Source organism: Hordeum vulgare, chromosome 4H, assembly GCF_904849725.1.
Source record: "Hordeum vulgare subsp. vulgare chromosome 4H, MorexV3_pseudomolecules_assembly, whole genome shotgun sequence".
NCBI classification, from domain to species: domain Eukaryota; kingdom Viridiplantae; phylum Streptophyta; class Magnoliopsida; order Poales; family Poaceae; genus Hordeum; species Hordeum vulgare.
In genome coordinates, this window is record NC_058521.1 from 265,848,437 (window position 1) to 265,920,525 (window position 72,089).

Consider the following 72,089-nt stretch of genomic DNA (forward strand, 5'->3'; position numbering starts at 1 on the left):
TAAGGTTCTCCTTTTAACAAAGAACCGGACCAACGCATTAGCACTTGGTGAACACATGAACTCCTCAAACTATGGTCATCACCGGGAGTGGTTCCGGTTATTGTCACTCCAACACATAGTAGGTAACTACAACTTGCAAGATCGGATCTAAAACACACATATATTGGTGACAACATAATAATTTCAAATCTGAAGTCATGGAACTCGGGCCCTAGTGACAAGCATTAAGCATGGCAAAGTAGTAGCAACATCAATCTCAGAACATACTGGATACTAGGGATCAATCCCCATCAAAACTAACTCGATTACATGATAGATCTCATCCTACTCATCACCGCCCAGCGAGCCTATGAATAGATTACTCAAGAACAACGAAGAGCTTCATGGAATTGGAGAGGGAAGAAGGTTGATGATGACGATGGCGATGATTTCCCCTCTCCGGAGCCCAAGACGGACTCCAGATCTGCCCTCCAGATGAACAACAGGTGGTGGCGTTGCCTCCGTATCGCAAACGCGACGAAAACTTCTCTCTTTATTTTTTCTGGGACGAAAGTGAACTTATATAGCTGGAATTGGGGGCGGCAGAGCCGTGTGAGCCCCACAAGCCTGCCCACCGCCACTAGGGGGGTGGCGGAGCCAGGTCTTGTGGCCCACTGGCCCACCCCCACAGGTGGAACTTGGTGCAAATATTTTTCATATTTTCCAAAAATGCTGCCAGTAAATTTTTAGGACGTTTGAAGAACTTTGATTTCTGCACAAAAATAACACCAAGGCAATTCTGCTAAAAATAGCTTCAGTCCAGGTTAGTTCCATTCAAATCATGCAAATTAGAGTCCAAAACAAGGGCAAAAGAATTTGGAAAAATAGATACGATGGAGACGTATCAGTGATCAGGATCATTCATTTGATCATCAGTAGTTCTCGTCCGTTATGCGCAGATCATCCCCTCTCATTTCTTGTGCTCGCAGGTTTAGCCACCAAATATATGCCTAGCCGCTGCTGCAACCTTACCACTTTACCATGTCTCACCCATTAAGCTTTGCTAGTCTTGATACCTTTGGAAATGAGATTGATGAGTCCCGTGTGGCTCACAGATTACTACAACACCAGTTGCAGGTACAGGTAAAGGTTACTTGACGCGGGCGCGTTGATTGATCATTTGTAGTTGCTTCTTCTTCTTCTTCATCGATCTAGGATGGGTTCCAGGCCGGCAGCCTGGGATAGCAAGGATGGACGTAGTTCTTATTTTCTAGTTTGTTTTCGTCTGTAGTCGGACCCTGCTCTTATTCATGATGTTGATGTATTGTACTGTTGTGACTCTGATGTAGCTTGTGGCTAGTGTAAGCCAATTCTATCATGTGTCTCTTCTTTTCAGTACATGTACTTGTAACGATATCCATTCTTGCGACACGACGAGATGCGCTTCTATCCTTGACGAGGCCCTCGTGCCAAATTGAGGATAGGGTCGCATCATGGGCGTGACACGAAGGGTGCTTGCGGGAGCTGGCATATGGAAAATAGACAAACCATGGGTTCACTGAACCTGTTTCATTGAATCTTGACTCATGCCTGATCAGCCGGTCTAAACAACTAAGGTTGTTGCAAAAGCCTCTCTTGGGTAGCACTAGAGCCTTGCAAGCTCGTCCTACCGTGTCGCGACTCCTTGAGCCGGCACACTTTATGACTACAAGGCATCTTTGTGGTATAGTTAAGAGTTTTCGAGACTCATGACTACTCGTCGCGTCTCATTGAGCCGGCTTAATATTCTTCTATGATAACATGAAGCATAATTACTTAGATGAAGACACAGCAAAACGTCTAGTAAGGCGGCTTATATTCTAAAAAGAGTGAAACATCATAGTCAACAAAGGTACGATGCAAGACAATACAGTTTTCATCTCTAACCTATTACATGGCTCAGAAGGCCACAAAATTCTACATGACCCGGAATTGGATCTTCTGGGTCGATCTCCATGGGCGGTCTTCAAGTAACACCTTGTTTAAGCTGCCTTTGGGTTAGCCTGCGTCGAGCTTTCGTCGTCTTGGATCTCTAAGCCCCCCATTGTCCAATTGCAATTGGCTAAGGCGTGGAACTCAGCCTCGTCGGTCAAGATGGTGGACGGGTCAGCATCAAAGTCAATAAGATGCTTACCGCACTGCGGAGTCAGAACTATGATTTCATAAGAGGGAGCAGTGACACGTTTGTAGTTCTCATCATATGTTGCCTGATACTTGGTTAAGTCGAGGATGGCTGCCAGTTGAGTCGCCGCTAGGCGAGATTCCTTCACACAACGATTATAATCCTCTTCAATAAATTCTGACCTGTCGTCTTTATATTTTGGAAACCCCCAGTTATCTCCGCTGGCTTAAGCTATGGAGCATAAGCCAAGCACTGGCTCAGGGTGGTCAGTACTCCTTTCCGGGCGGGTGATCTTCTTCAATTCTTCAATTTGTGGTGGCAATGTGGACAAGCACCCACGCATATGCTTGATTGTCTTCATGGGCTCCTTATCTCCCATAACGGCCTTAATAGCCATCACCCCGCCAGTGTAAAGTTGCTCTGTTAAGATATATATTGCCTTCAGCTTCAATACACAATCATCAAGGAGATTGGAGGATCGAGGATGTGCAGCAAGGATGCACAATCATAAGTCGCCGATGAGTTTTACAACATGATTTTACAAATAAAGATAGTGTTGGATACTTACCAAAAACGGCATTAGCCATTTTGGAGATGTGAAGTTCCAGCCCGGCCAGTTCCTGCACGGCGACCTTCATTCGCTCCTCGGCTTGTTCTGCCCTTTTCAGCAAGGTAGCTCGCTCAGCTTCGGCCTTTTCTTCAAACTCCTTGTCACCTGCCTTCATTTTCTCAATATCAACCAATGCAAGGCGGAGCTTTTCTTCAAACTTAGCTCGGGCATCTTGTTTCTCCGCTAAGTTTTGCTTCAACCCGGACACGGTTGAGTCGGCCTGGATCAGCGATTCCTGCAAACACCAGACGGTTATGACAAGTTTCATGCATATTGCGAGCAATATCCCTGACACTTGGGGGCTCATGTATAATTCAATTTTTCCATGGTAATAACTTAAAGCAAGACCCGGCTCATCTCCAAAAAGATGACTCGGCCCTTGGGGGCTACAGGTTGAAGCTTTCTTCCAATTTAAACTAAATCCCCGGCTCATCTTCAAGAAGATGATCCGACCCTTGGGAGCTACAGGCTGAAATTTTGTTTCAATGTAAACTCAAAGCGCCAGCTCGTCTTCAGGAAGATTACCCGGCCCATGGGGGCTACAAGTTGAAGTTTTCTTCCAAACTAAACTGAAGACCCGACTCATCTTCAAAAAGATGACCTGGCACTTGGGGCCTACAGGTTAAAGTGCTCTTGCAGTTTACACTCACGGCCCGGCTCATCTCCAAGAAGATGACCCGAACCTTGGGGGCTACAGATTGAAGATCTCTACAAAGTTCGTCACAAAACTCTGACTCATCAAAGATGACTCGCCTTTTGGAGGGCTAATTGGAGTACATATGAAGGAAGATAACATGTACCATACCTCATGTTTTCTCTTCATCATATTAACCAGGATTTTTTCCATTTCGTGACTCGTCTCCAGGCGACTCAAATAGCCAGAATGTAATTCATCGAACTCTAGCTTCTCAATATTGGGAAGCTTCAATTTGGTCATGCCCTTATCTATAAGGATTGGGGCATCCTTGGGCGCATGCTTGGTCAACACTACAGATGCAGATTCAGAATAGCATGTTCCGATAATGAAGACTGGATCTGGATCAGGTGTCATGTCTTCGACCGCCTTCTTTGGGCTTGGCGGATTGAGATTCTCAGCTGTTACCGTCGTTATCTCATCTTGAGTATCAGGGAAATCCTCAGGAGCTTCGCACGTGAGTCTCAGTCGGCTCATCTTGAGCTTCTGGGATGGAAGTGCTTATTCCCATTGTCTCAGCCGCCTCAAGAATGGATGATGACTCGTGGGTTCTTCTCTTTCTGGCTTGAGCCCTAACAAAGGGTGGTAATTATGTTAATATGGAAAGACTCACGTCCAAAGAACATGTTGGCAAGTGGACTTACCCCTGGAGGTAGATTAAAGGGGGAAGAGACGAAGCAGCTGAGTCGCGAGATGAAGGAGGTGAAACCGGTTGGACATAACATTCAAAAGATTGTGTAAGTCATGAGAATCGGCCGGACAGGAAATACGGACATTTAGTATAACACATACATCGCTCTGTCGCTTGCGATCGGCCATTTTCTCGGGCAACCCAGAAAAGAGAACACCAGAATAGCTTCGAGTGTGACGTTCTAGTGAGAGACTCGCCTTCTTCAAAAGGAAATTGGGATCCATATGAGCATATGGGTGAGACAGGGGAACTTTTCTACAGACTCGCCTTGTCGGCCTGGGAGGAGAAGAATTTGAGTCGGAAGAAATGGAAATTACCTCGATGTCTTCATCTTGGCTCTCCATGTCATCATCCTATAAATGGAAACGACAACGCTTGAGTACGGGCTGTGTTAGAATAAGAAGGACAAAAAGAATTTACCTCTAAGTGCTTCTCTGCGGTCCGAGACTTGCCCACAATAGATGACTCTATTGTGGCGGCTTTGCCCTTGGTTTTCTTATTTGGGGCAACTTTCGTCGTCGTCTTCTTGACGGCGGTTTTCGATCTTTGCTTCCAGAAAGGCGAGTTCTTCTGATTAACATAATTGGAACCTGGGTCATAAACAAGCTCAAAGTTATAAAAAACAAGATAGGCGAGTTAAGTTATTTCACCTGTGGAGCCGGGTTGGAGAGGCAGAACGGTTTTAAACCAATCTTGGAGCAATTCTCAAGTGGTTCGCCACACAGTTTCTTCACAATATTGACAATATCTTCCTCGTCAAGCCTCACGTGGTAGAAGCATTGTGGATGGTTTAATTCACCATTGTATTCGCACATTAAGCCGCCCCAGCGGCTCATAGGCATTATCCGCCATTCCACCCAGCAGCGGATCAAATCGACTCTAGTAAGGCCGTTGGCGGTCAAGGCCCTGAGCTTTGGGAAGACATGGGCGCGTGAAGCTTCTTCCTCATCAGTAAGCTTCTCGGGTTGCTTAAACTCCATAGGCAGAAATTCCTGCCTAAAACCTGGTAGAGGGTTCTGAGTGGTTGGAGCAGTGTAGCAGCAATAAAACCAAGTCTTCCCCCAACCTTTGGGGTGACTAGGTAGAGCAGCATCCGGGAATCCGCATTCTCGTCGTCTCTGAATGTTGACCCCACCAAGTTCTAGGCAGTGGCCGTCGGCAAATTCAGTTTGGCGGTTCAAGTAGAACAATTTCCTGAATAGGAGGACGGTAGGCTCTCTCTGCAAGTAAGCTTCACAGAATACTTGGAATTGATAGAGGTTGGTGATCGAGTTTGGGCCTAAGTCTTGTGGATGGGGGTTAAAAAAGTGTAGTGCGTCTCTGAAGAATTTTGAGTCAGTCGGTGTGAAGCCCCGCTCAATATGATCAGTAAAGACCACCACATCCCCATCGGCGGGTTGTGGACATCGTTCTCCTAAGGCGGCTCGCCAACCGATTGTTTCGTACGGAGCTAGAGTTCCCACTTTTACAAAAATTTCAACGACGGTGTCGCCGACCTCTGATGGCAACCAATTACTCTTGGAGATGGTACCCATGGCCGCAAAAATCAAGGGACATGGACATAGATCTGCATACAGGCGATTGGCGGTCGTAAGGATCTATAGAAGTATTAACTCACCAACAAGTGGTTGGGGAGACATCTAGATAGAAATTGTGACTCGCCGCAACCTAAGGGCGGGTTGCATTCTAATTTTCCCTTAGGGAGTTTCTTGGGCTGGAGATAAACATATTTCTGATATGGTACAAGAAATTACAGATCTACGGGTGGCTCTAAAGCGAGGAATAATTCGCAATTTCGAGAACACTGAACATATCAGAATACAGTAAAATATATAAGGTGATATTATGAAGGAAACAAGATGAGCAACAGATCTGCTATGTATTATTCATAAATCTACCATGCCCTTTACTAAAAGACAGGGATTCAAGCAGCACCAGTGAGATTAATTGCGTGGCGGACGAGCGCTTAATGAACTCCGACGTCGTCCTAAGAACGAGGGAATTTGCGAGCCAAATCTAGGAGAATTTGCCTAAGAGGTGCAGACGGCGGCGGAGGTAGCCCGCGGAAGATCTGCGCTGAGTATCACGCCCGACCGATCCGAGAAGCAACTGATCCGAAGTGGGAGCTTTGTAATGGCGGAGCGTTCGTAGCACGAGCTCGAGGAAAAAGAAGAAGTGGAGCAATAGTGTAGATGAAAGAAAGAGGTCCCCCCTACGGCTATTTAAAGACCCAGGTCGGAACTGAAACGGAAAGCGAGGGAATCAAGGAGACACATTAAAAATTGGAAATGATGGTGCCATGATTTTCGGGGTGATAGGATAAAGTCACAAAGATCCCTTGAGATGATGTCACTACAATCCGTAAAATGATGGGGGAAATGATGTCATCAATAAGTAATCTGGTGATTTGGGCGGAGCATGGAGATTGGCGGCTTGTCACTTTTTAAGCAAAAGGGCCAAGTCAGAAATTCCATGTGAGTTGCCATGGTCAGGAGTAAATGTTTATTGGCATGAATAAATTCAAGTAAATATGGGCATAATGTTGGGGATATTACCAGCTGTATGACCCGCCCTATTGGGTCGGGTCAGGTTCATGGCGACTCAACGCTCATAATTCAAGACCGGCTTAGGCCCGGGACATAGAAGGCGTGAGGTGATCTCGATCAGAGAGTCGTCCCAGCCCAAGAGCCCAGATGGCGACTCATGGTCCAAGAAGAGGAAGACTCGCCAGGTAATTTCCTTGCTTGGGAGACACAACGGTTTAGGGATATGTCATGTCACGGTTTATGACATGACGTGGACTCTTGTAAACCTAGGGCCTCGACCTGTATATAAAGGCGAGTCTCTAAGGTAGAAGGATTAAGTTATAATCCATCGAGAGCTAGGTCAGGCGAGTTACGCACCCTTGTAATCGTTTACACCATCAATACACACAAAGCAGGACGTAGGCTTTTAACTCCATCGGAGGGGCCGAACATGGGTAAACCCGGGTCTCGCCTCCGCTTAACCCCTTTAAGTCGCCACCAAGGTGCGATGGCTCCATCTCTAAGTCCTTTCAAGAGCACATCTGCCGTGAAAAAACCACGACAGAAACAACAAGGGTCATTAATATGTGCACTATTCCTCAAATATTATCTTCATAAGTCCTTGAAGAATTTCTCTGCATATGCATTCGCGTACACTAACCCCCCCCCCCCCTCATCTGAAACAAAGTGCATCAGCTTCAATGCCAAAATTCTCATACGGTGCTCGCAGATTGATGAACTCGTTGCCACCCCTTCAGATGTGGGTGGCGAAGAAATTGATCAAACCTCTTATGCAGGTATGGTCACTAGATGAACTTGCTCTTCTTCAAGAATTTTGTGGAGACATGAGAAAATGCTTGAAAGGATGCAAGCTAATCATGATTAAATTATTATCATTTCACACGTCCTCATAATATTTTAGCTCTACTCGATGTGTTGAAATTCAAGTCTGATGAATTTGAATCATATTCTTCAATCTAAAGCATATGAGATGCTAAGCAGTACTAATTCATCTACGGGATGACAACCCCAAAACCACAAAGTGGGTTCTTGACAATGAATGTCAAAATCACATGACCGGTGACAAGATTCTATTGATGAACATTCATTAACTCCATCACCACTGAAGCATATCACCTACATAGACAAAGGGAAAAAAGCAAGGTATTGGGTCTTGGTAAGGTGCCTATATCCAAGGACCGACATATGGAGTCATGCTTGTAGAATCCGTTGGGTTTAACCTCATGTCAGTCTCCATGCTTTGTGATCTTGATATGATTGTCATCTTTGGAAAATTTTGTTGCGTAGTCATCATGGAATCTGACAAATCCAAAGTCTTCGAAGGCTTTAGGAGAGGAGACTTGTACATTGTTTATTTATCTATAGGTCCACATCCGACCACTGATATGTCTCCAACGTATCTATAATTTATGAATTATTCATGACATTTTTACAATAATTTTATATGATTTTGGTATGATTTTATTAGAACTAACCTAGACTAACGTTGTTTTCAGCACAGCTACCGTGGTGTTGTTTTTGTGCAGAAATAAAACTTCTCGGAATGGGCTAAAAATTTACGGAGAATATTTTTGGAAAATATGAAAAATAATGGAGCAAAAAGATACTGGAGAGGAGACCCGAGGGAGCTACAAGCCACCAGTGCCACAAAAAACCAATCGGGAGCCTGTTCCGGCACCCTACAGGAGGGGGAAACCATCACCGAAGGCCATCTTCATTATCCCGATGGTCTCCATGACGAGGAGGGAGTAGTTCATCATCGGGGCTGAGGGTATGTACCGGTAGCTATGTGTTTGATCTCTCTCTCTCTCTCGTGTTCTTGAGATGGCACGATCTAGATGTATCGCAAGCTTTATTAAAATAGATGAATCACATGGAGTCCCCCCCCCTCTATCTTCTTATGATCAATTGAGTTTTCAATTTGAAGTTTTCTTATCGAATTGAGTCCTTAAGGATTTGAGAACACTTGATGTATGTCTTGTGATGGAATATCCGTCGTGACAATGGGGTGTTCTATTGATCCACTTGATGTATGTTTTGGTGGACAACTTGCGGGTTCTGTGACCTTGATAATCTATGCGTTGGGGTTGGGACATGTTGTTGTCTTGACTCCCCGGTAGAAACTTTGGGGCACTCTTTGAAGTTCTTTGTGTTGGATTGAACATGATGAATCTGAACTTGTGTGATGCATATGTATAATCAAGTCCATGGGTACTTGTGGTGACATTGGAGTATCTAGGTGACATTAAGGTTTTGGTTGATGTGTATCTTAAGGTGTTATGTTAGTACGAACTCTAGGACTGTTCGTAACACTTATAGGGATAGCTCATAAGACTAATCAGAAAAGAGAACTTTGAAGTTGTTTCGTACCCTACAATAATTTCTTCGTTTGTTCTCCCCTATTTGTGACTTTGGAGTGAACTCTTTGTCGCACGTGAGGGATTTATATACAATTCAACTATGTTAGTATTGTTGGGAGAACTTGCACTAGTAAAAGTAGGACCCTAGGCCTTCTTTTCAAGCATTTGTACAACGTTTTGCTCGCTGTTTAGTATTTGTTACCTTGCTGTTTTTATATTTTGAGATAACAAAAACCTATATCTACCATCCATATTACACTTGTATCACCATCTGTTCACCGAACTAGTGCACCTATACAATTTACTATTGTACTGGGTGTGTTGGGGATACAAGAGACTATTTGTTATTTGATTGCAGGGTTGCTTGAGAGAGACCATGTTTGTCCTACGCCTCCCACGGATTGGTAAACCTTAGGTCATCCATTTGAGGGAAACTTGTTATTGTCCTTCAAAACTCTGCGCTTGGAGGCCCAACATGAGTCTACAATAAGAAGGTTATGTAGTAGATATCAAGCTCTTTTTTGGTGCCGTTGCCAGGAGGCTAGGTAAGCGACACTCACATCCCGTCAACGAAGCTCTTTTCTGGCGCCGTTGCCGGGGAGGTGAGTGCTTGAAGGTATATCTTTAGATATTGCAATCATATCTTTTACTTTCTTATTTTCACTAGTTTGGCTTTGTAATATAAAATTACAAAAAAATGGAATTGAGGTTGCCTCATATGCTTGATCTTTTTAATATCTCTCATGAAAATGATGGAAAGGAAAATTGTGCTCAAGTGTTAGAAAAAGAAGTTATTAAAATGGTTGGCACTAAATCTTTGAGTGATGAGCATGATAGCAATATTGTTAGTATGAATTACCTGAATATTCATGATGCTAATGATATTCAAAGCCACAAGCTTGGGGATTCTATGCTTGATGAATATGATATTTTTAGTCCCCCAAGTTTTGATGAGGAAAACTATTATGATGATTTCATGCCTCCTACTTATGATGAGTATTGTGATGATACTTATGCACTGAAAAAGAGTGATGATTACTATTATGATACTTTTCATAATTATTAATATCCTTTTACTGAATATTACTCTTTTAATGTGGAACCAATTCGTAGTATGCAATTCTTTTATGATACTCCCACTATTAGCCATGAGAAGAAATTTTCTTGTGTGGAGACTAGTAAAATTGTATGCTTGTAGATCATGAAAAGAATGCTTTATGTGTTGGTTATATTGTGAAATTCATTCATGATGCTGTTGAAAATTATTATGAGGGAGGAACATATGCTTGTATGAATTGCAATAATATCAAGTTTCTTCTCTATGTGTTCAAAGTTTTGAAGTTATGCTTGTTTTGCCTTCCTATGCTAGTTGATTCTTGCTCCCATAAATTGTTTGTTCACAAAATCCCTATGCAAAGGAAGTGGGTTAGACTTAAATGTGCTTGTCATGAGATTCATGATGCTCTTTTGCATGTTATAATTATTCCTATGTGAGCATCATTGAAATCATCATGCCTAGCTAAAAGGCTTTAAAGAAAAGTGCTTGTTGGGAGACAACCCAACACTTTTACTTTCTGTTTTTTGGTGTTCACGTGATTAAGCTACTATAGTAATCATGTTTTATGCCTTTTATTTCAATAAAGTGCCAAGTAAAGCCTTTGGGATAGTGTGGATGATAGTTGACTAGATTCTGTGCAAAAACAGAAACATTTGCTCTCAGACCAGGAATTTTGTAACTTCACTAGAACGTTCTTTTGATCTGAAACTTTTACACATGATTGATATACAAATTTCCTCGATTTTCCTAATTTTTCAGAATTGTTAGAGACAGGAAAGTATGGTTACACTACACATCTTCACGGATTGTTCTGTTATTGACGGATTCTGTTTTGCATGCATAGTTTGCTTGTTTTAGTGTTCCCATAGCTTATATTCAATAATATAAATTATGGGAATTGTAGAATAAAGTAGGTATAATGTGGGAACAATTATAAATCTCGTCTTGAGAGCACCTAAGTGAATGATCATTATTTATTATACTAACCCATCTCACGAAGTTCCGTTAAGTTTTGTTTGATTGAAGTTTTCAAGTTTTTGGTGAGATACCGATATGAGGAGAATAAGGAGTGACAATAACCTAAGTTTGGGGATGCCCAAGGTATCCTCAAAGTAATATCCAAGGAAGACTCAGGTGCCTAAGCTTGGGGATGCCCCGGAAGGCATCCCCTCTTTCGTCTTCAACATTATCGGTATATCTTATTTGGAGCTACATTTTTATACGTTACGTAATATGAGTTTTGCAAGGAGTGTCATTTTATTTTGTTTTTATCTATTAGGTGTTATTTATAATCTTTTTATTCAATAAAAAATTCCAAGCATTGCATTAGGATGCTTGCATTGCATACTTTGATTGGTGTTGCGTAAAAACAGAAACTGGTGTTGTAGTGTTTGAATATTCATATTTTACTGGAATGTGAAAAGTTTCTGAAATGTTTACATAGTGTTTTCATATAAAGTTTATAGCATGTACTAAATTTTCATATTTTTTTGAGTTACACAAGTACACTGTTTTCATAAATTTCTATAGGCTGTTCTGTTTGGACAGATTGCTGTCATAGTTTTGTTATCTACTTATCCTATAGTTTCCATAGCCTATATTGATAGATATAAATTGTGGGAACGATAGTAAACAGTAGATGATGTTTGCAATTATTATGCAACTTGTCTTGGCAGTACATGAAGAGTTGATTTATTATGATGTGCACTAACCTATCTCACGAGTTCTTTTCAAGTTTTTTGTGTGGATGGAGTTTTTGAGACTAGGTGAAACCGGGATACGAGAGGATCGGACAATATGCAAAAGATCAAGCTTGGGGATGCCCAAGGCACAAAAAGTAATTATTTCAAGAACTCTCAAGCATCTAAGCTTGGGGATGCTACGCATCCCACCTCTCTTCCTCAACTACCGGTTAGCCTATGTTGACCCTAAATTTTTATTCGTTCGCATGATGCGTCCTATTCTTGGAGTGCTATTTTTATTTTGCTTGTTGTTTAAATAAAATACTCAGATCTGAAAACCTTTATCAATATAGAGAGAGAAAGTCATCACATAGCTACTTGATTGTTTGACGACTCATTCATCTTCACTTATATGTTTTGGAGTAGTTTTGTCATTTACTCTTGTGCTTCACTTATATCCTATGTGTAAATAGTTGAATGAATTGAATATCATAAATCTGAAATTATATATTTTTGAAATGCTTATCCCATGGGGAGGAATTACTTCACATATAAGAAGTATATGTGCTAAAATTTATTGAAAGTTAGCAAGCACCGCATTGGTCACTTGAACAATTCATGAAAGCATATTGAAGGAAGAGAGGTTACACATATAAATATACTATCTTGGACATCTTCTATGATTGTGAGCCCCATTAATTATTTTCAAACTTGATAAAATTAGTTGAAGTTGGATAAGGAAGACAACTTAATGAGTTATGTTTGGGTAAATTTGTATAGAAGTTATGTTGTTATGGATCCTCCAACATGTGGTGCTTCTTTAGAACCTTTTGCTAGCCAACACTTCGTACTAAGTAGAGATACTACTTGTGCATCCGAATACCCTTAAACCCAGTTTCTTGCCATGAGAGTCCACTATATCTACCTATATGCAGTATTTAACTGGCGTTCCAAGTAAATTTGCATGTGCCAAACTCTAAACCTTCAAATAATATTCTATTTTGTATGACCGAATCGCTCATGTAGTGACTAGGGGTTGTCAGTGTCGGGACCCCGATCCTAAGCCATAGGACTCTAGCCTGTAACACATCGCATCCCTTTGAGGTCTCACGCACGGTTATCCCCATGGCTGCAGCCTTACCTTAGCCGGGACCATTTGCGCCTTTTGACTCACGTATGCAATTGTGTCGCTAGAAATCCAATGTCAAAGAACCCGGATCAACATGTTTAGTCATAAACTCAAGCGGCAGTTCCGTACAGGGACAGGCATACATGACCCAGCAAAGCAGGTGTCGATCATCAGCGAATGTAGACAAGTAGTAGCAAGCTACAAGGACTCCATTACATACGCGTGACATTTCCCAAAGGGACAGACACAGCAGCTAAGAAGGACACATGCTGGTCAACCAATGTGCCCGGAGCAGTAGCGAACTACCATGGCTCGATGGAATCACAAAGGGGCATTTCCCCGTAAGGAGTGCTACTAAGGCATACGACTAGGTATTCGAACCCCATACATATCAAGTACAAAACACGTACACATGGCATACCGATATGTATAGATACATCGATGGCATCACAACATAACCATAAACATACAAACTTTATTTAGCAGGCTCGGAAGAGCCTCACACATAATATTACACAGATAGGAGTCTCACGACCCATCATCACAAGTCATACACAAAAGTCCTACAAGTCAGCTGAAGATTAAAATTGTCTGAGTACAGACAGATGGAAAGATAAAGGCACATGGCCTGACTATCTACAGACCCAACCTAGGGCCAGATCGTAGCTGGGACACCAGCTACTCGTCATCGTCAATGTCTAGGTAGAACCATGCATTAGGGTCATTAACAACCTCTGCAACAATTTATTAAGCAAACGTGAGTACAAAAGTACTCAGCAAGACTTTAGAATAATCTATCTACTCATGCAATGTATCAACAAGGAGTTGTGGGGTTTCATGCAGAAAGCCAGCATTTGACTCTTGGCTAGACAACATGCATTTTTAAATAGTTTTGACAACTATGTTTCTCGCACACGAGTCCACTAACACCACAACAATACTCGATCGTGGAATCATTCCATCTCCCTACGGAAATGTCACGACACTCACACTTATCTTGACAATTTTATGAGTAGCCATTATAGTTATCTATGAACAACATATGTTTCCAAGTAGTCCATATCCGCGGACGCGGTTATTCGAATAGATCATAACCCTGCAGGGGTGTACTTCTTCACACACGCTCTCGCCACTTATCGCCATGTGCACGTCATGCACCTCGGAACCCTTCAAGCGGAAGCCCAGCGAGGGAGTCAGCCACGACCGTTAACCACGCTAATACTTAGTCCAGGTCTATCGCCTATCTGAGGGTAACCCACACGAAAGTTCGGCCGAGGTTTCCGCCACGTCTCCAAACGATGTGTGCAGGGTTCCCAAGCCCACCATCCGGGTGCCACTTGGTACACCGTGCCACTGCCTACCGCATCATAGCCCAGCTCTAACGTCAGCACCATGCATGGCCTCCAGCATGACTATAAACACCAGAAACTACTTGCAACTCCTGGAACGAGTACTAAGCGGTTAATAAGTCGAGCAGGGTCATATTTCAGGGCTCAGCATGTGGTAGTATCTTGTCTTGGATTACATACACGCAACTCAGTTCCTAAGGACGGTTCCAATGAAACAACCCGCCATGTACTCCTACGTAGCCTTTCACCGGTACCTTTACCAAATCAGGTTCAACACACAACCTTTACTAACTGAACACATTCTCACGATCCTGTTCATCACCCAGATGACAGACCATACACAACTCTAAGCATAGCATGCATAGCAGGATAAGGCACATCATGGCTCAATCATCTACCAGGTATGCTAGGTTGCAAAGTTCAGTTCTTTACTATGACAAGGACAGGTCATGCAAAGGAAGTGGGTTCAACTAACGTGGTAAAAGCATTGAAAGCATTTTGACCTAATGCAATAAATAAGAGCAGGAACGAGAACGTAGGTTTTATCGAGATGATCAAAAAGGTTGCTTGCCTTTTTGCTCAGCAGAGGGGTGATATCCGTCAGTCGGATAATCACTCGTATCCGGAGGGGCGGAGCCTACCGGAATATCAACAGTCAATCAATATCTAACATATGCAACAAAATGATGCATGAAATGCAATGTAGCATGGTTTGAGATGACTAACAGAACCTTTTGGGTGATCTTGATTTGAAATCATAATTCAAATATCATTTGAATTATAATTTAGCAAATTCTTTTAATTGATTTGACCTGATGCTGTTTCATAACTTTGTTTTTCATGCATAAAAATAGCACCATTAGATTCCTTGAATTTTTCTGATCATTTTACATATATTATTTGTCAAATTTGGAGTTATATTCAATTTTCTATGAATTTCCAAAGTTTTGGACTTATTCTGGAATTGTTTTTAAACACAAAAGGTTTTATTGCATCAGCAGGTCAATCTGGCCATTGAAAGTCAAACCTGACCAGTGGGACCCACTGGTCAGTGACTCTGGCCAGTTTTTAGTTTAGATTTAACTTAATTAACTAATTATCAGGGTTGGACCCACATGTGAGTGTCTGAATAGGTTTTAAAATAATCTTTCTTTTTCTTTTGCTAATCCTAATTAGCCTGGGCGGCTGGCCCCACTTGCCAGTGACTCACGGGAGTCAGATCCACCGGCGGCGAGGTGGATCTCACGGGCGATGAGCCTCCGGTGAGCACACAGACGGCGGAGGGGCTCGGGATTTTCATTTCGGCGACCAAACTTCATGCGGAGGGCACCAGACGAACGACACTTCACCGCGGTTCCATTTTTGCACGCGACAGGGGGTGAAATGGTCGGAGATGACGCTGGAGACGAGCTCGGCGGCGGCCGAAGCTCGGGCATCATCGGGGGCACTGCTACGGGGCTCAACACGCGCGGGGCTAGGCTCCTACAGCACCTACGCAATGCACTAAAGCCATTGGTGGCCTCAGAATGACCAGCCGATCACCGGAGGGCTACCGGCGACGAGGTCCCGCGGTGGATCTCGTCGGGCTCCTGTGGAATCGAGGCCTAGATCTCGGAATCGAAGGGGGGAATGAGGGGAAAAGAACCCTGAGCTCACGGGGAGTGCAGAGGCGACGAGAGAAGGTTCAGGGAAGGTCTGAGGAGGAAGAACGACGGCGGCGAACGTCAGCGATCCGAGGAATAAGACGATGGCGTCACGGTGTCTCAAGCGTTCTTGGCGGCACGCGACTAGCTGGAGAGCTTCAGAGGAGCAAGGCGAAGCTAACACGCAGATCAGGAGAGAGGAAGAGAGGCTGGAGCGACTGCTAGCTCGAGCTCGAGCTCGCGGTCATAGCGGCCGAGAGGGGGAGAGAGCTGGGGGCGAATGGAGAGGGGGAGAGCTCGGGGAGGTCTTCGGGAAGCTTATCCCCTTCGCGCCAGCGTGATGCGGTGGCCAGGCAGGCACGCAGGTGCGTGGCCGCGCCGGAGGTTTGGAAGTCGTCGGGAATAGCGCGGGATACGCAAGTCGGAGACGATCCTCTCTTTCCCATGTTGCTTATTTTTCAGAATGATTTGACCATTGAACTTTAAGAAACTTGAGGTTTCGACGTCGAGTGGTACACTCAGCTTGACATGAATACGCACAGGGTATTCTCGGTATGAAAGGTTATCTTAGAGATCAAGCGTTTCGTGGTCCACTTCACGGATAGGATCCAAAAAGCAATGCCTGAGTTGCGAGACGTGGAATACATCATGAACCTTGGAAAGATGCGGAGGAAGTTCCAATTGGTAGGCAACTTCTCCTCGTTTGTCAAGAATGCGAAAATGACCGATATAACGAGGAGCCAACTTGCCCTTGATACCGAAACGATGGGTTCCCTTCAAAGGTGTAACTCCAAGGTAAGCCTTCTCATCAACTTCAAAGGTCACAGCCTTATGATGACGATCATATTGGCTTTTTTGACGAGACTGGGCTGTTTTCAACTTTTCATGAATAATGCGAACTTGCTCTTCTGCATCCTGGATCATATCCGGACCAAAGAGTTGCCTCTCTCCGGTTTCTGACCAATTAAGAGGTGCTCGACATCTTCGTCCATAGAGAACTTCAAAAGGAGCTTTGCCTAAGCTTGATTGATAACTATTGTTATAGGCAAATTCGGCGAATGGAAGGCACTTCTCCCAATTCATACCGAATGATATAACACAAGCTCGGAGCATATCTTCTAGAATTTGATTCACCCTTTCTACTTGACCACTTGATTGAGGATGGAAAGCAGTGATAAAAGATAAGTGAGTCCCCATGGCATTCTAAAAACTCTCCCAGAAGCGAGAAGTAAAGATACTTCCATGGTCTGAGTTAATCTCCATAGGAACACCATGAAGAGACACAATTCGAGAGATATATAACTCTGCTAGCTGGCTAGCTGTTATGCTCTCACGAACTAGAAGAAAATGAGCTACTTTGGAAAGACAGTCAATAACCACAAAGATAGCATTATTTCCTTTCTTGGTCTTGGGAAATCCGGTGATGAAATCCATATTGACTTTATCCCATTTCCATTCAGGAATAGCTAAAGGTTGAACGGTGCCAGCAGGCCTTTGATGTTCTGCCTTAACTCGACCACAAACGTCACAGTTAGCAACGAACTCAGCAATTTCTATCTTCATCCTAGTCCACCAAAACCTCTGGCATAGGTCCTGATACATCTTAGTACTACCAGGATGAATGGTGAGAGGAGAATCATGAGCCTCCTTAAGGATTAACTGCCTTAGATGTGGATTCTTAGGAACCACTAGACGATTCTGGAAGAACACAACATCTTGATCATTCATGGAGAATTCTGTAGCATTTCCGCTAATACTATTCCCCTTGATCCGTGATATACCCTTATCACACTTCTGGCCAACAATGATTTGATCCTTAAGAGTAGGCTTCGCCACCAGGTTAGAAAGGAATCCTTGAGGAACAATGTGAAGATTTAACTTCTGGAATTCCTCACAGAGATGTGGTTGACCTCGTTGTAGCATCAGGTTGTTACAATAAGACTTACGACTTAGTGCATCAGCGATAACATTGGCCTTCCCCGGGGTGTAAGTTATCCCTAAGTCGTAATTCGTGATCAACTCAACCCACCGTCTTTGCCTGAGATTCAAATCCGGCTGGGTGAAGATATATTTCAGACTTTGGTGATCAATGAATATTTCGCAATGATTACCAAGAAGGTAATGTCGCCAGGTTTTAAGTGCATGGACTACTACTGCAAGCTCAAGATCATGTGTGGGATAATTATCCTCATGTGGACGCAACTGTCGAGATGCGTATGCAATCACATGACGATCCTGCATGAGAATGCAACCTAATCCTTGTCGCGAGGCGTCGCAGTAGATAACAAAGTCCTTAGAGAAATCTGGTGGTAGCAACATAGGTGCGGATGTCAGGTGTCTTTTCAGTTCCTGAAAACTATGCTCACACTGTGGTGTCCACTCGAACTTTTTATCTTTCTTGAGGAGTTTAGTTAGAGGGTTTGCAACCTTGGAGAAATCCTCGACAAAGCGGCGACAATAGCTCGCTAGACCAAGAAAACTCCTAACTTGCTTAACGGATTCAGGTTGATTCCAATAAAGGACAGCTTGAACTCTCTCGGGATTGATAGCAATACCCTTACGAGAGATTACGTGACCTAGATAGGTCACTTCTGGTAACCAGAATTCACATTTTCAGAACTTGGCATACGGGCTGTACTCTCGAAGTTTCATCGATACCAGCCTTAGATGCTCGGCATGTTCTTGTTCGTTCTTCAAGTAGATGAGAATATTATCAAGGTATACTACGACGAATTTATCCAAATACTCCATGAAGATTGAATTCATCAAGCGAGAGAAGGTGGTTGGGGCATTGGTTAAACCAAAGGACATGACTGTGTACTCGTATTGGCCATAACGAGTGACAAAAGCCGTTTTTGGGATGTACCCGTTCTTGATCTTGATTTGATGGTAACCCAACCTCAAATCCATTTTGGAGAAGATTGAGGATCCAGTGAGCTGATCATACAGGTCGTTGATCCTGGGGAGCTGATACTTGTTCTTTATGGTGACCAGATTAACTGGTCAATAATCTACAACCATCCGATCCATTCCGTCTTTCTTCTTGACAAAGAGGACGGGACAAGCCCAAGGAGAAGAGCTAGGACGAATGAAACCTTTATTCAAGGCCTCATCTAATTGCTTCTTAAGTTCGGCTAGCTCCAGGGATGCCATCTTATAAGGTCTTCTGGCTATTGGGACAGTTCCCGGAACAAGGTCTATCACAAACTCTACATCCGTATCAGGTGGAATTCCTGGCAGTTCTTCTGGGAAAACATCTGGAAAGTCATGGACTACCGGAATGTCTTCAAGTTCCGGGAGAGGGTTGACATTAAGGGAATAGAGTTGGCATTTGGCAACTCGAGTAGAGACATTGACTATCTCACCCGAGGGATGGGTAAGCTGAACATTTCTAGAATGAGTATCAATCTTGGCATAATGAGCTGACATCCAGTCCATACCCAAGATGATATTGATATCCGAAGATTTCAGGGCTATCAAAGGTGCTAAAAAAACTAGCATGTCTACTAGAATTTCATTGTCATAGGTTATCCTGGAGGTTTGCCACTTACTACCACGGGTTTGGACAACCAATGGGATTGGCATATCACAGAAGACATGTTATGCAACTGTTGTAACTTTCTGAAATGAAGGAATGAGATGACCCAGTGTCAAAGAGAACATACGCTCGGAGATGATTGACAAGGAGCGTACCCAAAATGACGTCGGAATCCTCTGCAGCTTCTTCTGCTGAAACATAGTTCACACGGCCACGTGCAAGAGTTGGCTTCACATAGTAAGCTTTGCCCGACTTGCCTTGCCCAACGGACTTTCCAGGTTGCTTTGCACCCATATTCTGAGGACACTCTCAGGAATAGTGCCCTGGTTCTCCACACTTGTAACAGATCACCTGATTGGCACGTGGTGCAACATTGCTAGCTGGACCACCATAGGTTTTTGCTGGAGGGTTGGTCTGATTCGCCTGAGACGCCACATAAGATGGCCTCGGAGTATATCTCGACGGCAGACAACTATTTGGAACCCACGGCCTGCGTTTTGGGAACACTGAACCAGATGACGAGCCAGAGTCATGGGAGTGCTTCTTTGTGGCTTCATAGTCGGTATGACCAGTCTCGGCACTGATCGCCTTGTTGACAAGAGCTTGAAAGCTGGTACACTCATGGAGGCGCAAATCATGACGAAGTTCAGGGCTCAGACCCTTGCGGAATCTTTCTTGCTTCTTGGCGTCAGTTGACACCTCTTAAGTTGCATAGTGGGAGAGGTTACCGAACTCGCGACTATAGGCATCCACGGTCAATTTTCCATGGGTCAATGCGTAGAACTCCTCTCTCTTTCTGTCCATCAAACCCTCTGGAATATGGTGCAGACGGAAGGCTGCACTAAAGTCTGCCCATCTGGCTACTGGTCCGGCAGGACTCATAGCTTCAAAATTCCCCCACCACAGATTGGCGGGTCCTTCCAGAAAGTACGCCGCAAAGGTCACCTTGTCGGCCTCAGAAACATTTGCAGAGCGAATCTTGCGTGATATACTGCAGAACCAATCATCATCGTCGAGGGGGTCGACGGAGTGATGGAACTTCTGAGGATTCAGCTTCACAAAGTCATTGAGGGACACTTCATCATTCCTCGGCTGAAGAGCCGTATTTTGCTTAATACGCTCTAGCAGACGGTTGGTCTCCCTTTTGTTTCTTTCTGCCTCAAGCATAACTTCGGCCACAGAGGGCGGGTGAGGCAGTTCGTCCTGCGATGCCTAACTACCCTCTCCCTGCTCATGAGCAGGAGCACGGTTCAACTTGGTGAACACCATCTTGACAAACAAACTCACAACTTAGACCAATATCAACATCGATTCTAACTATGGATTAAAAATGCACTGAACACATGGAATGCGGAAATGAACATCCGAACAACATGGTAACAAGCAACTGCTATATATACACCATGGTTCATACACACCATTACATAGTTCAATACAACCTTAACCGAAGAGCAAACTACTGAAAAGATGACACAACTCATCAGAGGCTTTCCAAGCTTCCTATACATTATTTATCTATGCCTCCGGAATTCATCTCTCGACATAAGCATACTCCACAAGACACACAGGACTATGGAAGTATAACTACTACCATACTATCCTTCCACTCACGGGTTCAGGCATCCGCATAGAACATCTCATAAAGGTTGCCTCCATGGCCTGGGAGCTCAACCTGTGGATCAGGAAATACTCGAGCCTGAGACCCCCGGGAACCATAAGGGCACGGGTGTGGCCTTGGTCCCATGACTGGTGGTAGTAGAGGTCCCCGAAGAGGGGTGAATCCTCCTTTAGCAGGCTAGTCAACATGAGCCGGAAGATGGGTCCTAACAGGGTTCAACATTTCCATATCTCCATACCCTGTCTGGACTACAGGTGCCAGTTGCGTCAAAGCCGTCCATAGATGGGCACGTGTAGCATAGAGCTCCATACGAAGGGCACGAGCATTCCTATCTCTATTCTCTAGCATCTCAGCAGTGGACTGCAGCAGCGAATCCTCCATAGAGGAATCAAAGTAGACCCCACTGAGGTATCCTTCATCTCTTGGCTGAGAGGCAGGAAGATAGCAGAACTCTGAATTCTGCAGCAGTGCATGTCTGGCCCTCGTGATGGTCAGCATTCAATAGGCAGCATCTTGTACTGTCATGTCAATAGTGACCCCCAATCCATAAGACCAATGGATCGACTCCTCGGCTCGAGGGTAATCTGGAAATACCCTAACACTGCACGGAAACTGACTTTGATTGAAATCCCGGTACTGCTCCTCCACTCTGTACTCTGGGTACTAGCGGTAACAGGCTATTGACATCATCCTGACTAGCATGGCCGTATGACCTGGCACATCAATGCACCTAGTCAGACGGACCACCTGACGAGAAGGACGTCCAGGCATCTAAAAATAGAGAGTAATGCAAAAGCATTAGAGATCTCAAGACAAAATTTGGGCAGCATAATGGCTGTAAATGCTCAAAAACAATTTTGAGAGATCCCACAAAGATAGGATAGCATAACCACTCAACTATCAAGTTCAATTCCATGGTCATCAAAACTTACTTTCTTTTCCTTGAAATAAGAGAAACTCAGAGTAACTCTTGACTCATTGTCCTATAATCTACCGGTCAACAACACACGATCCTGAGAGAAAGATAAGTAACCTAATTCTTAATCCCCATAGAAAAGACGAGGATGACCAGAATAGAATAATTTAAGAAGAGAAGCAAGAATCTTACGTTCCCTGCCACAAACAATTCCTTGATGTATAACTAAAGCAATTCTAGACTCAACTTCGACCAGTTTGGCTTAGTAATCCTACAGTCAGTCAGGCTCTGATACCAACGTTGTCGGGACCCCGATCCTAAGCCATAGGAATCCAGCCTGTAACACATCGCATCTCTTTGCGGTCTCACGCACGGTTATCCCCACGGCTACAGCCTTACCTTAGCCCGGGACCGTTTGCGCCTCTTGACTCGCGTATGCAATTGTGTCGCTAGCAATCCAATGTCAAAGAACCCGGATCAACATGTCTACTCATAAACTCAAGCGGCAGTTCCGTACAGGGACATGCATACATGACCCAGCAAAGCAGGTGTCTGTCATTAGGGAACGTAGACGAGTTGTAGCAAGCTACAAGGACTCCATTACATACACGTGACATTTCCCAAAGGGACAGACACGACAGCTAAGAAGGACACATGTCGGTCAACCAATGTGTCCAGAGCAGTAGCGAACTACCATGGCTCGATGGAATCACAAAGGGGCATTTCCCCGTAAGGAGTGCTACTAAGGCATACGACTAGGTATTCGAACCCCATACGTATCAAGTACAACACACGTACGCATGGCATACCGATATGTATAGATACATCGATGGCATCACAACATAACCATAAACATACAAACTTTATTTAGCAGGCTCGCATGAGCCTCACACATAATATTACACAGATAGGGGTCTCACGACCCATCATCACAAGTCATACACACAAGTCTAACAAGCCAGTGGAAGATTAAAACTGTTTGAGTACACACAGATGGAAAGATAAAGGCCCATGGCCTGACTATCTACAGACCCAACCTAGGGCCAGATTGTAGCTGGGACACCAGCTACTCGTTGTCGTCAACGTCTAGGTAGAACCCTCCATTAGGGTCATTAACAACCTCTGCAACAATTTATTAAGCAAACGTGAGTACAAAAGTACTCAGCATGACTTTAGGATAATCTATCTACTCATGCAATGTGGGGTTTGATGCAGAAAGGCAACATTTGACTCTTGTCTAGACAACTTGCATTTTTAAATAGTTTTGACAACTATGTTTCTCGCACACGAGTCCACTAACACCACAACAATAATCGATCGTGGAATCATTCCGTCTCCCTACAGAAATGCCATCCACGACACTCACACTTATCTTGACAATTTTATGAGTAGCCATTATAGTTATCTATGAACAACATATGTTTCCAAGTAGTCCATATCCGCGGAGGCGGCTATTCGAATAGATCATAACCCTGCAGGGGTGTACTTCTTCACACACGCTCTCGCCACTTATCGCCATGTGCACGTCATGCACCTCGGCAACGTTCAGGCAGAAGTCGAGCGAGGGAGTCGGCCATGACCATTAACCACGCTAATACTTAGTCCACGTCTTTCGCCTATCTGAGGGTAACCCGCACGGAAGTCCGGCCGAGGTTTCCGCCACGGCCCCAAACGATGTGCGCAGGGTTCCCAAGCCCACCATCCGGGTGCCACTTGGTACACCGTGCCACTGCTTACCACATCATAGCCAACCTCTAACATCAGCACCATGCACGGCCCCCAGCATGACTATAAACACCAGAAACTACTTGCAACTCCTGGACCGAGTACTAAGCAGTTAATAAGTCGAGTGGGGTCATATTTAAGGGCCCAGCATGTGGTAGTATCTTGTGTTGGATTACATACACGGAACTCAATTCCTAAGGACAGTTCCAATGAAACAACCCGCTATGTACTCCTACATAGCCTTTTACCGGTACCTTTACCAAATCAAGTTCAACACACAACCTTTACTAACTGAACACATTCTCACGATCATGTTCATCACCCAGATGACAGACCATACACAACTCTAAGCATAGCATGCATAGCAGGATAAGGCACATCATGGCTCAATCATCTACCAGGTATGCTAGGCTGCAAGGTTTAGCTATTTACTGTGACAAGGACAGGTCATGCAAAGGAAGTGGGTTCAACTAACGTGGTAAAAGCATTGAAAGCATTTTGACCTAATGTAATAAATAAGAGCAGGAGCGAGAACATGGGTTTTATCAATATGATCAAAAAGGTTGCTTACATTGTTGCTCAGCAGAGGGGTGATATCCGTCAGCCGGATAATCAGTCGTATCCGGAGGGGCGGAGCCTACCGGAATATCAACAATCAATCAATATCTAACATATGCAACAAAATGATGCATGAAATGCAATGTAGCATGGTTTGAGATGACTAACGGAACCTTTTGGGTGATCTTGATTTGAAATCATAATTCAAATATCATTGAATTATAATTTAGCAAATTCTTTTAATTGATTTGACCTGATGCTGTTTCGTAACTTGTTTTTCATGCATGAAAATAGCACTATTGGATTCCTTGATTTTTTTGATCATTTTACATATATTATTTGTCAAATTTGGAGTTACATTCAATTTTCTATGAATTTCCAAAGTTTTGGACTTATTCTGGAATTGTTTTTAAACAGAAAAGGTTTTATTGCATCAGCATGAAATCAGCAGGTCAATCTGGCCGTTGAAAGTCAAACCTGACCAGTGGGACCCACTGGTCAGTGACTCTGGCCAGTTTTTAGTTTAAATTTAACTTAATTAACTAATTATCAGGGTTGGACCCACATGTCAGTGTCTGATTAGGTTTTAAAATAGTCTTTCTTTTTATTTTGCTAATCCTAATTAGCCTCGGGGCTGGCCCCACTTGCTAGTGACTCAGGGGAGTCAGATTCACCGGCGGCGAGGTGGATCTCACCGGCGATGAGCCTCCGGCGACCACAGAGACAGCGGAGGGGCTCGGGATTTTCATTCCGGCGACAAACTTCACGCGGAGGGAACCAGACGAACGACACTTCAGCCGCGGTTCCATTTTCGCACGCGACACGGGGTGAAATGGTCGGAGATAGCGCCGGCGACGAGCTCGGCGGTGGCCGAAGCTCGGGCATCATCGGGGGCACTGCTACGGGGCTCAACACGCGAGGGGCTAGGCTCCTACACCACCTGCGCAACACACTAAAGCCATTGGTGGACTTAGAATGACCAGCCGATCACCGGAGGGCTACCGGCGACGAGGTCCTGCTGCGGATCTCGTCGGGCTCCTGTGGAATCGGGGCGTAGAGCTTGAAATCGAAGGGGGAAATGAGGGGGAAGAACCCTGAGCTCACGGGGAGTGCAGAAGCGACGAGAGCAGGTTCGGGGATGGTCTGAGGAGGAAGAACGATGACGGCGAACGTCGGCGATCCGAGGAAGAAGACGATGGTGTCACGGCGTCTCAGGGGTTCTTGGCATCGCGCGACTGGCTGGAGAGCTTCAGGGGACCAAGGCGAAGCTAACGCGCAGATCAGGAGAGAGGAAGAGAGGCTGGAGCGACTACTAGCTCGAGCTCGAGCTCGTGGTCATGGCAGCCAAGAGGGGGAGATAGCAGGGGGCGAATGGAGAGCGGGAGAGCTCGGGGAGGTCTTCGGGGAGCTTATCCCCTTCGCTCCAGCGCGATGCGGTGTCCAGGCAGGCACGCAGGTGCGTGGCCGCGCCGGAGGGAGGGCGGCCACCTCCTGGTGCCGACTAGCACAAGGAAGACGACATGCGCTGTGGTGGGCTGGGCCTCAGGTGAGCGACAGGTAAGGTTTTCCTTATTTCTTTTATTTTCTATTTCTGTTTTATTCTTACTGACTTTGTTTTGTTTTAGTTTTGGCTCCAAACTATTCCTAAAATAGTTTGAATGATACTCGAGTGTTAGATGGAATATTTCCAACCACATATAAAGTTTTCAACATTTTTGGAAACTGTGAAATATTTGAAATCAAATATTTAATTGATTTCAGTAGCTTTTAACTTAAATTTAAAATGCCAAAAGTATTTTGAAAATATGTTTCACCTATGATATCTTGTTTGCAACATTTATCTAAAATATTGAACTTTTATGAAGGCCATTTAGGATTCATTGATTTGGCACTACTTTGGTTTTCTTTTGAATATAGAGTTTGTTGAGGTTTTGCTTTGATTTCATTTCCTTCCTTGAGTGCAATTCAAATTCGTAAAATGCAATGGAATAAAACATGAGCTCAAACTTGCTAAACCTTAATGGGGATCAGGGATGTGATAGCCAGTATCTTCCATGCTAGGTGGGTTATTCTCATGATATGTGTTGATTCACTACCATTCACGAGAAAGTGGCTTGTATTCGGGATGCCCAGTTCCATGCTCAAAAATCAAATCAAAATTTAATGAAACAAAACTCCCCCAAGATTGTTGTTTGTATGGACGGTGCCCGTGGATTCGACTCGCCATGGAGTATGATTGCTTGGTGGAGGGGGAGTAAAAACTTTACCATTCTCTTTGCGAACCGCCTATAATGTATCTAGCATGGAATATTCCGAGATCTCTTGCTAGTTATGTTGAAAATGAAAGCATACTACTCAAAATTATTAGTCATCTCCGTTTTAAAAGCTCAAGCTCTGGCACATATGCAAATCACTGCTTCCCTCTGCGAAGGGCCAATCTATTTACTTTCATGTTATTTACTATTCTTGTTGAGTTAACTTCTTGTTCAAACCTCAAAGTATTAGTTGGCAAGCATCATGTGGTGGGTAAATATCCAAACATATATATCCATACAAATATATTTGATCATGAATTATTATTGTTGACAATTACCTATATGATAAATAAGTTGGGAGGCAAAACTTTAGGCCCCTATCTTTCTCTGTGTTTGATGGATGCTATTTGTTCTAAAAATAGGTTTTGAGTGTCAATAATCATGGAATACTATATGATAGTTTATTATGTGAAATTTGCTAAATCAAAGCTCTTACATAGACCCTTCGTGAAAATAATATGAATTGCAATTGTTTGGTGACTGAAAGCATAGTTTGTTAGTTTTCAAGAGACTTTATGGTCTACACTTTAACACGTGAATAGCTTGTTACTTAATCATGAGAAGTTTTATGAGATGAGCTACTGTTTATGATATATAATGATGCTAGAAAAAGTGTTTGGAACTATCATTGATCAAATTTATGCACCATGCTAGCATTCACACTTCATAAACTATTTCTTTTATCATTTACCTACTCGAGGACGAGTAAGAATTAAGCTTGGGGTTGCTGAGACGTCTCCAACGTATCTACAATTTATGAAGTATTCATACCATGTTTACAATAATTCTATATGACTTTGGTATGATTTTATTAGAACTAACCCGGACTGACGATGTTTTCAGCAGAGCTACCATGGTGTTGTTTTTGTGCAAAAGTAAAAGTTCTCGGAATGGGCTGAAAAATTATGGAGAATATTTTTGGAAAATATGAAAAATAATTTAGCAAAAAGATACCGAAGAGGAGTCCCGAGGCAGCCAGAAGCCACGAGGGCGTGACTCCCCCTAGGGCGCGCCCCCTGGCTTGTGGGCCCCTCGAGCACTCCTGTGACGTGATTCCAACGCCAAATATTCTTATAAATACAGAAACCACCGAAAATAAATCTAGATCGGGAGTTCCACCGCCGCAAGCCTCCAGAGCCATGAAAAACCAACCGGGAGCCCGTTCCGGCACCTTGCCGGAGGGGGGAACCATCACGGGAAGCCATCTTCATCATCCCGACGGTCTTCATGACGAGGAGGGAGTAGTTCACCCACGGGGATGAGAGTATATTCCAGTAGTGTTCTTGAGATGACACGATCTTGATGTATCGGGAGCTTTATTAATATAGATGAATCATATGGAGTTTTCCCCTCTATATCTTCTTGTGATGAATTGAGTTTTCCCGTTGAAGTTTTCTTATCGGATTGAGTCTTTACGGATTTGAGAACACTTGATCCTGAGTATATTGCTGCTGGTTCGTGTTGTGCTCCACTACCGTTGATGAAGCAAACCCTCAAGGACTACGACATCAATGTGAAGAATGTGCCACTCTACTGTGACAATGAGAGTGCAATCAAGATTGCAAACAATGCGCTACAACACTCGAAGACCAAGCACATCCAGATTCATCATCATTTTCATCGTGATCATGTACTCAAGGGCAACATATTCCTCGACCACGTGAAGACTGAAGAACAATTGGCAAATATCTTCACTAAGCCTTGGATGAAAAGAGATTTTACAAGTTACGGTGTGAGCTAAATATCTTAGAATCTTCGGATGTTATGTGATAGGACACACTTTGTAACACTCATGAAAAATTGATGACTTAGATGTGCAACACATGAAGTAAAAAATTTCTTCAATCAATGAAGACTTAGACGCTAAGTATGAAGAATTTGATTCTCACGACCCTACGACAATTGTACACAGTGTGTGAAATCATCATTCTTATACGGTCGGTTACGCCACCAACCAATTTTGAAATTCTTCAGAGTTGAGATTTTTGCAAATTACTCAAAGCTTCAAATTCTTCAAATTATCAAATTCCTCAGGTTTGAAAATTCATTCAAATTTAAAATTCTTCAAACGTTTCAACATGTGATCTTCATTGACTATACACTTATTTTTTACCTTTCAAAGTCCTCAACAACATTCACTTATTGCTAAGTCTTCATGTTGGTTTTTGTCTGAGTAAATGTGATCGGACCCATTCCCCCTCTATGCTAAGCTCAATCCATTGTGTTCCCAAATTCTTCATACACGTTCTATTTGAAACCTGTTCAAAGTCTTCAGTAAGTCTTATCAAAAATTTCGGCCGTTGCTGCTCAAACCGCTCCCAGTACCCACGTCTAGATAACCAAGATCTCCCGTTACCTCCACCTCTTAATACTTGGATTACACATGTCAAGCAGAGAGGAAGAGACAGGGGCAGTTTGGTCCAAAATGTTCGGGTCGAACCGTTTTCACTTGGGCTATAAATACCCCTTTCATTCCCTGAGTTACTCTCTTCCTCTCAATCTCACTTCTCACCGCTCGAAGCTCAAACCTAGCACTGCTGATGGAAATCATCATCGCTGGTGAGGAAGAGCTTCACTGCCTCGACCTCCTTGTTGCCGTACTCGTGCCGACCACGACCATCCTCTCTCCGCCACTGGTGTAGCTGTCTTCTGTCACCAAGTTAGGGCGCTGAAGATCTAACCCGATGAACATCTCCCCTACTCCTTCATGTCCGTCATGTTCTTTGACAAGGGTAATGAAAATCTAATTTTACTGCCCTTATAGATCTTTGTGTTTCCATAAAATCTTCAAAAAGTTTTTATTCCTCAACAAATTCATCATATGAACACTTGCTATGCTTAGATCACTAGATCAATTTCACTAAGTTCTACTATTCTTCAAATGATTCCTCAATTGTGTGAATTTTTGGATCTACACAACTCTGGAACCTAAGTCAAGAACACTTAGCAAAAATCTTCAAGACATAATTCGGCAAATTCCTCAATTTGATTTACTTTTGAAAATTTTCTCAGAATGCATATAACCTCTTCAATTTCTTCGCACCTATATTATGTTAACAGGTACGAAATGTCTGTTGACGAATCTCTAGGTTCTCATCAACTTGAAGTCATTTGTAGCATTTCTTGAAGAAAATTTGCACACCTCCTCACAGTCCTCAAAATTTAAATTTCCTCGAGTGAAGAAAATGGCTGAAGGGAAGAAACAACGAGCAACACACCTTTTGAAATCCCTGAAGAAATATATGATGAATACTGCACACCACATGAAGAAATATATGAGAAGGAAACAAAGTAAAAGTGCAAGGCGCGCATACAGAAAATTTAAAGGAGATGGGCCAGAGAACGGAAGGAGTACAAATATGCGATTCCCAAGTACAATAAGAAATCCACACTGAAACCTCCTCGCCCAAGACCTCCTCTTGCTAATGGCCAATTCACCTATCCTACTAGCCTAGTCACTAGTGAGAAATTTCCTGCCGAATAGGCTAAATATCAGGCAAAACTACAGAAAACTACAAAAGATGCCGTGAGGAGATTAAATTTGGAGACTCCTACTGCAGCTGTTGCTGCCACCTCCTCTTTTGCTGAAGCTTCTTGCACAGAAACCACTCCAAAATGAGTTATTGTGAAGAAAACGGATCTAAAGACAAAGCCTTCAACTTCACATTCCTCCCAGGAAATTCCTCAACCACCTCCAAATGTGGCTGCAATGTCCTCACCGACCGCCACAAAGTTCTTAATGCCGGTGCAACTGGAAACAAGTCAGCGCACAATGGGAACTGCAATTCCCTCAGGACCCTCTGCTTCTGGCTCTGCATACACTTCTTCAAGTGCAACCATGAAGAAAAAGATGACTGTTGGGCAAGGAAAAAAGACCAAGCCCTAACAAGGTGGTCATCAACATTCTCTCTCGATCTAAGGAAGAAGAGGTTGATGATGATGAATTATCTCAAATCATCAGAAACAAACAAGAGAAGGTTGCTCAAGCTAAAGGCACACATATTCCTCTCATGCTGGATCCTAAGGTGGTGCTAAACTTCATCGATCTATGGTATCGAAATCCTCAAACTCTGATTGACGATTTGCAGCTTCCACCAGGGCCAAGCCATGTCTTAGATGCATTCATTGCATTGCTAAAGAAAAATGGAAAGTTGAGAAGGCCAAGAGGGCCAAAAAGGAACAAACTCAGATGGAGAGGTTTCTGAAGAACAACATCATGTTCTTGACACCTCACGAGCTTGGTTCCACCCATACTGAGATTAAAAACCTTAGTGAAGAATACAGTCGCTATCATGCGGACTGGAAAGGTGAAGAGGTCAGATTCATCAACGTGGCGACCAAAGCCATCACGGATCACAACACCAGGGTTGCAGCTCCAACGCAACCACAAATTCCTCAGGACAACACCTCCTCATAACCGCCTGAAGAAACTGTGAGGGCTGAAGAAATTCTAGCGCCTAAAGACTTTGCACATGAAGAAACTGATGCGCCTGAAGAAAATGCTCCTACTAGGATGACTGCATCAGCCGTGCGTGAAGAATGTGCTCCAACAACAAAATCTTCAAGAGTGAAGAAATTGACCCTTCCTTCTATATAAGAAGTGAAGAAAACAAAGGCTGTTAAAAAGGAATCCGCTAAGAAGCAAAAAAACGTCAACGAGTACAGGTTCCTGAGAAGCCATACACTTGAGGACTTAGTCAAGTTCCTCAAGTGCACCAATTGATACTACTCCAGTAAGCACGGTACCTGATATCCTACTATTGTAGGGGATTGTTTGTAGCCTTCTTAAAACCCAGCGAGGAGCTAAAGGTAGAAGAAATATTCTCTCAAGTTCTATCGACCACCGATACAACTCTACGCACACTTAACGTTTGCTTTACCTAAAACAAGAATAAAACTAAAAGTAGTTGGTAGGTGTAATAAATAGGTTAGCAAGATAAAAAAGAACAAGTAAAAAGTTTGTTGTGTAACACAAGAAAAAGATTGTCCATATGCAATTGAATATAACATGATAGAGACTTATCATGTGTAATGAGGGAGATGCATATGCTAACACACTTTCTGTACTTGAATCATATGCACTTATGATTGGACCTCTAGCAAGCATCAGCAACTACTATTAATCATTAAGTAAACCACACCATAGCATTAAACATCAAGCCCTCTTTACTCCCATACGCGACAACTCCCTTACTCGGGTCTAAGTTTCTGCCACTCTCGCCACCCAGTATAAGAGAATCATGAACATAGTGCAAACCCTCCAGCATGCATCCTTCACGTGTGTGCCTCACGGAAGGCACCTTAGGACAACACCATATCAACACACAACTCATATCGATAACATCATATCACAATTAACCCGTAGGACAAAATGGATCTACTCAAACGTCATAGGATAGCCATCTCATTGGGAAATAGTATGTAGTGTTGAGCACCATCTCTAAGTAGAGATTTACAGCAAGAAAAGAGATATTACACCGCTTCATAGAGGGAGGGAGAGTTGGTGTTGACGGCGGCAACATTGTTGATTTAGATCGCCATCACGCACCTCACCCCGGCGCCACTCCGGCGCCCCGGGAGAGAGGGAGAGAGACCCCCCCCCCCCTCCTTCTTCTTCTTCCTTGGCATCCCCCCTAGATGGTAGGAGAGTTCCTCCTCTGGTCCATGGCCTAAATGGCGGCGGAGGGGCAGGAACCCCTCCGAGATTGGATCTCCCTCTCTGTTCTCTTGTGTTTCGCATTCTTGTTTTTTGCCCATCACCATTTCCGAAAAAACCAGGAGATCCGTAACTCTGATCGGGCCAAAAAAATTACACGATTGTTTTGCATAAATTATCTTCCTTGCACCCGAAGAAGATCCCCAACTGACTTACAGTGTGGCCACTAGAGGGTAGAGCGTGCAAGGGGGTATGGGATGCGCCCTCGTGGGTAGTGGAGGTTGTGGGCATGTGTTTACATTGATTCCACCTCCCAAAAATCACATATATTCCAAAATAATTCTTTGTAAGTTTTTATCGCGTTTGGACTTTGTTTGATATGGATATTCCGCATAACAAAAAACATGCAACAAACAGGAACTGACACTTGGCACTGGAGCAATATGTTAGTCCAATAAATCATATAAAATGTCGCAAAAAAATATGTGAAAGTTGTATAATATTGGCATGGAACAATAAATATATATATATATACGATGGAGACGTATAACCATCCCCAAGCTTAATTCCTGCTCGTCCCCGAGTAGGTAAATGATAAAAAAGATAATTTTTGATGTGGAATGCTACCTAGCATATATTGATCATATATCTAATCATGGCATGAATATTAAGATACAAGTTATTCAAGGAAATAGTCTATCATTTGACAAAAATAAATCCATACTCAGGTTTGCTAGCAAACAATCATGTCCTTTCAAAATAACAATGCTAAATAAGGCTATCCCTTCAAAATCATATAGCCTGTCATACTTGGTCTTGCTAGCATAAGGTATAAATCATGAGCACCCCGGTGTCAAATAAAGCAATTGGATCGTACTTATTAACGCGCTTCAGCTTTTTATTACTCACTCAATACATGAGCGTGAACCATGGATATAGCACAAAGGTGGAATAGAACATGGTGGTAGGTTTCAGAGGGGTAAAAGTGAAAAAGAAAGTCTCGCATCAACTTGTCGTATCAACGGGCTATGGAGATGCCAATCAATAGATATCAATGCGAGGAGTAGGGATTGCCATGCAGCAGATGCACTAGAGCTATAAGTGTATGAAAGCTCGACTAAAGCTAAGTGGGTGTGCATCCAGCTTGCTTGATCATGAAGACCTAGAGCATTTGAGGGAGCCCATCATTGGAATACACAAGCCAACTTCTACAATGAAAACTTCCCACTAGCATATGGAAGTGACAAAACAAGGGACTCTCTATATTAAGAACATGGTTCTACTTTGAGGCACAAGTGTGGAATTAGCATGCCCCTTCTCTCTTTTTTCTCTTTTTTTTTCTTTCTCTTTTTTCTTTCTTTTTTTCTTTCTCTTTTTTTGTGGTGGGCTAATTTGTCCGCCCCCATCTTTCATTTTTCGTCTGGAGTCTCATCCCGACTTGTGGGGGAATCATAGTCTCCATCGTCCTTTCCTCACTCGGACAATGCTCTAATAATGAATAATGATGATCATCACACTTATTTTTACTTACATATCAATATTACAACTCAATACCTAGAACAAAGAATGACCCTCTATGAATGCCTCTGGCAACGTACCAGGATGTGCAATGAACTAGCATATCAAGGACATCAAAAAAGGACAAGTTGTGGAAATATCATGCTAGATATCTTAGGATTATGCAAAGCAATATGGAACGGAATGCTCGAGTCATCAAAATGGATGTGCTGGAAGTTGTGTGGAAATATATCTTGGAATGGCCATGGAAATGCCATAATAGGTAGGCATAGTGTGTGTTTTGAGGAAGTTATAATAAGGCTTCTATGTGATATAGCATATCATATCACGGGGTTTGGATGCACCTACAAAGTTTGCACCGATTCTCGAGGTGAGAAAGGGAAATGCACAATACCTTAGAGGCTAGCAAATTTCCAGAAGGTAAGAGTGCGTATATCCATGGATTCATATCAGTCATAAAGAACTCACATACTTACTCCAAGATTTTTTTTAGCTCTCTCGAAGCAAAGCACTACTCGCATGCCCCAAGGGAGAAGATTGGGAGGTGTTAACCAACACGCAACTGTGATTATAACAACACAAAGGATTTCAATCAAGGATAAATTAGGCTCCAACTTCATCGCATAACCAGAGACTATACATGCATGCTTCGAGAATCACAAACCTTAACATCAATATTCTGACTAATCCACAATCATCAACTAGTGCACCCACATATTACTATCTTAATGTCGCAAAACTATTGGAAGGAATCAAACATATCATACTTCGTGATCTACAAATTTTATGCAGGATTTTATGACTAAGCATGTAAATGACCATTTCCTTTTGACTCTGTGAATAAATATATGTGAATCATGAGAGTTTAACTATTTCTACAAAAGACCATGCTCTAACAAATATAAGTGAAGTAGAAAAGTATTCTATAAATAACGGTTTTCTATATGTAGAGAAACACGCAATCCAAACTTCAAATGATATACGTGAAGCACATGAAGCATTCTATAAAGCCATACTCAAAAGATATAAGTGAATTGTAAATTCACGCACTACAACCAAAGTTTCTGTTTTTGCACCGCACATACTAACAAGCAATCTAATCATCCTAGAGGCAAATATTGGCACATTATTTTTATAATACAATGGATTTGTACAAGGGGATAATTATTTTTGTGAGAAACTCATGAAAAATTCTACATTGTTTCCATTAGCATGAACGCAAGTGTTCAAGGTCGACCCTCACTTCTCGAGTGCATAAACTTCCAATCGCTTCTATTTTTGCATTTTTTTTTAAGTTCCCATCTATATTTTTGTTATTTTTATACCTTTTAAACCACTTAACATAAATAAATGACTCTTTAAAACTTCAGGGTTGTCTCCTTCACAACGCTTTCTTTAAAGCCATTAAGCTAGGCATAATTGCTCAAGTAATGGATCGACCCGAATCCCAAGGTATATCAAAGCCAATTTTAATTGACAATGATTTGTAATTTAGTAGTGAGCACAAAGTGATATATATCATGTGACAAGGAAGTCTAACTCTTTTCCTATACATTGGCATGTCATAAAAGAACAATTCATTCACACAAAGTAAAGGCCAATACATAGCGTACATAGTTTCTGCAATTTTATCGTATTGGAAACATAGAGAGGTGAAGATTTGGTTCCTCTCTCATAATAATTGCAAGTAGGAGTAGAAAGCACATGCATATTATATCCATCAAAATCATCATGTGAAGTGGTAAAACGCAACCCATCAATGTAATCCTTAGTAAGTGCGAACTTCTCCGCTATAGTGTAGTTGGAAGAATTTAGAAATATAATAGGACTATCATGTGTGGGTGCAATAACCCCAATTTCATGCTTAACATAAGGAACTAAAACAAGTTCATATTCATACGCATAATTCATATTGGCATCATGGCCACAAGCATAGCAAGTATCAAGTTCACCAAAAAGGGATATTTCAAATGAATCCGAGGGACCATAGCAATCATCATAGCATTCATCCTCAGTATGTGCGAAGGGAATTTAAACGACGTATAAGTTGAAGATTACTCTCATTAGAAGGCGGGCATGAGTAGCTAATCCCCTCTTCATGCTTTTTTTTCTTTGCTCTCGTCCTCATATTTTTCATCCAATGAGCTCATTGTTTCCGAAATTTCTTCTTCCATAGATTCCTGCAAAATATTAATCTCTTCCAAGGCAGTGGTCATTCTCTCAATAAATTCATTAATATGGGCATTGCATTCATAATTACCATAGCAATATTTAAGTATGGCAACATTTTCAGATTTGTAAAGAATAGCATCATACTTTTCAATCAAAGAAGCAATTTCATAAGCACCCTTAGAAGCAACAAATTCTTCTATTTGTTCCACATCATAGTAATCATATAAACCATTGGCATAAGAAGACAATGTTTCATTATCATTAAATTCACATTGAAAGCGAAGATGTGAAGTCTCAATCTTAGTACAACAAGTATAATCACACCTCAAGCATAAGTTCCTAGCATACCAATACAACATTTCAATTTGATCCCATAAGTGTTTACCTTTTTGAATCAAGCGATAATCTGTAAAATACTCACGTTAATCCAACATGTATCCCATCAGCAATTTCAATGGGTAATTCTCAGGATTATCAAAGTAGTATTTAATGTTTTTCACATAACCATTATCGAGGGTTTTAGGAGGTTCCCCGTCTCCATGAGAAGCAAGTACAACTACTTTTTTGGTATTTCTGGTTCATATCCATAACTAAATATATAAAACAACTATACAAAAAAAATCTTGAGTGATAAATCAAACAAGCACACACGAAAATATTCACCCCACGCTATTGCTTCCTGACACTGGTGCGAGAAAAAGGTGTTGATAACGCACAAGTGTAGGGGATCGTTTGTAGCCTTTTTCGATAAGTAAGATTGTCGAACCCAATGAGGAGCTAAAGGTACAACAAATATACCCTCAAGTTCTATTGACCATCGATACAACTCTACGCACACTTAACGTTTGCGTTACCTAAAAGAAGAATGAAACTAGAAGTACTTAGTAAGTGTAATAGATAGGTTTGCAAGATAAAAAAGAACAACTAAATAAAGGTTAGATGCTATTTAGTAGAAATATTTTTGTGTAGCGCAAGAAAAATATTGTCCATAGGCAATTGAATATAACATGATAGAGACTTATCATGTGCAATGAGGGAGAGGCATACGTTAACACACTTTCTGTACTTGGATCATATGCACTTATGATTGGACCTCTAGCAAGAATCCTCAACTACTAGAAATCATTAAGATAAACCCAACCATAGCATTAAACATCAAGTCCACTTTACTCCCATACACGCACAACTCCCTTACTAAGGTGTAAGTTTCTAACATTCTGGCCACCTACTATAAGAGAATCATGAACATATTGCAAACCCTCCAGTGTGTATCCTTCATGTGTGCGCCTCACGGAAGGCACCTTACGACAGCACCATATCAACACACAACTCATATCAATCACATCACATCACAATTAACCCATAGGACAAAACAGATCTACTCAAACATCATAGGATAGCCACATATCATTGGGAAATAGTATGTAGCGTTGAGCACTATGTTTAAGTAGAGAGTTACAACAGGAAAGGAGGTGTTACACCGGTGCATAGAGAGGGAGAGAGTTGGTGTTGACGGCAGCAAGATTGTTGATGTAGATCGCCATCATGCTCCTTGCCCCGACGACACTCCAGCGCCACTCGAAGAGAGGGGAGAGAGCCGCCCTCCTTCTTCTTCTTCCTTGGCCTCCCCCAGATGGGAGGAGAGTTCCCCTCTGGTCCATGGCCTCCATGGCTACGGAGGGGCAGGAGCCCCTCTGAGATTGGATCTCCCTCTCTGTTCTCTTTGGTTGTGCGTTCCTGTATTCTAGTCCTCCACCATTTCTGAAATACCCGAAGATCCATAACTCTGATCGGGCAAAAAAATTTACACGATTTGTTTTCCATAAATTATCTTTCTTGCACCCGAAGAAGAGCCCAAACTAACTTACGGTGTGGCCACTAGAGGGTAGGGCGCACCAGGGGTATGGGTCATGCCCTGGTGGGTAGTGGAGGTTGTTGGCCTCCGTTTAGTTTGATTCCACCTCAGAAAAATCACATATATTACAAAATAATTTTCCATAATTTTTATCGCGTTTTGACGTCGTTTGATATGGATATTCTGCAAAACAAAAAACATGCCAAAAACAAGAACTGGCACTGGATCAATATGTTAGTCCAATGAATCATATAAAATGTTGCCAAAAATATGTGAAAGTTGTATAATATTGGCATGGAACAATAAAAATTTATAGATACTACGGAGACGTATCAGTACCCTCTTACGAGATAGTGCCATTCAGCATCGAACATGTATCCTAGAAGGGGATAAAGAAATTGAAGATAATTGATGTGTTCCTTCCACACAACAGATTGACAAAGAAACTGAAGTAAAACCAAATACTTTAATTCCTCAAAGCATCATCACCTCCGCCTCAACAGAGAATAGAGGCGGGCGTATAAGAAATGAATGAACACATGGACATTGGCTCCAAACACCAGTTATCAATGATGATTTTTTTGGAAGAAGCTCAACCCAACTCACCGCTGGTCCCTCCACTTACTCAAAATCCCGAGTCACGTGTTGTTACTCAAGAAATTCATACTGGGTCTGACGACAAACACACTCTGATGAAATCTATCCCGGAGGGAGAAACAACTGCATCAGCTAAAGAAAGTGTGAATCAAATCACCACTGAGGATATTGCTGCACCTGTCATTGATGAATCTGCAAAGCATGTTCCTCACAGTGAAGAAATTGTGGTTGAAGAAACTGCTCCTCAAGGTGAGGATACTGCTGATGAGCCTCATGTTCAAACTCCTCAGTCAGTAGGAGTTGTGGCTCAAGTTCCTCAGACTGAAGAAGAGCTTCGAAGACTTGTGGGCAGATACAAGCCAAATCTTGAACCCAAGACTCTTCAGCCCTTCAGAGGTACAAACAGGCCCAAATTCCCAAGGAATTTTTTTTGATGAGCATCATTTCTTCATCGGTGCAAATTCATATAACTCTGCGAGGATAAGGCAAAGAGGTTATTGACTGTCACTCAAATGAACTTCTATGGCGCCATGCTCTTTGGGAAGAACAAGCTTTTTCAACATCAAAAAATTCCTCATGTAGACATGGAATTCATTCCGTGCTTCATGCCAGTCCTCATTGTTCTTCATGATACTGGCCTACTGCTTTTCTGCATGGATTTATGCGACTGAAATGAAGAGCTAATTCTTCAATTCTATGCCACTTTGCATCTTTCTGGTGAAGCACAAGATGTCAACACTTGGGTTCTTGACTGGATGAGCGAAGACACACATTATACTACTCCTAAATGGAATTGATTCGTGTAGGAACCCCCTCCGAAGGAAACAGGCATATCTATGATGAACGTGATCTGCCCAATCACGTCATGCAAGTGCAGACGAAGTCTTTGGTTCCCGGCAAGTGTAACGCCCAAGATGCGATCCTATCACTATTTTGGCGTGAGAGCCTCGGCAGGGATAGAAATGCATCTCGTTGTTTCGCAAGAATGGATATCGTTAGAAGTACATGTACTGACAAAAATGAGTATAAGGAGTTGGCTTACACTCGTCACATGCTACATCAAGATCACATCAATACAACAATATACAATCATCATGTAGAAGAGCAGGGTCCGACTACGGACAAAAAAAACAAACAGTAAAAAAACGACGTCCATCCTTGCTATCCCAGGCTGTCGGCTTGGAACCATCCTAGATCGAAGAAGAAGAAGAAACTCCAAATAAAACAATCATCGCGCTCACGTCAAATTAACTCTTTGCATGTACCTGCAACTTGTGTTGTAGGAATCTGTGAGCCACAGGGGACTCAGCAATCTCATTTCCACAGGTATCAAGACTAGCAAACCTTAGTGTGTGAAGTATGGTTAAGTGGTGAGGCTGCAGCAATAAACTTAACATTTATTTGAGTGGCTAACTTACGAGTGAATAAAGACGGGGGTGATCTACGCATAGCGGACATGATCTAATGATGATCAAATAAATGATCCTAAACACCTACTTACGTCAGACATAACCCCACCTTGTCCTCGATCAGAGAAAGAGCTCACGAAAGAGATAGTCACGGTTAGGCACTCAGTTGGCAAGTGTTAATTAAGTTTACTTTAAGTTATCTAGAACCGGAAGTTAAACGAGTTTCCAAGTTTGCCACATATCCGCGGGCATGGCTTTCCGAAAGCTTTAACCCTGCACGGGTGCTCCAACTAGTTCATCAAAAACTACCACATGCTGCGCTGGAATGACCTCGATCTGGGAAAACCCGTGATCTCCTCGGGTTCCAGTTGAAAAACCTCAACCTCGAGATAGCCCAAAGTATCATCGGAATCACACGCACAAGACGCTCGAGAAAGGTAAAACAAGTCCAGCAAGGCCACTCGGCATGTCAACTATCCCAGTAGGAGCCGCGTATCTCGTTATCAGGACACGACGGATGAGCGACGCGTACAGTGGCTTGATAGAAACCTCTCGAGTTTCCCCGCGTTGGCCCCGCACAGTGATATGTATAGGACCAGCACCATCAGCACCGACCCTCCATGTATTATACTGAATTACTCCTCGGATTCATGACGCCCTATGTTTTTCACTATTATTATGTTGGGCAAATATAGCACCAATGTTGGGCCTTGCCAAACGAGGTTTAGCCCAAAACGAAAATCTAAGGGGTCCCCATAACAACCCCAAGTATGTTAGGAACGCTCATTTATGGAACATAACACCTGTAGCCGAAACTAAGGCGACAAAGGTGAAACAAAACACCAGGCTAGAAGGCCAAGCCTTCATCTTTTACCAAGTATATGTGTGCATTACATTAACCCTTTTACCAAGGAACTCATGTAGGCACATGGAAAGCAACTGCACCTGCAACTAGCAACGCTATCAAAGGCTGAGCAAGCAGTAACATAGCCAAATAGTGGTTTGCTAGGTTGTAGAAATGTTAATGGTTTTCATGGCAATGTTGAGAGGCTGACATTTAATAGGTGGTAGGCAGTGAGAAATAGCGATAAGAACAAAAACAACTACATGTCAATGATAGTAATGGTATCTAGGGAAATAATCATCTTGCCTGTGATCCCGCTTGAAAGAAGAACGAATCCGTGAAACAAACAAACCGACGTAGTCGAACGGATCTCACGTTCCGATACGCTTGCAGAACTCTAACGAGAAGAAGCAAACGAGAAACAAGAATCAACACACGATAACACCACAACAAAAGCGCGAGATGATGCACAACACATATGATGCATGTCCGGTTTAATTATGCACGGCACGTCATGGCAATTCACAACAATCAAACACTACACATTAAGTGAAGCTCACTAAACACCACATATGAATTATTTAGTTCACTCCCGTTTAGTTACACGGCAATATTAAATGGTGTTTGAACATGGCAAAGGTGAAACATAAATAAACTGTCTATCTAGGCATTTCACATGATGTCGAAAACAACATCTAGCATCTCCGAAATGACCACATATGTTAATTTAAGAATCTATACAGACCTGAATTAACACATTTTAATATTTGTTAAACAACATAATAAAGTGGTGCACGTGAAAATACACGTCATTCTAGTCGGTTTACATATATGGATCATCTTCAACGGAGTTATGGTTCAAAAGATATGAGCAACACAAGATATTATGGCATGAATGCAACATGCATGCAAATGACATCCACGACACGTTCCGCTTCCGATAACTCGATGAGATACAAGTGCAAATGAATTGTGAGTGTGAGCATGTCATGCCAGAAAATGATGGGATGATCCCGGTTACCAGGTTCCCATGCACCGGAGGCACGAATATGGGATACGCGCAACTCATACAACAATGCATGTCTAGGTTAATGATGAAATTGTACGAGGAAAAAAACATAGGCCGAATTGCAACATAGTGCAGCGGCCAGGGCTGGAATTGGCCCAAGTCTGCGTGTGCGTGTCCAAAGGAAAAACATGGCAAAAATTTGAGCTACATCGGACTCAAACCCATGACTTCCTGGATGAGGCAAAACACACAATATGAAACTGTATAAGGGGCTAACCTAAAAATAACAAAATAGAACAAAAACAGAAAATAGGGTTGGCTGGGATTCGAACCCTGTTGGCTGGGATTCGAACCCCAGACCCCTTGCTTCCATGTTTACTGCGCTGGCCAACTCGGATGTACACACAAAAAGAGTTCCAGCTATGGGGGATTGCTCACAACGGGGAGACGGGAGACCAATGGCCATGGCGATGTCGTCCCTGGCTTGTCGTGGAAGCAAAAGGCGTTGGGCCTTGTGCCTCTCTTGATGGAGGCAGGCCTTGGAGCTGGGATGGATCCCAGCGAGCGAGGCCGAGGTCAATGCAACCACAAGAGGCGCCGGAGTTCGTCTCCTTCTAACGAGCAGAGGCACCTGCAGCAGTTCTTGGCAGCTGGGCCTTCGGGGCGTGGAGGATGAGCTCCTCCCCAAGGTTTTGGGCAGCCGGTGACGTGCATAACGGCGACGGGCGGAGCTCGGGTACGCCACGACTATCTCCTGCAGCTCCGGCGAGGCGAGATGCAGAAGGGCCGGCCTTGGAGCACTGGTGCACGGGGGAAAAGGGGAGTTGGGGCGCCGGATCTGGTCGCTGGGGACCAAATCCCCTCGGTCCGAGGAAATTCCGAGCGTGGAGAAGGTCGTGGGCGCGGCCATGGCTTCTCTGCAAGGAAGAGAAGGGAGAGGGAGAGATGGCCATGAGAGATGTCAGATTGAAGAAGGAGAGGGAAGAAGGAAAAGCAGGGGGGGAGAAGGAAGCAGTGACCTGGTGGCCGGCGTAGTGGAGCTCCACGCTCCAGCTCGAGCTGGTCGGGGCCATGGCGCGCATGAGCATGCTGGTGCGGGGTTGCGGGCGAGGGTACTGGTTCTCGCCTGGCATGAGAGATGCGGGGTTCCGGCGGGGCCTTGGGCTTGAGCGCTCCTATGGTCGCGCACACGAAGGCCACTGCGGGCCGTCGGACGCGTCCATAGGCTCGGGGAAGCCGCGGATTGCTACGCGACTGCGGTTGGGGAGATGGGATCTGGGAGGATCCCGAGAGAGACGATTCTGGGGAAGAAAGACCATGTGACATGTCACCGTGTGACTTGCGTCTAAATTCAAATTTAAAAATTACGAAAAAATCTAAAAAAAATAATGCATGATCACAGCATATATCAAGATAATATTTAAAAAATTCAGATCAAAATTCGAAACATACACCGAGAAACAAAAAAGAGAAACTCAGATGTGAATAGTCTACACAGAACCATTTGTGACTATTCATGACAGATTTCTCTTTTTTGTTTCTTGATGTATGTTTCGAATTTTGATCTGAATTTTTTAGGGATTATCTTAATATGTGCTGTGAACATGCATGATTTTTTTCAAAAATTTTCACAATGTTTAAATTTAAATTTAAACCGCAAGTCACACGGTGACATGCAAAGGTGCATGTCACCTGATCTGTGTCCGATTCTGGGTGGCGGTGAACGACTGAGACTGATTGGACTAGGGTTAGGGTAGGTCTACATTTGTATGTAAATAGCAGGTTCAGCTAGGTGTTGACCCTCCGATCTAAGTCGGGTGGTCACAGTTAAATAAGTTAGGGGTCCTATTGAAAAACCGATGATGGTTTGGGGTATAACAGGGTTCATCCGGACCCAACGGTTACTACTGTGTGTTTCAGGTACTCGAAGGTTTTTGGACTAGGTTGCGCGCAGGTCGGTGCACTGCACAGAGGGGCTAGGCGGGGATGACAGGAAAAACGGGCAACCCGGCATCGGAGTTTGAAATACCGAAACATCCAAGAATTGACCTAGCTATAGTGCCGCTATAAGTTTAACGGTTCGGGTATCAAACGAACTCCGATTGTGACGAAATTTGGTAGGCGGCCTACCTAGCTTAAAATAAAACCGTACGTCAAGTTTCAACCTAATCCGAGAAAGTTTTATACATACCTTTAAAAACAATATTTTAATGATGCCGCGGCGCGTGCATGTGTGGTTGGTCTCGAAACGATCAACGACGGAAACGGCGAGAACTCGCAACTAATGACGGATGCAAGTTCTGAAAACTACCGACAACGGAGTGTCGATGCAATGCTGATGATGAATGCGACCAAACAAACTAATCGCTCGGCGGCAATGGACTAAAAGGGAAATCTTCTGGAGCTCCGGTCTCGGATTGTTACAACTCTCCTACACTAACAAGAGATATCGCCCCGAGATCTAAGAAAGAATGGGGAAAAGGATGAGAAATAGTAAGAGGTAAAACTTAGTCGCTTATTTGACTAACGAGTGAAAGCAATGATCCTTGAAGGTTGCAAAGAGATGAAGAATGATATGAGAAACAAGCAAGAATTCACACAAAATTTTGGCAACACTTCGGTAGGAAATTGAGGACAAAAAATTGATAAGATGAAATGATCTTGACAAGAATCACAACAAACCAACTAATTGATAAGCAAGGAAAGAACATGATCTTGACAACCCGAGATGATTGATATAAAGAGAACAACATCACAACATCTCCGAATAAGAGAATAGAAACCTAAGCACTGGAAAGAAAAGAATGGAGAAGTAAATGACACATTCTACCACAATTAAACTAGAGGAGCACCCTTAGAAAGAATAATTGAACGAAGTTGTTGGAAAACCAACAAAGAAAAGAACAAGCTTGTTGTGGGCTTATGGAAACCATCTCAAATAATGAGGTGACAACCAACCACTAGCGGAAACAATGAATGCTTGGAAGCAACAAGATACGAAAACTTCTTTCACCAATATGATACATTGAGAACTTGGATCAACGATAATCACCATAATAGCAGTAATCCTTAGGAAAAAAAAGCTTTAGGTGAAACCTAAACCAAGATAGCTCAATGGAAGAAATCATGGTTGAAAATAACTAATGATCATAGAATTGGTGGGTTTAAATACCTCATTCTTGAAATAAATTCTCTTCGAGACTCCTTATGAGTCAAGAATGCCATAACACCACCTCAACGGGAAAATTAGGAAGAATTGCACTTGAAATGCAAGATAAGAATACTTGAGGTATCCAACAAGAATCTTGAAGAACACCTTGATAAAGAATTGAAACCTTGATGAATCACCATGAAGAACCACATGGAGAACATCGGGATGAAAGGATGATATAAAGAGTTGCATGTTGAAAAGATTAAGATTGAAGCGTTCCAAAGATTTAGACGAAGCTTTGTGAAGAGATAATAGAGAAAAACTTGGAACTCCGGAAGGAATAGATGAAGCACTTGGGATAAATAATTGATATCATGAACCACTCCGGGAGAAGAATTGAAATCACCTTGATGAACAAGAATAAGAATTATGTTATGCTCATCCTTCATCAAGTTAAATTGATAACAAGAAACACATTTAGCATACCACTTATTCTTCTTGAAAAAGATTGGGGGAGAGAGATGGAGCACAAACTTGAAGAAGTCTTGAAGCAGACACCCATAAGAATTTGGAATGAATGAGGATAATACAAATGAACAGGGCTACGTGAGGACAAAGAGAGCATGATTCAATTAGAGAATGCTTGAACAAGGCATCAATAAAAAATGCAAATGAATGGGAATACCATGAATGAATGAAGATACATCAGAATGAAGAGATAATGATCTGCCTAACAGAAAACTTCAACAAGGCACCTAAATAATTGAGATACGAACAAAGGAACAACAATTGAGAAGAATTTGAGAATGAAAGCTGAAAGCTAAGAACAAAAAAATCTTCTGAAATGATGGCATTTGGAGGATCAAGAAATAAACACAACTCTGAAATGCATCTGATAGATATGGAAAGGAATCACACATATCGAAAACAATTAAAAAGAACGACATCAAACTAAGATGACAATTGATCAAAAGAACGTAGAAAGATTTAAGAGGAACCTCTTCTTCGGTCTTCAAGCTAAGAATGATGACGATAAAAACCACTATGAATTGCTGAGACACTCCAGAATAATGAATAAGGAAAAAGTTGACCCAATGATGAAAATTAATTCGAACGGATCTTGGAGAAATAATATGACTCATGGAATGCATACTTATACCATAATTGAAATGAATTAGAGATCTTCGAAAATGATTAGAAGAGCAAGGTAAGATCCTGGGAAAATCATGTGGGTTATGGGCCCACTCAAAACAACACCATTGAAATGATTTCTTAGGATGAGATATATTGCACTGGTATAATGAAAAACTTGATGATGTTAGAACCTCGAAATAATTGGAAGGATTGAAAACAAAAAACTTGTGAGATATCTTCAACACTCCTGGTAGAACATATATGGGTGAATAAATAAGAGAGGCTTGATGAGAATTTCCAGCACAGGAAATCATTTAAAGGATGAAAGAATAAGATGAACACCGAAAGCTTGAATTGAATCCACCGGAGCAGAAAAACAAGAACGAAGAATGATGAACTGAAACCTCTGAAAATCTTCACAATGTTACGAAACAGAAGAACAAATAGCGGAAGCAACAATGAAAAGAAAGGAACTTGGAAGAAAATTGAATCATTGAAGAAAAGGGTGGGAGGGCGAGGAAAAACAAAGACAACTTGGGATAGATGAGACAAACTCCAGAAAGAAATGAGAGATTGATCTAGCAATATTGAGAGGATTGAATTGACTTGAAGAGAAGCACTACGGATGAAAAGAATTGACATGACGACTCCAGTTGAAAAGAATTGATGAGACAATTTGATTGAGCAAAAGAATTAGCATTCCCATAGAAATGTGAGAACACCACTTAGAAAAGATATGAAATCACAACTTGACATCGAAGCAACTCGAGTTACCATACTCCAACAAAAAAAATGATGAGGCTTGCAAATTAGAGAGAACAAACATATGACAGAGATTCCGTTTGATATTTTCGTGGATAGGATCGCACAGACTCGATCGTACATTGGATTGTCATATTGAAATGACGCTCGAATATGCTCCCTAGGCGTAGCAAACTACAAATCTTGTGGAATCATACTGATGACATATATCGAGACTGTCCTTTGTAAAAACGACCGTGAACAAACGAATCCACTAAATGTCCAACCCCAACCTCACATCATGCATCTGTTGGAAGATTGTCCTATAAGTGACTACTTGAATTCCCACCTAAGAACTCCCGAAATTTTCTGGTCATGCAATCGGGTCCACAGATACAAGTAGTAATATCCATCACTCAACTCCTAGCAATAACACTAACCCGTCCAGTGTATCACATCCGTCAACACATAACCAGAGATCTCGGAAACTCTTCTACTTCAGATCCTCGAAAACACAATGATATTAAGTATGGCAGTACATCCGGACACTCTCCACCAGTACTGGGGATGCCAGAATCCTCTTGCCACTACTAGTATTGAAGCAATTTCGGACATCCTCCGTCCTGAGATACTAAGAAATCTGAATGATAGGGATGTTCTCAAGAATCCCCAGTAGCTCAACTCCCCGGAAGAAATCAAGTCAAACAGGAGGCACCAAAACAAAACTCCGTCACATCGACATCATATAGATTCCAAAAATATCGGCGTGATCCTAATTTTTTTTGAGTGAGAAGAGGAGTAGAATTAAAATTCCTACGTCAAGATTCCTCACTAGAGCATAGAAGAGGAGTAAAAAGATTCCTACTCTCTAATATATAGCTAGACTCAAAGCAGTTTTTCACTAGACTCGACTCGGCTAAATTCGATCAATCAAGGGGGCTCACAGGTCGGTACTTCTCTGATAGCAACTTGTAACACCCAAGATGCGATCCTATCCTTATTTTGGCATGAGTGCCTCGACAGGAATAGAAACACATCACGTCGTTTTGCAAGAATAAATATCGTTACAAGTACATGTATTGATAAGCATAGTATAAGGAGTTGGCTTACACTCGTCATAAGCTACATCAAGATCACATCAATACAACAATATACAGTGATCATGTAGAAGAGCATGGTCCGATGACAGACGAAAAAAATCGATAAAAGTACGACATCCATCCTTACTATCCCAGGCAGCCGACCTGGAACCCATCCTAGATCGAAGAAGAAGAAGAAGAAGAAACACCAAATAGAACAATCATCACGCTCACGTCAAAGTAACTCTTTACCTATACCTGCAACTGGTGTTGTAGTAATTTGTGAGCCACAAGGGACTCAACAATCTCATTTCTAAAGGTATCAAGACTAGCAAAGCTTATTGGGTGAGGTATGGTTAAGTGGTGAGGCTGCAGCAAGAAACTAAGCATTTATTTGAGTGGCTAACTTACGAGTACAAGAATAAAGAGGGGGTGGTCTACACATATCGGACGAGATCTAATGATGATCTAGTGAATGACCCTGAAGACCTACTTACGTCAGACATAACTCCATCATGTCCTCGATCGGAGAAAGAGCTCACGAAAGAGACAGTCACAGTTATGCACTTAGTTGGAAAGTTTTATTTAAGTTTACTTTAAGTTATCTAGAACCGGATGTTAAACAAGTTTACAAGTTTCCACATAACCGCAGACACGACTTTCCGAAAGATTTAACCTTGCGGGGGGTGCTCCAACTAGTCCATCACAAACTACCACACGCTGCGCCGGAATGACCTCGATCAGGGAAAAAACATGATCTCCTCGGGTTCCTGTTGGAAAACCTCAAACTCGAGATAGCCCAATGTATCCTGAGAATCCCATGTACGAGACGCTCGAGAAAGGTAAAACAAGTCCAGCAAGGTCGCCCGACATGTCGACGATCCCGATAGGAGTTGTGTATCTCGTTCTCAGGATACGATGGATGCGCGACACATATAGTGGCCTAATAGAAATCTCCCGAGTTGCCCCGGGTTGGCCCCATAGAGTGCTCTGTTTAGTACAAGCACCATCAGCACTGGCCCTCCTTGTATTATGTTGAATTACTCCACGAGTTCATGACGCCCTGTGTTTTTCAGTATTATTATGTTGGGCAAATATAGTACCAATGTTGGGCCTTGCCATATGAGTTTTATCCCGAAACGAAAATCTTGGGGGTCCCCATAACAACCCCAAGCATGTTAGGAGCGCTCATTTATGGAACATAACACCGGTAGCCGAAACTAAGGCGGCAAAGCTGCAATGAAACACCAGGCTAGAAGGCCAAGCCTTCCATCTTTTACCAAGTATATAGGTGCATTAAATTAAATAGCAATTATATGGTGATATACCAAGGAACTCATGTTTGCACATGGAAAGCAATTGCACCTGCAACTAGCAATGCTATCAAAGGCTGAGCAAGCAGTAACATAGCCAAACAGTGGTTTGCTAGGTTGTAGAAAGGTTAAAGGTTTTCATGGCAATGTTGAGAGGCTGACATTTAACAATTGGTAGGCAGCGAGACATAGAGATAGAAACGAAAACAATTAGCATGACAATGATAGTAATGGTATCTAGGGAAATGATCGTCTTACCTGTGATTCCGCTTGGAAGAAGAACAAATCCGTGAAGCACACGAACCGACGTAGTCGAATGGATCCTCACATTCCAACACGCTTGAGGAACTCTAACGAGAAGAAGCAAACCGGAAACAGGAATCAACACACGATAATACCACAACAAAAGCATGGTATGATGCACAACACGTATGATGCATGTCCGGTTTAATTATGCACGGCACGACATGTCAATTCACAACAATCAAACACTACACATTAAGTGAATCTCAATATGCAACGAGTTTCATATTGACGAAACTCCACATACGAATTATTTAGTTCACTCCCGTTTAGTTACACGGCATTATTAAATGTTGTTTAAACATGGAAAGGGCGAAGCACAAATAAACTACCTATCTAGGCATTTTAAATGAGGTCGGAAACAACATATAACATCTCCAAAATTACCACATATGTTAATTTAGAAATCTACCGGGATCTGTACTAACACATTTTTATATTTTTTAAACATCATAATAAAGTGGTGCATGTGAAACTACACGTCTTTCTAGTCAGTTTACATATATTGATCATCTCCAACGGAGTTGCGGTTCAAAAGATATGAGCAACACAAGATATTATGGCATGAATGCAACATGCATGCAAATAACAGCCACGACACGTTCCACTTTCGATAACTCGATGAGATACCGGTGCAAACGAATTGGGAGTGTGAGCGTGTCATGCCAAAGAATGATGGGATGATCCCGGTTACCAAGTTCCCATGCGCCGGAGGCATGAATATGGGGTACGGGCAACTCACACAACAATGCATGTCTAGGTTTATGATGAAATCGCAGGAGGAAAAAAACATAGGCCGAATTGCAACATGGTGCAGCGACCAGGGCTGAAATCGGGCCAAGTCTGCGTGTGCGCGTCCAAAGGAAAAACATGGCAATAATGTGAGCTACATGGGACTCAAACCTAGGACTTCCTGGATGGGGCAAAACACACTAACCAGCTAGACTACAAAGAGACTTTGCCAGAAGAAGGGTTTTGCTCGATATGAAACTGTATAAGGAGCCAACCTGAAAATAAAAAAATAAAAACGAAAATAGGAAATAGGGTTGGCTGGGATTCGAACCCAGACCCCTTACTTGCAAGTTTACTGCGCAAGCCAACTCGGCCACTCACGTGTTCGTCGAATAAACATAGTGGAAATCCTACAATAATACTAGTACATGGCAGAACGGATCTACGCACAAACAGAGTTCGAGCTATGGGGGACTGCTCACAGCACGGAGACGGGAGACCAATGGCCATGACGATGTCGTCCCTGGCTTGTCGTGGATACAAAGGGTGTTGGGCCTTGTGCCTCTGCTGGATGGAGGTAGGCCTTGGCACTGGGATGGATCCCAAGCGAGCGAGGCCGAGGACAAAGCGACCACGAGAGGTCCTGGAGTTCATCTCCTTCTAATGAGCAGAGGCAACTACAGTTCTTCTTGGCGGCTGGGCCTTGGGGTGGCGGAGGAGGAGCTCCTCTACGAGGTCTTGGACAACCGGTGACGAGCATAATAGGGGCGCCATAACTATCTCCTATAGATCCGGCGAGACGAGATGCAGAAGGGCCGGCTTGGAGCACTGGTGCACGGGGGCAAAGGGGAGTTGGGGCGCCGGATCTCGTCACTGGTGACCAAATCGCCTCGGTCCCAGACAATTCCGAGCGCAGAGAAGGTCCTGGGCGCGACCATGGATTCTTTACAATGAAGAGAAGGGAGAGGAGAGATGTCCATGAGAGACGGAGATGTCAGAGAGAAGAAGGAGAGAGAAGAAGGAAAAGCAGGGGGAAGGAAGCAGTGACCTGTTGGACGGTGCAGTGGAGCTCCACGCTCCAACTCAAGCTGGTCGGGGCCATGGCGCGCAGGAGCACGCTCGAGCGGCTAGGCATGTGATAGTCTCCGTCGTATCTACTTTTTCGAACTCTTTTGCCCTTGGTTTGGACTCTAATTTGCATGATTTGAATGGAACTAACCCGGACTAGCGTTGTTTTCAGCACAATTGCCATGGTGTTGGTTCTGCGTAGAAATAAAAGTTCTCGGAATGACCTGATAATTTACGGACAATTTTTCTGGAATATATAAAAAAATACTAGCGCGAGAATCAACCGGAGGGGTGGAGCGTGGAGCCCACAAGCCCACCAGGCGCGCCCCCTGGCCACGCCTGGCAGGCTTGTGGGGCCCATGAAGCTCCACCACCTCGAATCTCAGCTCTATTTAGTCCGTCTCGCCCGGAAAAAAATCAGGGAGAAGAGTTCATCGTGTTTTATGATACGAAGGCGCCGCCACCTCTTGTTCTTCATCTGGAGGGCAGATCTGGAGTCCGTTTTGGGCTCCGGAGAGGGGAGATCGTCGCCATCGTCATCACCAACCTTCCTTCATCGCCAATTCCATGATGCTCTTCACCGTTCATGAGTAATCTCTGCGCACCCGACCTTAGTATGCTTAAGAGCGCAGTAACGGGTGATAAAAGATTCAACATGGGAGCTATTATAGCAAGGAGGCTGAATAATAATGCTAATGAAGGGGATTTCTTTGGTGGGATCTATGCCACTCGCATAGCAAATTTTCTTGGAGTACCCATCCGCGAAGGAAATCCCCCGCTCCATACAGCTTTCCTTGATCGTACCGCTTTGACATGCTATCAGTTCCTTGAGAGGGATGATGAATCCCTCCTATACCGTTTGATATTTAACTGGCAGCGTGTTTTCCATGTTACCCTTCCTGCTCCTGCCTTCTTTGACTTTCAGGTAAAACGGAGATATTACATAACCAGAGGAGAGGTAGAAGAGTATGAGAGGGAGGCAAAGGCTGCTCGTCTCCGTGAGGCAGCTATTCAGGCAGTGGCTGCAGCGCTCCCGTATAACCCCCATTATGATTTTGGGTATCGCCCGGACCATCCATGGGAGTAGACCAACTTAGGCCAAAAGCCTAAGCTTGGGGGAGTACGTGTTTCTCACCGACTTTACATTCTTGCTTATGCTTTCACTTTGTTCGTCGGTGTTCACACTTTGCCACTGTATCATCCATGCTAGTTTATTTTCTTTTTCTCGTTTTCTTTTCGTGTGTCTGTCTAGTTTGAGAAAACCCAAAAATATTTTCTTTTTATTCTTTTGCTTGTTGGGAGCTTTCCCGTGTAAATAGTTTTCTTTTTCTTTGGGTCAAGGTAGAAGACCATGGTTACAATGTTTAGTGGCTCTCGCATGCATATGTGTTTATCTGTCAAAGAGCCATATTACTTTGTCTTCTCCTTTGTGTTTGCCTTCAGATTCCAGCTTAGTCCAATGCACGAGCACTCTTATTATTGTTCGCATCATTTGGTCGTGCAAGTGAAAGGCAATAATGACGATATATGATGAAGTGACTGATCCTGGAAAAGCTGGTATGAACTCGATCTATTTTGTTTTTGTAAATATGACTAGCTCATCGTTCCTGATTCAGCTTTGTTGTGAGAGAAACATGTTTGCAATGACAACTTAGAGATCATAGTTTCTGATGCCATGCTTAATTAGCTAGGAGCTTATAATGGTTTGTCTTGGATGCCAACATGAATTTTGAGATGACTATGATGTAGTATGATAGGATGGTATCCTCCTTTGAATGATTCAAGTGGCTTGACTTGGCGCATGTTTACGCATGTAGTTGAAACAAAATCAACTTAGCCTCTATGATATTCATGTTCATGGTGATTTATGTCCTACTCATGCTTGCACTCAATGTTGGTTAATCTCAATGCATTTTGATGACTGTTGTCGCTCTCTAGTTGGTCGCTTCCCAGTCTTTTGCTAGCCTTCACTTGTACTAAGCGGGAATACTGCTTGTGCATCCACTTCCATAAACCCAAAGTTGTTCCATATGAGTCCACCATACCTACCTATATGCGGTATCTACTTGCCGTTCGAAGTAAATTTGCATGTGCCACTCTCTAAATCTTCAAGAAATAATCTGTTTTGCATGCCCGAACCACTCATGTGGTGACAAGGGGCTATCAGTATCTTCCATGCTAGGCGTGTTATCCTCGATACGTGTTTATTCACTATCATTCACGAGAAAGGGGCCGGTAATTGGAATTCCTAGTTCCATGCTCCAATCGAAAAGATAATTGCAAACAAAACTCCCCCTAGATTGATGTTGGTATGGACGGCACCCGAGTATTCGGCTAGTCGTGGAGTGTGATTGATTGGTGGTGGGGGAGTCAAAACTTTACTTTTCTGTTTGGGAACCACCTATAGCATGTGTAGCGTGGAAGATGGTGAAAACTCTTAGTCATTGCGTTGAAAATGAAAGCATGCCACCCAAAATTATTATCTCTGTTTTCAAAGCTTGAGCTCTGGCACCTCTGCAAAGCAATGCTTCCCTCTGCGAAGGGCCTGTCTATTTATGTTCCTGTTGAGTCATCCTCTTCTTATAAAAGCACCAATTAGAGAGAACCTCTGTCATTTTTATGCTTTTATTTTAATGGTGATTGAGTATGACTGTGACTGGATCTTCTTTGCCATGAATTACAATGTTTAGTCAGCCCTTGATCTTTGAAGGTGCTCTCAATTTATGCTTTGCGGTCTCAGAAAGAGCTAGCGAGATACCATCTGTTCGTACTGCTTCATGATTGTTTTGATTGAAGTGTTGACATTTAGTACTTATTATTATTTGCTCGCTAGTTGATTATGCCACTGATATGAGTTTACCGGGAGACCTAGATGTCATTTGCTTATGTGGTTTGCTTGTGATCATGCTGAAATTCTGGTTATGAGTTAGACATAGTTGCAACAACAAGATCAAATAGAGTTCATAAAAGTTTTTCTTTTGTCTCTTTCAGTTTGTCAACTGAATTGCTTGAGGACAAGCAAGGCTTTAAGCTTGGGGGAGTTGATACGTCTCCGTCGTATCTACTTTTCCGAACTCTTTTGCCCTTTGTTTTGGACTCTAATTTGCATGATTTGAATGGAACTAACCCGGACTAACGCTGTTTCCAGCAGAATTGCCATGCTGTTGTTTTTGCGCAGAAATAAAAGTTCTCGGAATGACCTGAAAATTTATGGTGAATTTTTCTGGAATATATAAAAAATATTAGCGCAAGAATCAACCAGAGGGGTGTAGCGTGGAGCCCACAAGACGACCAGGCGCGGGCCCCCCTGGCCGCGCCTGGCGGGCTTGTGGGGCCCATGAAGCTCCACCGCCTCCAATCTCAGCTCTATTTAGTCCGTCTCGCCCAGAAAAAATCAAGGAGAAGAGTTCATCGTGTTTTACGATATGGAGGCGCCGCCACCTCCTGTTCTTCATTTAGAAGGCAGATCTAGAGTCCGTTTTGGGCTCCGGAGAGGGGAGATCGTCGCCACCATCATCACCAACCTTCCTTCATCGCCAATTCCATGATGCTCTTCACCGTTCGTGAGTAATCTCATCGTAGGCTTCCTGGACGGGGATGGGTTGGATGAGATCTATCATGTAATCGAGTTAGTTTTGACGGGGATTGATCCCTAGTATCCACTATGTTCTGAGATTGATGTTGCTACTACTTTGCCATGCTTAATGCTTGTCATTAGGGCCCGAGTGCCATGATTTCAGATCTGAACTTATTATGTTGTCGCCAATATATGTGTGTTCTTGATCCTATCTTGCAAGTTGTAGTCACCTACTATGTGTTATGACCCGGCAACCCCGGAGTGACAATAGTCGGAACCACTCCCGGAGATGACAATAGTATGAGGAGTTCATGTATTCACAAAGTGTTAATGCGTTGGTCTGGTTCTTTATTAAAAGTAGAACCTTAATATCCCATAGTTTCCATTAGGACCCCGCTGCCACGGGAGGGATGGACAATAGATGTCATGCAAGTTCTTTTCCCTAAGCACGTATGACTACATATGGAATACATGCCTACATTAGATTGACGAACTGGAGTTAGTTACTTATCTCTCCGTGTTATAACTGTTGCATGATGAATAACATCCGACATAATCATCCATCACCGATCCAATGCCTACAAGTCTTTTACTACTGGTCCTTGCTACGTTACCTTGCTGGTACTCCTATCACTGCTGCTACGTTACTTTGCTGCTGATACTAAATCTTTCAGGTGTGATTGAATTGAAAACTCTGCTGCTAATACTTGAGAATATTCTTTGGCTTCCCCTTGAATCGAATCAATAAATATGGGTTGAATACTCTACCCTCGAAAACTGTTGCGATCCCCTATACTTGTGGGTTATCAGCGTGTTGGTGTGGGGTCGCGGGCGAGGGCACTGGTTCTCGCCTGGCATGAGAGACGCGGGGTTCTGGCGGGACCTTGGGCTTGAGCACTCCTGTGGTCACGCAGACGAAGGCCGCTGTGGGCCGGCGGACGCGTCCTTGTGCTCGGGGAAGCCGCGGATGGCTACGCGGCTACGGTTCGGCACATGGGATCTGGGAGGACCCCGAGGGAGATGATTGTGGGTGGCGGCGGGATTCCGACTGGATGGTCATTGCACCTAAAAAGTCACTCGGTACATAAACATTCGAAAGATATTCCCATCCACTAGACGACCTACTTCCACTCGGACGGTTCCAGTCCACATAGAAGACGAGAAGACACCTCCACGGAGGCCAACAGGCATGTGCTTAGCTAATGGTCATGAATAGAATTAATTACATACATACGTTATCAATAACGTATATCTTTAAACCATATTGATCGAGCCCTTAGATGTTGAGGCCTTGATGAGGGGTGGCACACTCTATATAAGCCACCCCTCCCCTCTGGCACAAGGGTTCTCACCCCCTGTAATACACATTCCACAGTGCAAGAGCTCCCAAGCACTTAGACGTAGGGCTATTACCTCTAAGAGAGGGGCCTGAACTCATACATCATGTGTACAAGGTTTCCGTAGCTAGGACTCGGCCCTCTCCATTCGTACCCTACACCTCTACTAACAGGTTCATTCCAACATTAGTTGACGCCCACCGTGGGGCTGGTGTCTAAGCGACTTCCAGCAAGTTTGCGATTTTCACACTTCGTCATGTTTTCCGTCTATGATTCGTTCAGGGGTGGTGAGATCCGTTTCGGGACCCTCATCATCGTCGCCGATGACTCGGCATGGCTTTAGGAAGCGCCACTCGACATCGAGGCGCTCCCAATCCGTGGAGCGATACAATTCCATGCAAGTTTCTTTGGCATACTCCTTCGGCAGCCGTCGACTCCACCGTCGGCTGTTCACTCTGCTTCTCGTCGTCGCAAGCGATCCTGTTGTCAGGTGTCATCTCCGTCGACTCATGAGGTCTCTACCATCGAGCCTGTTGTTCCCCTTCGGAACCCGATCCACCCGGCATCATATCAGTCTGATGTTCCTTCCGAGTGTGAGAGCTGCAACCCGGCAGCAAAGGTCTTCATGGAGGGCTCCACGGAGAGCCCACCCGGGTTCGGACGCAGCGAACACAAGGTTGGCGAACCGTCGACTGGACACAGTCGTCGTTGTCCTCCAACTTCCAGTCACCGTCACCGACAACTCTTCTCAAGTGGTTGAAAAGACAACATTGAGGTATATCGTACTTCGGTACTTAACGTTGCAGCAACAACTAAGATAGCAGACTCTATTCAGCCATCAGATTCAGAGGCTGGTAGATGCTTAGAGCAGATCCACACTTTGCTTCAAGCAACACACTAACAGAATTCAGCTATATCGCAGTCACTCAATACATTTCACAGCAATTGACCAAGAGCAGACACAGTCCGTTCAGTTTTCAGTCCAGGGAAACCCGAGCGTAGCAGAGACGGGGGTTACCGAGAGAATCAGCATAGAGACCAGGGGCAGAACCACTTCCCCCCTCGTTATCACCGTGATGACCACCGTCGGGTACATTCTCCTCCGTGGAGCGGCACGTATGTGTCCCGACACTACGATGACCGGCGCCCGTTTGGTGACGAGCGGGATCCAGGATTTGATGCGAGAAATGTGCTCGTGTAGAGAAGGATCGACTGGGGCTGAGCTCACAAAGATGGTTTCTATAGAGATCATCCGAGTGGAAGTGATACTGCAATTTCTGGTCCCGAGTGTTTCAGCAGAGCAATCCGCTCTGCTGATATTACCCCCAACTTCAGGTTGGCGGCTCGAATTAGCAAATTCACAAGAGAATCCAAACCGGAAATGTGGCTGGACGATTATTGAGTCGCAGTATAGATTGGCGGTGGCAACGACAATGTTGCGATGAAGCACTTGCCCCTGATGCTAGATGGTTCGCCCGTGCATGGCTGAATCAGTTGCCCCCTCAAGCATATACTGTTGGGCTGATTTGGCCCGAGTGTTCAACAAGACCTTCGAGGGCACCTGCAAGCACTCTTACGGCCTTTCTGAGTTGCAGCATTGCATACAGAAGCCGAGTGAGTCCTTGCGCGATTACATCCAGCGCTGGACCACTCTCCACCACACATTGGAAAATGTTACCGAGCATCAAGTACTCCACGCCTTCAAAGCAGTCGTCAGGTACCAGGAGTTGTATCTGAAGTTCGGTCGGACAGGCGACATGTCAATGAGAAAAATGATGGGTATATAGCAACCTGTTATGCGAACAGGGAGGAAGACCGCCTCCGTAGCGGCAAAGGTAAAGTTGTCGATAGTGAGGCCAATTCCAATCGGAAGCAGAATCAAAAGGTTGAAAGCGCTACACGAGCAGAAGCAGCCGCTCTAGCGGCAAGAAAATACAAGGGAAAGCCCAACACACAGTTTCCTCCCAAGAAATCCAAGACCCAGTCGAATGTTCTAGATCAGCCGTGTGTGTTCCACACGAAAAAAGACGAAGAGGGCAATTTTATATTGCCAAAGCACACCACTCGACAGTGTCGATTGTTGATCCAGGAGCTTAAAGAGGGTCAGTCGAGTGGAAAAGATCCTGAAAAGGAAAACGACGAAGAAAAAGATGATTTCCCTGAAGTCCAAGCAACGCTTATGATTTTTGCTAACGTAGAGAGCAAAAGTCGACTGAAGGTCATCAATAGAGAAGTCAACATGGCAGTGCCTTCCACCCCGACGTACCTGAAGTGGTCGCAGACCCCTATAACATTTGATCAGTCAGATCACCCAACTCATGTTCCGACTCCGGTCGATAGGCTCTGGTGGTTGATCCAGTTGTGGAGGGTGTTCGGCTTCATAAAGTATTGATGGATGGAGGAAGCGGACTGAATATCCTATATGCAGAAACTCTCAAGGGAATGGGAATTCCGATGTCCTGACTCAGCGAGAGCACCATGCCATTTCATGGAGTCATCACGGGATAGAAGGCCAAGTCACTCGGCCAGATCGCATTGGATGTTGTTTTTGGCTTCGATAAGAACTTTCGCAAGGAGAAGCTGACGTTCGAGGTGGTAGACTTCCAGAGTGCATATCATGCCATTCTGGGTCATCCGGCTTACGCACGTTTCATGACCCGACCATGTTACGTGTACCTGAAAATGAAGATTCCAGGTCCTAAAGGAGTCATCCCTGTCTCAGGCAATCGACAAAGAGCTGAAGAGTGTTTGCAACAAGGATCAAAAATTGCAGATAAACAGATGGCTGTAGTCGAATTGGAAGAGTACCAGAAGAATGCCAACCCCGCTGACCTAATGTGCTCCAAGAAGCCTGCTTTGGAGTCCGCTTTTCAGTCGGCAAGCGAGGTCAAACCAGTGCACATCCACCCGACGGATCCCAATGCTGCTCCAACCAACATATCCACAACACTCGACATGAAATAGGAAGCCGAGCTCACCCAGTTCCTCCGTGAGAACTGTGACATCTTTGCATGGAAGCCCGCTGACATGCCGGGTGTACCCAGGGAGCTGGCTAAGCACCGCGTGAGAGTGGATCCGAAGGCAAGGCCGGTCAGGGAGCGCTTGCAACGGTCTGTTGCAAAGAAGAGAAAAGCAATCAATGAGGAGGTGGCACGACTCTTGGGGGCCAAATTCATTCCGAGGTCTACCACTCCGAATGGCTCGCAAATATCATCATGGTCCCCAAGAAGGACAAATCCCTTCGCATGTGTATCGACTTCAAGAACATTAATAACGTAAGCCCGAAAGGACACTTCCCGCTCCCTCACATTGATCGAGTTGTCGATTCAACTGCGGAGTGTGAGTGTTATCTTTCCTTGATGCTTATTCTGGCTACCATCCAATCCATCTGTTTAATCAAAACGAAATAAAAATGACCTTCATCACCCCTTTCGGGTGTTTCTGTTATATCACCATGCCTTTTGGTCTGAAGAAAGTCGGTGCAACTTTCATGCGTATGATCCAGAAGTGCCTGCTCGATCAGATCAGTCGGAACGGAAGCGTACATGGATGATATTGTGGTCAAGTCACGCAAAGGTTCCGACCTTCTTACTGACCTAGCAGAAACATTTGCTAATTTGAGCAAGTATGATATCAAGCTAAATCCAGCCAAGTGCACTTTCGGTGTTCCTGGCGGCAAGTTACTCGGTTTTCTCGTTTTCGAACGAGGGATCAACGCTAACTCCGAGAAGATCGACGCCATCGTCCGAATGCAAAGCCCTGTGCGGGTGCACGGCGTACAAAAACTCACATGCTGTGTGGCAACATTGAGTCGATTCATCTCTCGTCTCGGTGAGAAGGCACTGCCTTTATACCGACTGATGAAGAAATCAGATGTGTTCGAGTGGAATGATGAAGCAGAAGCAGTGTTTGTAGAGCTCAAAGCCCTTCTTTCCACCCAGTTGGTGCTTGCTGCTCCGCACAACAAACAACCACTGCTCCTATACATCGCAGCCACCAATCAGGTCATCAACACAGTCCTGACAGTCGAGTGAGAAGAAGATGGCAAAGCCTATAAGGTCCAGCTCCCAGTCTATTACATTTCAGAAGTATTGAACCCTTCGAATCAAAGGTGTCCCTATTACCGGAAGCTTCTTTATGGAATATACTTGTCAGCAAAGAAGGTGGCACATTACTTTCAAGATCACTCTATATCAATCGTCAGTGATGCTCCACTATCATAAATTCTTCGTAATCGAGATGCAATAGGTCGAGTGGCTAGATGAGCCATGGAGTTGTTATATTTGGACATCAAATTCGAGGCAAAGAAAGCCATCAAATCTCAGGCCCTTGCTAATTTTATGGCCGTGTGGGTGGAACAATAACAGCCAGCTCGGATTCACTCGACACAGTGGACTATGTTCTTCGATGGCTCCAAAATGTTAAATGGGTCCGGTGCTGGTGTGGTGTTGGTGTCTCCAAAAGGCGACAAGCTTAGTTATGTCCTTCAGATCCATTTCGATTCCTCCAACAATGAAGCTGAGTATGAAGCTCTCCTTACGGGTTGCGTATGGCCATTTCACTCGGCGTCCGACGCCTAATGGTATACGGTGACTCGGATTTGGTGGTTAACCAGGTGATGAAGGAATGGGATGTCAGGAACCCCGCCATGAAAAGATACTTCAATGTAGTGAGGAAGTTGGAGAAGAAGTTTGAAGGCTTAGAACTCCATCACGTGCCCTGACTGAAAAACCAGGCAGCTGATGAATTGGCTAAGATTGGATCTACTCGGAAACCTGTACCTAGTGATGTGTGCTTGGAACACTTGCACACCCCTTTGGTGCAAGAAGACCCTTTCACTGAAGAACCCCCGCAAACTATGAGTGCTTCCAATCCTACTAAAGTTGATGTTTCGGCAGTCGTCGATCTAATCATGGAAATTCTGTTAATCGCACCCGACTGGACAGTGTCGTACATTGCATGCATCTTAAGGCGGGAGTTACCAGAAGACGAAGATGAAGCCAGACAGATTGTCCGCTGGTCGAAGGCCTTCATGGTGATGGGTGATTAGCTCTATAGAGAGAGAGTTATCGGCATAGCTCAACGATGCATCTCCCCTGAGGAGGGCCAATTGATTCTGGAAGAAATCCACTCGGGGACCTGTGGCCATCATGCGTCCTCTCGAACCATCATTGCCAAAGCATACCGAGCTGGATTCTTCTCGCCACGCGCAAATGAAATGGCCAATGATCTCGCTGATCATTCTGAAGGCTGTCAGTTCTACTCCAACTTGTCTCACAAACCTGCATCTGCTTTGAAGACTATCCCTCTCATCTGGTCGTTCGCTGTCTCGGGCGTAGATACGGTTGGACCTTTACGAACGGATCAGAGTGGATACACACACTTGCTCGTTGCAGTCAACAAGTTTACCAAATGGATCGAAGCTAAAACAATCAAGAAGCTGGATTCCTCCACGACCATCAAATTCATGAAAGAAATTACATTCCGATATGGAGTCCCGCACAACATCATCACGGACAATGGGTGAAACTTCGACTCGGATGAATTCAGACATTTCTGTTTTAACCAAGGGACCTGAGTGGATTATGCATCCGTTGCCCATCCCCAAACCAATGGCCCAGCTAAGCAATCAAATGGTCTTTGAAGCCATGACTCATGCGAGACCTTGACTATGTCGCGGGCGCTTGGGTGACTGAATTGCCTTCTGTTCTCTAGGGTCTGAGGACAACACCGAATCGGTCGACTGGGCGAACACCATTCTTCCTGGTGTATGGGGCTGAAGCCGTTCTTCTGAGTGATTTACTCCACAACCCACCCCGAGTGGACCTCTATTCAAAAGCTGAAGCCGAGCACAAACGACATGATGGAGTGGATCTCTTAGGGGAGGAGCGCGAGATGCCGTTGACTCGGTCGACAATTTACCAACAAGATCTACAATGTTTTCACTCAAGACATGTCAGGAGTCGGGTGTTCCACGAAGGCGATCTAGTACTCCGAGTGGATCAGCAGCGACCTCATAAGCTAGCTCCTACTTGGAAAGGTCTTTTGTTGTCACCAAGGTGCTGAGCAATGGAGCTTATCCACTCTACAATATCCAGCAGAGGATCAACAAGCCGCGTGCATGGAATGCAGATTTACTCAAACGCTTTTATGCTTGATCACTGATTGGTCTGATGTAACAGATGAATTTGCTGAACAATGTAGCTTTTCAAAGTCATAACTTCTTCAATTTGTCTTGATTCCGAATGAGAAGCTTCTCACCCAAATCATACTCCGAGTGAGGAGCAATCCTCAGACTCGGGGGCTTAGCTGCGAACATGATTCACCTAAGTTAAAAAAACATTTCCGAGTGAATAACAAATTATTCACTCGGATGCTTAGCTGCGAACCAGTTTTCGCCTAAGTACAAATCATACTCCAAGTGAGGAGCGATCCTCACAATTGGGGGCTTAGTTGCGAACATGATTCTCCTAAGTTAAAAAACCCTTCTGAGTGAATAACAAACTATTCACTCAGATGCTTAGTTGCGAACCAATTTTGGCCTAAGTACAAATCATACTTCGAGTGAAGAGCAATCCTCACACTCGGGGGCTTACCTGCGAACATGATTCGCCTAAGTTAAGCAACCCTTTTGAGTGAATAACAAACTATTCACTCGGATCCTTAGCTGTGAACCTGTTTTCGCCTAACTACAAATCATACTCCGAGTGAAGGGCAATCGTCACACTCGGGGGCTTAGCTGCGAACATGATTCACCTAAGTTAAAAAACCCTTCTGAGTGAATAACAAACTATTCACTCTACGCTTAGCTGCGAACCGGTTTTTGCCTCAGTACGAAATGTACTGCGAGTGAAGAGCAATCCTCACACTCGGAGGCTTAGCTGCGAACATGATTCTCCTCAGGTAAAAAACCCTTTTGAGTGAATAACAAACTATTCACTCGACGCTTAGCTGCGAACCAGTTTTCGCCTAAATATGAAACGTACTCCGAGTGAAGAGCAATCCTCACACTCGGGGGCTTAGTTGCGAACACGATTTGCCGAAGTAAAAATATACTCATGGTGAAAGGAAAACTTTACACTCGGAGACTTAGCTGCGAGTAAATCTCCTAAGTCAAAAAGTTTTCTCAAATGAACAGCAACCTATTGACTCAAGAGGTTCAGAAATCAAACAAATCTCAGAAGCATATAAGTTCAAAAGAATTCGGCACGGATCAAAGTCATCCGTGCAACCAAAAAGTACTTGGGTTCCACACCCGAACGAAGTTTAACGATACATAAAACACTCAACATACCGAGGCGAATTCAAGTTTTGTAGTAACTGTAGTTTCTTCTCAAGGCTCCTCGGGACTTGCGGGCTCGACGAAGGTATTGAGATCAATTCCATTAGAAATGCGAGCCACAGTGCTGATGAAAGTATCCATGAAATTTTCGAACTGGAGTTTCTTCGTATTCGCCACTTGGAGAGCCTTCAGCTTATCTTCTCTCGTCTCCTTGCAATGGACTCTGACCAGTGAGAGGGTGACATCAGCTCCACACCGCACGACTGACTTCTTCCATGCTTGGACGTTGTTAGGAATCTGACCCACGCGACCCATCACAGCCTCCAGATCAACTTGGAAGGTGTCTTTAGGCCACAATTCCTTGTCAATTCAACCCACAGCAGCTCGCAGCCGAGCGATATACCCTTGAACCTTCAGGAGGCGATAGTTGAGGTGGTACATATCTAGAGCCAAGGCGTCAGGGACAGCGGTCATGACGGGGTCCAGATACGGCTCCACCTCGAAGGTCTCCTTCTCAAAGTCCAGGCAGAATTCTGTATGAGAAGAAAAACAAAGAATCAATCACAATTCATTCGGCAAAGTTCGTAAATATTCGCTAGGCGAAGAGAACATACCCATGAGCGTTAGAAGCATCTTTGCCAGGAATTCCTTCACAAACGTTTCCACGGCGTTTCCCCTCTATGCCATGGAATTGAGCTTTTTCCCCGACTCCACTCTTTCTTTTTCAGTTTAGCATTTTCATCTACCAACTTACTAAAGTCCGCGAGCTTCTGCTCATCAGCTTCGGACATTTCCTTAAGCTTTGCAAGGACTTTGTCCTTGTCTTCAAGCATCTTCTTGAAAGCGTCGTAATCCAGCTGCAACTGGTTCTTTTCTGATTCTACCTTGGTGTATTTCGACCCAATCTCGCAAGCCTTCTGAAAAACATCAACAATTTATTTCAGTCGACGCTAATATTTTTTCTACTTCTGGGTGGAGAAATACATTTCAATCGACACTATTATTTTTCTACTTCTGAGTGGAGAAATACAGTTTATTCAACCAACTAGTGGCCCGCCGCACCGCCCCAAGTTTTTAAGACTAATGCCCTTTGTAAATGATCGACATTAGTCTCGGGGACTACACCTAGTGGATGCACTTAGCGTGCCCCCACTCGACATGAAAATACTCGACTAGGCTTGTCCTGACCGAGTATCCAAAAAGAAATGCCAACTGTTTCCCAATTAGACCCTTGCCGAGGCAAGCACTCGACAACAGTCTCGGGGACTACACCCAGTGGATGCAGTCAGCGTGCCCCCACTAGATACAAAGCCACTCGACCAGGTCCGGCCTGGCCGAGTCAAAAACAGAGCATGACTCTTCAATTCAGACTCCTGCCGATGCAAGCATTCAACAACAGTCTCGGGGACTACACCCAGTGGGTTCACTCGGCGTGCCCCCACTCGAATAAAGACAAACTACTACACAAGATACCCCCATTGGGTGTAAAGTAAGATTGACAATATTCAAGTAAGATTTTCAAGATTCAATTGGAAAACAAGATTGCCAAGATTCAATCGGAAATTAACTTACAACGGAACTTACTCGGATGTTCGCGTGCAGCATCGAGCCATCATCATACGCCAACTTACTGGCCTCGAACGCCTACTTAGTCCGCTGCATCATTAGCGCAGCTTGGATCATAGCCTCCTTTGCGGCTCCAGTCTGATCCTCTGGGACATGTTGCATAGAAAATGCCGGCGTCCAAGAGGTTGGTATCGCAACAGTGGTAACATGAGTTACCGGAGGCGCAGTTGGTACAGTCATCATAATAGTCGATCAAGTCGGAGTAGCTATAACCATAGCAGCCGAACCGACCGGAGGCACACTCGACACAGGCATTGCAGGCATACTCAGCACAGGCGTTGCAGGCATGGCTTGTGTCTGTCCTGCAGTTGTATGCTACGGCTCTCGTTCGTCATCTAAGAAAACGACATCTGAAGCTGCAATAGTGGTGGCTAAATCAGTCGACAGGTCCAATCCATAAAACAGAGTAAAGGTAATACTTATCATACCTGGTTGAGGAGCAGGCTTATCCAAGACGTCCAAGTCCATGTGGTCCTTTCCAGCCACGACAGGAGTCATTACCAAGGTAGCAGCACTGGCGTGAAAATTACATACGGTCATCAGAAACCCAGAAAATCATAATGGCGGAACAAAAAGGACAAATACTCTCGCGGAGGCAACTGGCACGACAATTCTCATTCGGGGCAAGGCCTTCCGATGCTTGGCGCGTCGGGCTTGGGCTGTTTGGCAGCCTTCTCCGCCGAGTCAGTCGCAACAGCCCAGTCGCGCTTGACGTTCCTGCTGCTAGATGCTGCTGTTTTGCTCGGAGCAACCGCTGGGTCATGACGTTCGTGGCGTGGAGGAGATTGATTTTATTCTTCACCGTCGTCCGAGGCATCTTCACTCTCCTCGCTATCGTCAGTGTAATCGCTCTGGGCACTGCCGCCTTCACTTTCCACCCTTGGGTCAAACTTCTCCCCGTTGGGTACAGGAGAATGCAAGTTCGTCCACTGCTACAAAGAACAAAGGCAGCAGAGTTAGGTGGACAAGTATGCAATCACTCCACAAAGACATGAACACAATCGGAAAAGATACAACATACCAGTTTCCGCGGTTTATTCTCAGCGGGATAAGGCGCGACTCGCTTGGATCCCATGGGATTATGCCAAGGTCCGGTGATGCTCTTGATCCACTGACCTACTGTTTCTGCCAAAACTTCCTCATGATGGAGTGGAATCTTCACAGCCCGAGTAGTGACACATGGCGTGGTCCCTCGCTTGAAGGGGCTGGATGAGTCGGCTAAGGAACGTCTCGAGCAGATCCATTCTAGTCAGTCCATTTCGGACCAAGTTGATCACCTCAGCTACCAGCATCTCCACCTCTACCTTCCCGTCCTCGAATACAGTCAGTGTTCTAGGGGTAGTCGGACGATCTAAGGTTAAAGGAGGGAGGCCAGTCGACATGTTCGGAGACGCGACATCGTTGCAGTAGAACCATGTCGACTGCCAATTCCAGACCGATTCAGGAAGGGTATTGGTGCACTAGAGACTGGGTCTGCTATGCCCCAGACTTGTGCACGGGCACCAGCAGCACCCTTGGCGACAGTACACTAAGAGAGCCGATGGGAATATAAACCCCAGGCTCGCCAAGACCACACCCCACCAAAGGTGTGAAGAACCAGCCCAGACTACAAGGCCCCGACAAGCCCTCCTTGCCGGGAAGACCCTCAAGGCCCCGACAAGCTCTCCTTGCCGAGAAGACTCCCAGGCCCCTGGCAAGCCCTCCTTGCCAGGAAGATGTTCAAGGCCCCGGCGAGCCATCCTTGCCGGGAAGATGAGTTAGGCCATAGGCAAGGACGTCAGGCCGGTAGGTTTCCTTCGCCCGCCAGGTATCCCTCCTGCCACAGTGCCACCGACCGCCACCGCTCCAGCTCATCCCTCATGCGCCATCACAAATCCCAGGTGTCAATACACTTGGGTACATGTCGAAGCCACCTTGATGCTGGTCAGGGGGCCTGCCAAGGCATTTAATGCCCCTCACACCATAGTAGAAAGATAAGCGGTGAACCCTGTTCACTATGCAACCCGTGAGCACACTGTTGGTGACCCCTTTGCCTATAAAAGGAGGCCCAAAGCTCATTTCTAGGAGTTGGACCTTTTGGGGTTTAGACTCTTTGATCACCAGTTAATTACTGCAGAAAATAACCTTACAGTAAGCACCCAATACAAACAAGCAGGAGTAGGGTTTTACGCGGCAAGTGGCCCGAACCTGGGTAAATGACCTTGCCGGTGCTGATCGCTAGTTCTGCTCTCGGCTCCACCTCTCTCCCTCAGCCGAACGATCAAGGGACCCTTACAACTTCCCATATGTGTCGTTTTCCCAACAAAGGGTCATTTAGGGATAAGTGCTCCTACCCCTTTTATGGATCCCTAAACCACCACACAACTGGATAACATTGGTCCTATTGTCACCTGGGTTCGCTTTTTTCACTGTGTAGCATCACACACAGAATATATGCTTGACCAGCCCCTAGTGAGGAGGGCAGCCAAGGAAACACGCGCACATGGTGATAAACACAGAGAGATATGAAGTGGTGTTCGGAGGGAGATGATGATGCTGTGCCCCGAAATAATAGAGGAAGCCCCGAATAAAAGGGTGAGGAGGGAGAGAGAAACCTCGCTCGACATGTGTGAGGAGAAGGACCCTTTCCCCCTCGCGGGGATCTGGCTCAAGCTCCCCGTTCGGCAACCTCCAAGAGTTTTCGACCACCATCCCGTGCTCCACGAGATCCAGGACGTCCTCCTTCTTCAACGTGGACGGGAGAAAATTCCCCTCAATCCTTGGCTTCTTCGCCTTGTCGCCCTTCTTGACGCGCTCGAGCTTGGAGGTCTTGCCCTTTGTCATGGTCGCGGGAGCCAAGAAGAACCTAAGCGAAGCCTGCGGGACGGAGGTGGAGAAGAGGCAAGGAAAGATCAAAGAAGGCACAACCTTAACCCTAGCGCCGACCACATTCCTATAACCGACCGACCATGTCACCGACTGGTGGGCCTCCCAAATCCCAGCCTATCCCGATATCAGAGGAGATGTGACGCGTGGTGATGATGACAGAGCGATAATCGAGGCCTCGTTGCTCCACTTGCCCTAACGTTTGCGTCATCCCCGCGCAACGCGCGAAAACCGAAATTTCGAATCCCATGAAATCCGGGCCTACCGAAGTGATTCGTCGCATCCAAAGATCCCGTCAGTCACTCGAAGTAACTTCAAGCACTTAAACTCACTCGGACACACTTCGCAACAGAATCGATCAAGGTGAATGACGAAGATTACTGTCAACACGAAGTTCCATCAATCCCAGGAGTATGACCAAGGTAAGTATGGTGCGACGGAATCCACATCGAACCCTTCTTCACTCGAACCCCGATCCATTCGGGGGCTAATAGTGGGGATATGTGATACGTCTCAAATGTATCTATAATTTTTTATGGTTTCATGTTGTTATCTTGTCAACTTTGGATGTTTTATGTACCTTTTATATTTTTTTGAGACTAACTTATTAATTCAGTGCCAAGTGCCAGTTCCTGTTTTTTCTGTGTTTTTGACTCTTTTCAGATCTGATTTTGGAACGGAGTCCAAACGGAATAAAATCCCCGAAATAAATTTTTCCAGAAAGAAGAAGATCGGGGGACTTGAGGGCCAAGGCAGGAGAGCCACAGGGGGCCCACAAGCCCTATAGCCGCCACCAGGGGGGCGGCGGCTACTAGGCTTGTGGCCTCCCTGGTGCTCCCCTGCCCTAGCTCTTGCGCCTATATATTCCCTAAAATCCAGAAAAAAATTAGGGCATCCACGAAAACACTTTTCCGCCGCCGCAAGCTTCCGTTTCCGCGAGATCTCATCTGGAGACCCTTCCCGGTGCCCTGCCGGAGTGGACTTTGGAGTTGGAGGGCTTTTACATCAACATCATCGCCTCTCCAATGACTCGTGAGTAGTCCACTTCAGACCTACGGGTCCGTAGTTAGTAGCTAGATGGCTTCTTCTCTTTGTTGGATCTTCAATACAAAGTTCTCCATGATCTTCATGGAGATCTATCCGATGTAGTCCTCTTTGGCGGTGTGTTTGTCGAGATCCGATGAATTGTGGATTTGTGATTAGATTATCTATGATTTACATTCGAGTCTTTGCTTATTTCTTATATGCATGATTTGATATCCTTGTAAGTCTCTCCGAGTCTTGGGTTTTGTTTGGCCAACTAGATCTATGATTCTTGCAATGGGAGAAGTGCTTGGTTTTGGGTTTATACCGTGTGGTGACCTTTCCCAGTGACAGAAGGGGCAGCAAGGCACGCATCATGTTGTTGCCATCTAGGATAACAAGATGGGCTTTTATCGTAGATATGAGATTGTTCATCTACATCATGTCATCTTGCTTAAGGCGTTACTCTGGTCTTATGAACTTAATACACTAGATGCACGATGGATAGCAGTCGACGTGTGGAGTAATAGTCGTAGATGCAGAAAGTATCGGTCTACTTGTTTTGGATGTGATGCCTATAGATATAATCATCACCATAGATGACGTCACGACTTTGCGCGTTTCTATCAATTGCTCGACAGTAATTCGTTCACTCTCCGTCTACTTGCTTTCATGAGAGAAGCCACTAGTGAACACTACGACCCCCGGGTCTATTCACAACTATCGTCTCCACTTTTAATTTTACTTTGCTTTGTTTACTTTTTGATTTCAGTTCTCACTTTGCAAACAATCTATAAGGGATTGACAACCCCTTCATAGCGTTGGGTGCAAGCTCTTTGTGTTTGTGTAGGTACTTGTGACTCGACGAGCGCCTCCCACTGGATCGATACCTTGGTTCTCAAAATTGAGGGAAATAGTTACCGCCGTTGTGCTACATCACCCTTTCCTCTTCAAGGGGACACCAACGCAAGGCTCCAAGGCTGCGGGGAAATCCTTTGCATATTTGCCAAGGAAGTCCCTATAGGCGTAGCCCGTGACACAAGGATTCCTGGCGCCGTTGCCAGGGAAGGTCTGTTGTCGCAGTAGCAGAAGGATTTCTGGCGCCGTTGCCGGGGAAGAGGATCGCTTGCCGGGGAGAGATCAAGTCAAGATCTATCCAAGTAGGTGTCACAAACTCATCTCTTGCATTTACCTTTTTTGCGAGTTGCATCTCGTTTTCCTCTCCCCTACTTCACATTTGCCGTTTTCATTTGCCTTTCTCCTTTGTCGTTTTTATTTGCCTTTCTCCCTTGCCGTTCTCTTTTGCCCATTTCATTCACTCTCTTCCTGCTCATTTGTGTGTGGCTTAGTCCATCAATGGCTAGACCCACCACTCCAAACGATACCCCTGAGAATGAAGTTTTCAATTTTAGGCAGAATGAGGAAGAAAATTTAATGGACGCTTGGTACAGGATTTGCATTCCTTAAAGTAGATCTACTCGTAAGCAATCCACTACCGTTCTTCTTCGTAGTTTTTATGTTGGAATCTCTCCTTGGAGTATGTATATCCTTGATACCATCGTAGGCGGGAATTTTTTGGGGAGCCATACTGTTGACTCCTATGGAGCTATCATGAATTTGGTAGGCTCACCCCCGCTCATGGTTAATGGAACTACCTTGACCTTGGAACACTTGATGCAAAGGCTTGACGCTATTGAAAACAAAAGTGCCACAATTGAACTTATTGAGGGTTTGGATAGAAAGATCCACAATCAAATTACTCAGTACAGATCCAAAGTGGGAATGGTCTTGAAAAATTGAAGGGAGAAGGAACCTATAGTTAATGATTCCTCTAGAATTGGTAAACTAGAAGATGTCATAACCAACTTGGGTTCCGCTTTTGCCGCTGTGCAAAATACTCCAAATCCGACTCTCAAAAAGACCGTCAAGTCTGTTTTTGTTCCTAAAGCTAGTGGTAAGTCATCCAATAAAGATGAAGATCTTAAGATGATAAATGATCATGCTACTTATGGTTTGAGCACCAAAGATGACTATACGTGATTCCATCACCTTTTGCCTAGCTAAGGGCGTTAAACAATAGAGCTTGTTGGGAGGCAACCCAACGAATCTATCATTTTTCTTTCTGTTTTGTGTTTTCCACACTTCCATAATTCCGTTATGATTGTGTTTTTTGTGTTTCTTTTGATTTGGTGCCAAGTAAAACCGTTATGATTAGTCTTGGGGATGATCGTTTGGTCATGCTGGAAAAGACAGAAACTTTCTGCTCACGAAAAGAATTTTCATTTTTTTCTGTAGGAGCTTTCGAGTTGATTCTTTTTGCTGCTGATTGCTACGCAAAATCTTCAGACTGTCGTAATATTTCAGAATTTTCAAAGTATCAAAAGTATACGAAGTAGACAGATTGCTACAGACTGGTCTGTTGTTAACAGATTCTGTTTTTGTTGAGTTGGTTGCTTATTTTGATGAAACTATGGATAGTATCGGGGGGTATTAGCCATGTGTCACGCCCCGGACACACCCGCTGGCGGTCGTTAATCCTGGCGGGATCTAGACTGGCCCCACATATGGATCACTAGGGAAAGAAGTCACAAAATGGCATCTCACACACTATTTCAGACTTAGTGAAAATTACACTTCATGAAAGTGCAGTTTTCGATCTGAAGCCAAATTGACAACAGCAAAACCTATACCTACAGCACTCCAAATGGCATGAAAAATCACAGCATGCTAGAGAAACACAAGGTTTACAACTAACTCCATTGGACCAACCTCAAAAGAGCTACAGATCAAAAGATACAAGCAAGACAAGACACCAACAAAATATAACAGATTTCAGACTTAGAAATATTTCACCTCCTCCAAATCAGCACTATTTCTAGCAACTTGAGAGCAACCAAACCACACCTAAACATGCATTTCTATTGCAACTAAAAATACCAGGGGCTAGACTAAACATCAAAGAACAACTCTCTAGTTGACAACTCCGTCAAACGAAGCACGGAATAAATCCAACAAATTAAACAAAAGGGCATCACAGCAAAATATCGCGCGAACTAACTTACTCAAAACCTAAAACTAATTGCACAGAAAAATCCCATGGATTTTTCTACCCCGAAAACATATAAAACATGTGGGGTTGCAACATAAAAATAATGCCACACATAAATGCGAAATAATAACCTATACATGGATAAATAAACTAGCGCAATTCCTTACACGTAAAAACA

General features: G+C 44.0%; 1 protein-coding gene, 1 long non-coding RNA gene and 1 pseudogene across 2 annotated transcripts; all 3 read right to left on the bottom strand.

Moving 5' to 3' along the window:
* Positions 1–37,309: 37,309 nt before the first annotated feature.
* Positions 37,310–37,958, bottom strand: LOC123448501. The gene is made up of 2 exons (XR_006631806.1): positions 37,814–37,958; positions 37,310–37,703 (listed from the first exon to the last, which is right to left on the bottom strand). It is a non-coding gene; the product is annotated as an uncharacterized LOC123448501 (long non-coding RNA).
* A 3,732-nt stretch (positions 37,959–41,690) lies between these two features.
* Positions 41,691–42,976, bottom strand: LOC123448502. Its single transcript, XM_045125414.1, has 2 exons — positions 42,651–42,976; positions 41,691–42,548 (listed from the first exon to the last, which is right to left on the bottom strand). The coding sequence occupies exon 2, from the start codon at positions 42,539–42,541 to the stop codon at positions 41,909–41,911; it is 633 nt and encodes a 210-aa protein (XP_044981349.1). The 5' UTR covers positions 42,542–42,548; positions 42,651–42,976; the 3' UTR covers positions 41,691–41,908.
* A 7,308-nt stretch (positions 42,977–50,284) lies between these two features.
* LOC123450445 lies at positions 50,285–51,022 on the bottom strand (annotated as a pseudogene).
* Between the last annotated feature and the right edge of the window lie 21,067 nt (positions 51,023–72,089).

Bases quoted from the DNA above. Each gene is read 5' to 3' on its own strand.
- LOC123448502 (XM_045125414.1), bottom strand. From the start codon at position 42,541: ATGGCCGCGCCCACGACCTTCTCCACGCTCGGAATTTCCTCGGACCGA.